Raw genomic sequence first — 72,089 nt, 5'->3', positions numbered from 1 at the left:
GGATATTGTCTGGTCATATGAACAAAATTCCCAGGGGGGGTTAACGTTACCGGGGGATAAGTCTCCAGGGGGTTATCTGGTCATACCAGGATCTTCCCAGGGGGGGGGGTTAAGAGATTTGGTGACTGGTAAAATTCGGACATGAGGTCATGGCAGGAAATTCCCTGGGGGGGTTTAATGTTACCAGGGGGGTTTAACACATCAGGGGGTTGAATGTACAGGAGGTTATCAGGTCATACCAGGAAATCCCCGGGGGGGGGGTTAATATTACCGGGGGTTAATGACACACTTGGGCCTTTTTTAGAGGGTATTGTGTCTGTGAACATAATAAATATTCCTCTGTCCCTATCTACTATTGACGCTTAGCTAACGCTCAGCCAACTCCCGAAGTCACTGAACCTTTTCTGTAGATCAAGTGATTTCCTAAATCCCGTTTAAAATTTGTTTTGAGTTACGACCAACCGTTTAGCCGCTATCAAGCCCGGAATGTAAATTTTTAGGCGAAAATGTCCAATATTTTCACTTAATCGCGTTTTGCGGTCAAACTAAGGGAAATATAGTAAAAAGTCACTGGACCTTTTTTGTAGGTCATCTTATTTCCTAAATAAAACGTTAGTCTTATTTTGACCTCCGACCAATGGTTTCGCCGCTATCGACCCCAAAAACAAAAGTTTCGCGTAAAAGTTACAACAAAATTGTACATAATCACGTTTTTTCGGCCAAACAAATCGAGATAGGGCAAAAGATTACTGGACCTTTTCTGTAGATCGCGCAATTTGCTAATTTGATGGGTCAATCAGATTTGAGCTACGACCAACGGTTCGGCCGCTATCGGGCTTGAAACATTATTTTTATCGAAAAAAATCTCTGGAATTTCAAATGTTTCGAGCGTTTTGTCGCTTAACCATGGAAGATAGAGCAAAAAGTCATTAGACCTTTTTTGTAGTTCACTTCATTCCTGACCATGAATTTTCCGTCAGATCCGAGCTAGCTCCAACGGTTCGCCCGCTATCGGGCTTACAAAAAAATGCCTGCAGGGGTGAAGAATGCGCGATTTTTTGGGAATTTTTTTGAGGGATTGAAAATGAAAAATTCTCACTTTTCGGGATTTTCCTGGTGGTTACACGTGGAAAGCTATCTGTGTACCAAATTTCAAGTCTCTAACTCATCTGGAAGTAGGTTTAGAATTAGTATACGTGAGTGAGTGAGTGAGTCAGTCAGTCAGTCAGTTACACATGCGGTTGTATATATATTAGACTCGCCTTCGGCTCGCTGGGGGCTACGCCCCCAGGCCCCCTTTTGGGTGTTGGCCAAATTCGGAGATGAGCGGTTAAATTTTACGCTTGCAAATTCGGGGATAAGAGAGACTTGGTGATTGTTAAAATTCGGACATGAGGTCAAGCCAGGAAATTCCCTGGGGGGGGGGGTTTAATGTTACCAGGGGTTAAGACATCAGGGGGATATCTGGTCATACCAGAAACTTCCCAAGGGGGGGGGTTAAAGATATTTGGTGATTGTTAAAATTCGGACATGAGGTAAAGCCAGGAAATTCCCTGGGGGGTTTTAATGTTACCAGGGGTTAAGACATCAGGGGGATATCTGGTCATACCAGGAACTTCCCAAGGGGGCGGGGGGTTTAACGTTACCGTGGGTTAAGACATCGGGGGGCTATCTGGTCATACCAGGAACTTCCCAAGGGGGGTTAAGAGATTTGGTGATTAGTAAAATTCAGACATGAGGTCAAGCCAGTATATTCCCTGGGAGGGTTAATGGTACCGGGGGGGTTATCACATCAGGGGGTTTTAATTTACTCAGGAGATTATCTGGTCATACCTAGAAATCCCGGGGGGGATTAATGTTACCGGGGGTTAATGACACACCCCAGGCCACCTTTCATCAAAGTTTTGACTTTAATGATATTTTACGGGTTAACCGTTAGAGATACGAGAAAAAGTGACTGGACCTTTCTTGTCGGAAATTTTAATTTTGTTTTTGGATTCAACTCTCGGATTTGAGCTACGATCTCTGGTTTAGTCGGTACAACGCTTGGGATAAAAGTCTGCACTAGTCAGCTGTTGTGTAAACGGATATAGTGTAAATAAATTTAAAACTACCTTTATCAGAATATTAAGTTGATCAGGGCGGTTTAATTTAATCAGGAGTTCATCAACCAAGGAAATTCCCGGGAGAGGGGGTTTTATCTTCTCGGGGGTTAAAGAACGCGTGGTACTTTTCTAGTAAATTTGTGTCTGGGCTAACGAGGAATTTTTTATCAAAAATAAAACCGTTGATCAGGGGGTTTACATTACTTCGGAAATTATCATTCCACGCCAGAGTTTTGACAACGAACTAATATTTTCATAAAATTAAACAAAAAATAAACACTCTGTCCCTATCTACTATTGAAGCTTCACTAACGCTCAGCCAACTCCCGATGTGGAGGGGTGTTTTAGTCACTCGTTAAAGTAGTAATAACAAGGTCAATATGGAACCAGTATGAACCGCACTAATTATAAGTTGCAAAATTTAAAACACTTAAAAGTGACGACAAAGAATTAGCCATTTAGAGCATTTATCAGGATTACGGAAAGATAAACGACAGAAAGCTGCTGGACCTTTTTTTGTAGATCCTATCTATAGCTACTTATAAAAAGTTTTACAATCAAGCTAGGGCCAAACGGTTCGGCCACTATCGAGCACGAAAAGTAAGTTTTTAAGTGAAATTTTCAATATAATCACGTTTTACGGTTAAATCATGGAATATAGTGTAAAAGGTCACTGGACCTTTTTGTGTAGATCGCATTATGTTGTATTAAAAATCAAATTTTTAATATGGGCTAAAACTAAGATTTTGTCTGAAATAGAGCCCAGAAAACAAAAATCTCACGTAAAACTCAAAAAATTAAAACTTTAAAACGCGTTATGCGGCCAAACCGTTGAGGATAGGGCAAAATGTTACTGAACCTTTTTTGTAGATCACGTCATTTCCTAATACCCGTTGAAGATTTGTTTTGAGCTACGACCAACCGTTTAGCCGTTATCAAGCCCGGAATGTAAATTTGTAGGCGAAAATTTCCAAATATTTTCACTTAATAGCGTTTTGCGGACAAACAAATGGAGATAGAGTAAAAAGTCACTGGACCTTTTTTGTAGCTCACATTATTTCCTAAATCTAACCTTTGATTTATTTTGAACTCCGACCAATGGTTTCGCCGCTATCGACCTCAAAAACAAACTTTTCACGTAAATATTACAAAAAAATTGCACATAATCACGTTTTTTTTCGGCCAAACCAATGGAGATAGGGCAAAAGGTCACTGGACCTTTTCTGTAGATTGGGCAATTTGCTAATTTAATGGGTCAATCAGATTTGAGCTACGACCAACGGTTCGGCCGCTATCGGGCTTGAAACATTATTTTTATCGAAAAAATCTTTGGAATGTCAAATATTCGAGCGTTTTGTCGCTTAACTATGGAAGATAGAGCAAAAAGTCACTGAACCTTTTTTGTAGATCACTTTATTCCTGACTAACGATTTTTCGTCAGATCCGAGCTAGCTTCAACGGTTCGCCCGCTATCGGGCTTACAAAAAATGCCTGCAAGGGTAAAAAATGCGTGTTTTTTTGGGAATTTTTTTGAGGGGTTAAAACTAAAAATTCCCGGTTTTTAGACTTTTCCTGTTGGTTACACGGCAAAAGGTACCTGCGTGCCAAATTTCAAGTTTCTAGCACTTCTAGAAGTAGGTTAGAATTTTGTATCTATACATCATCAGTGAGTGAGTGAGTCAGTTACACATGCGGCTGTATAGTATATTAGACTCGCCTTCGGCTCGCTGGGGGCTACGCCCCCAGGCCCCCAAGGTAGATGCTTAAAATTCGGGGATAAGCGGAATTCGGTGACTGGTTAAGTCCGGACATTAGGTAAATGACAAGGGATTTAAAAATTGACCTTTTTATTGATTTTTTTCCGGATTCGTCCAAACTTTTGACTTTGAGGGCATTTTGCGGCTAAACCGTTAGAGATACGACAAAAAGTGACCGGACCTTTCTTGTCGGAAATTTAATTTTGTGTTTCGATTATGCCATCAGATTTGAGCTACGAGCTCTGGTTTAGGAAGTACAGAGTGTGGTAGTAAAGTCTGCACCTGTCAACTATTGTAAATTGTTGAGTGGAAATATAGTAAAACACCTACCCTAAGTCAACATTTTTAAGTTGCTTAGGGGGTTTTATTTGCTCAGGAGTGTATATAGTCATGCCAGGAAATTCCCAGGGGGGAAGTTAATCTTACCGAGGTTAAGCCATCAGGGGGTTTAATTTACTCAGGAGGTTATCTAGTCATAACAGGAAATTCCCGGGGGTGGTTAAAGGATTTGGTGATTGGTAGATCTGATGTACGCTAGCAAAATCGGGGATGAGAGGGATTTGGTGATTGGTAAAATTCGGACATGAGGTCATGCCGAGAAATTCCCTGGGGGGGTTTAATGTTATCGGGGGTTAAGACATCAGGGGGTTTATTTTACTCAGGAGGTTATCTGGTCTTACCAGTAAATTCCCGGGGGGGGGTTAATGTTACCGGGGGTAAATGACACACTGGGGTCTATTTTTGAGGGTGTTGTGTCTGTGAACAAAACAAAACTTCACTCTGTCCATATCTACTACTGACGCTTAGCTAACGCTCAGCTAATTTCTAATGTGGGGTTGTATTCACTCGTTAACCTAGCAAAGCAAGTGCAGTCTGAATCTGGAATGAATTACACAAATATTTATCGCACATAAATTTAAAACTCCAAAAAATTGCCAATCCCACGACAAATATTTTACCATTTATAGAGTTTTCCAGGCTTATTAAAGGATGTAAAACTAGGGTGTTTTGCCTAATTAAGGGATAAGAGTGGTTTATTGATAGGTAAAATTCGGACATGAGGTCATACAAGGAATTCCCAGGGGGGGAGGGGTTAACGTTACCAAGGGTTAAGACATCAGGGGGTTATCTGGTCATCCTGGGAACTTCCCAAAGGGGGGTTAAGAGATTTGGTGATTGGTAAAATTCTGTCTAGTTATTGAACATTTAGGATTTAAGTTATGACCAATGGTTCGGCTGCTACTGCCTCCAGAAACAAAATGTTCATCTAAAAATAATAAAACATTTCCTTTTAAACAGGTTTTTAGGCCAGACCACTTAGGATAAGGCAAAAAGTTACTGGACTTTTTTTATAGAACACGTCGTTTACTAAAAGTTGTTAAATGACGTGTTTTGAGCTACGACCAACCGTTTAGCCGCTATCAAGGCTGGAATGAAAATTTGTAGGCGAAAATTTCCAAATATTTTCACTTAATCGCGTTTTGCGGTCAAAATAATGGAGATATAGTAAAAAGTAACTGAACCTTTTTTGTAGATCATATTATTTACTAAATCTAACCTTTGTTTTATTTTGACCTCCGACCAATTGTTTCGCCGCTATCGACCCCAAAAACAAAGTTTTCACGTAAAAAATTACATAAATTTTGCACATAATCGCGTATTGCGGTCATACCGATGGAGATAGGGCAAAAAGTCACTAGACCATTTCTGTAGATCACGTAATTTTCTAATTTGATGGGTCAATCAGATTTGAGCTACGACCAACGGTTCGGCCGCTATCGGGCTCGAAACATTATTTTTATCAAAAAAATCTCTGGAATGTCAAATGTTCGAGCGTTTTGTCGCTTAAACCATGGAAGATAGAGCAAAAAGTCACTGGACCTTTTTTGTTGTTCACTTCATTCCTGACTAACGATTTTTCGTCAGATCGAAGCTAGCTCCAACGGTTCGCCCGCTATCGGGCTTACAAGAAAGGCTTGCAAGGGTAAAGAATGCGCGATTTTTCGGGAATTTTTTTGAGGGGTTTAAAAGTAAAAATTCCCGGTTTTCAGACTTTTCCTGTTGGTTATACGGCAAAAGGTACCTGCGTGCAAAATTTCAAGTTTCTAGCACTTCTAGAAGTAGGTTAGAATTTGTATACATATATCAGTCAGTCAGTTTCACATGCGGCTGTATATATAATAGGACTCGCCTTCGGCTCGCTGGGGGCTACGCCCCCAGGCCCCCATGGTGTACGCTTGGCAAATTTCGGGATGAGTGGTTAAATTTACGCTTGTAAATTCGGGGATAAGAGAGATTTGGTTATTAGTAAAATTCGGGTCATGAGGTCATGCCAGGAAATTCCCTGGGGAGGTGTTTAATGCTACCAGGGGTTAAGACATCAGGGGGTTATCTGGTCATACCAGGAACTTCCCAAGGGGGGGGTTAAGAGATTTGGTGATTGGTAAAATTCGGACGTGAGGTCATGCCAGGAAATTCCCTGGGGGGGGGGTTTAATGTTTTCAGGGGTTAAGACATGAGGGGGTTATCTGGTCATACCAGTAACTTCCCAAGGGGGGGGTTAAGAGATTTGGTGATTGGAAAAATTCGGACATGAGGTCATGCCTGGAAATTCCCTGGGGGGGGGGGGGGTTTAATGCTAACCGGGGGTTAATACATCACGGGGTTTAATTTACTCAGTTGGTTATTTAGTCATAACAGGAAATTGCGCGGGGGGGGTTAATGTTACCGGGGGTTAACGACACACCCCAGGCTCCCTTTCGGGTGTTGGCCAAATTCGGGGATAAGCGGAATTCGGCATTATCTTGGACCTATGTTATTTAATTTTTCAGGTTTAATCAAAGTTTTGACTTTAATGGCGTTTTACGGGTTAACCGTTAGAGATACGAGAAAAAGTAACTGGACCTTTCCTCAAGGAAATTTAATTTTATCTTTCGATTGTGCCCTCAGATTTGATCTACGACCTACCGTTCAACCGATATCAGGCAGAATGTTAAAGGGGGTTAAGACATCAGGGGGTTTAATTTAGTCAGGATATTGCCTGGTCATATGAACAAATTCCCGGGGGGGTTAATGTTACAAGGGGTTAATGACACACGTGGGCCTATTTTATAGGGTGTTGTGTCTGTGAACGTAATAAAAAAACTCTGTCCCTATCTACTTTTGAAAGCTTCACTAACGCTCAGCCAACTCCCGATGTGGAGGGGGGTTTTAGTCACTCGTTAACGTATTAATACAAGGTTAATCTGGAACCAGCATGAATCGCACTAATTATAGTTACATTAAAAATTAAAAACTCAAAAATTGCCAATTCACGACAAAGAATTTGCCTTTTAGAGCATTAACCAGGCTTACGGAAAGATAAACGACAAAAAGCTACTGGACCTTTTTTGTTGATTTCATAAATAGCTAGTTATGAAAAGTTTTACATTTAAGCTACGGCCAACGGTTCGGCCACTATCGAGCCCAAAATGTAAGTTTTTAAGTGAAATTTTCGACATAATCACGTTTTACGGCTAAACCATGGAAGATAGAGTAAAAGGTCACTTGAACTTTTGTGTACATCGCATTATTTTGTATTAAAATCAAATTTTTATTCTGGCCTAGAACTAAGATTTTGTCTGAAATAGAGCCCAGAAAACAAAATCTTGCGTAAAACTTAAAAAATCGATACTTTATAACGCGTAATGCGGCCAAACCATTGGGGATAGGGCAATAAGTTACTCGACCTTTTTTGTAGATCACGCGATTTACTAAATCCCATTGAAAATTTGTTTTGAGCTACGACCAACCGTTTAGCCGCTATCGAGCCCGAAAGGTAAATTTTTGGGCGAAAATTTCAAAATATTTTAATGTAATCGCGTTTTGCGGCCAAACCGATGGAGATATAGCAAAAAGTCACTGGACCTTTTTTGTAGTTCACTTCATTCCTGACCATGAATTTTCGTCAAATCGAAGCTAGCTCCAACGGTTCGCCCGCTATCGGGCTTCAAAGAAAAGCCTGCAAGGGCAAAAAGGGGTCCGTTCGGGAATTTTTTTGAGGGGTTCAAAAGTAAAAAAATCCGGTTTTCAGACTTTTCCCGGAGGTTTGAAGATACGTGCGACGTGCGTGCAAAATTTCACGTTTTCCAGCACTTCTAGAACTATGTTAGAATTAGTATTACCTATGTGTCAGTGAGTCAGTGAGTGAGTTACACATGCGGCTGTATATATATAGGACTCGCCTTCGGCTCGCTGGGGGCTACGCCCCAGGCCCCCAAGGTAGATGCTTAAAATTCGGGGATAAGCGGAATTCGGTGACTGGTTAAGTCCGGACATTAGGTAAATGACAAGGGATTTAAAAATTGACCTTTTTATTGATTTTTTTCCGGATTCGTCCAAACTTTTGACTTTGAGGGCATTTTGCGGCTAAACCGTTAGAGATACGACAAAAAGTGACCGGACCTTTCTTGTCGGAAATTTAATTTTGTGTTTCGATTATGCCATCAGATTTGAGCTACGAGCTCTGGTTTAGGAAGTACAGAGTGTGGTAGTAAAGTCTGCACCTGTCAACTATTGTAAATTGTTGAGTGGAAATATAGTAAAACACCTACCCTAAGTCAACATTTTTAAGTTGCTTAGGGGGTTTTATTTGCTCAGGAGTGTATATAGTCATGCCAGGAAATTCCCAGGGGGGAAGTTAATCTTACCGAGGTTAAGCCATCAGGGGGTTTTAATTTACTCAGGAGGTTATCTAGTCATAACAGGAAATTCCCGGGGGTGGTTAAAGGATTTGGTGATTGGTAGATCTGATGTACGCTAGCAAAATCGGGGATGAGAGGGATTTGGTGATTGGTAAAATTCGGACATGAGGTCATGCCGAGAAATTCCCTGGGGGGGTTTAATGTTATCGGGGGTTAAGACATCAGGGGGTTTATTTTACTCAGGAGGTTATCTGGTCTTACCAGTAAATTCCCGGGGGGGGGTTAATGTTACCGGGGGTAAATGACACACTGGGGTCTATTTTTGAGGGTGTTGTGTCTGTGAACAAAACAAAACTTCACTCTGTCCATATCTACTACTGACGCTTAGCTAACGCTCAGCTAATTTCTAATGTGGGGTTGTATTCACTCGTTAACCTAGCAAAGCAAGTGCAGTCTGAATCTGGAATGAATTACACAAATATTTATCGCACATAAATTTAAAAACTCAAAAAATTGCCAATCCACGACAAATATTTTACCATTTATAGAGTTTTCCAGGCTTATTAAAGGATGTAAAACTAGGGTGTTTGCCTAATTAAGGGATAAGAGTGGTTTATTGATAGGTAAAATTCGGACATGAGGTCATACAAGGAATTCCCAGGGGGGGAGGGGTTAACGTTACCAAGGGTTAAGACATCAGGGGGTTATCTGGTCATCCTGGGAACTTCCCAAAGGGGGGTTAAGAGATTTGGTGATTGGTAAAATTCTGTCTAGTTATTGAACATTTAGGATTTAAGTTATGACCAATGGTTCGGCTGCTACTGCCTCCAGAAACAAAATGTTCATCTAAAAATAATAAAACATTTCCTTTTAAACAGGTTTTTAGGCCAGACCACTTAGGATAAGGCAAAAAGTTACTGGACTTTTTTTATAGAACACGTCGTTTACTAAAAGTTGTTAAATGACGTGTTTTGAGCTACGACCAACCGTTTAAGGGCCGCTATCAAGGCTGGAATGAAAATTTGTAGGCGAAAATTTCCAAATATTTTCACTTAATCGCGTTTTTGCGGTCAAAATAATGGAGATATAGTAAAAAGTAACTGAACCTTTTTTGTAGATCATATTATTTACTAAATCTAACCTTTGTTTTATTTTGACCTCCGACCAATTGTTTCGCCGCTATCGACCCCAAAAACAAAGTTTTCACGTAAAAAATTACATAAATTTTGCACATAATCGCGTATTGCGGTCATACCGATGGAGATAGGGCAAAAAGTCACTAGACCATTTCTGTAGATCACGTAATTTGCTAATTTGATGGGTCAATCAGATTTGAGCTACGACCAACGGTTCGGCCGCTATCGGGCTCGAAACATTATTTTTATCAAAAAAATCTCTGGAATGTCAAATGTTCGAGCGTTTTGTCGCTTAACCATGGAAGATAGAGCAAAAAGTCACTGGACCTTTTTTGTTGTTCACTTCATTCCTGACTAACGATTTTTCGTCAGATCGAAGCTAGCTCCAACGGTTCGCCCGCTATCGGGCTTACAAGAAAGGCTTGCAAGGGTAAAGAATGCGCGATTTTTCGGGAATTTTTTTGAGGGGTTTAAAAGTAAAAATTCCCGGTTTTCAGACTTTTCCTGTTGGTTATACGGCAAAAGGTACCTGCGTGCAAAATTTCAAGTTTCTTTCTAGCACTTCTAGAAGTAGGTTAGAATTTGTATACATATATCAGTCAGTCAGTTTCACATGCGGCTGTATATATAATAGGACTCGCCTTCGGCTCGCTGGGGGCTACGCCCCCAGGCCCCCAAAGTAAACGCTTGCAAATTCGGGGATAAGCGGAATTCGGTGACTGGTTAAGTCCGGACATTAAGTAAATGACAAGGGATTTAAAAATTGACCTTTTTCATAGATTTTTTTCCGGATTCGTAAAAACTTTTGACTTTGAGGGCATTTTGCGGTTAAACCGTTAGAGATACGACAAAAAGTGACTGGACCTTTCTTGTCGAAAATTTAATTTTCTCTTTCGATTGTGCCCTCAGATCTGATCTACGACCTATGGTTTAGCCAGAAATGAGCTCGGGAGAAAAGTCTGCACGGGTCAGCTATCTTGAATTGTTTAGTATAAACATAATAAAAACCGACCTCAAGGCAGTATTTTAAGTCGAACAGGGGGTTTAATATCACCAGGAGACTATCTAGTCAAGGCGAGAAATTCCCCTGGGTGGGTGATTAATGTTAAGGAGGTTAAGACAAGAGGGGGTTTAATTTCGTCAGGATATTGTCTGGTCATATGAACAAATTCCCAGGGGGGGTTAACGTTACCGGGGGATAAGTCTCCAGGGGGTTATCTGGTCATACCAGGATCTTCCCAGGGGGGGGGGTTAAGAGATTTGGTGACTGGTAAAATTCGGACATGAGGTCATGGCAGGAAATTCCCTGGGGGGGTTTAATGTTACCAGGGGGGTTAACACATCAGGGGGTTGAATGTACAGGAGGTTATCAGGTCATACCAGGAAATCCCCGGGGGGGGGGGGGTTAATATTACCGGGGGTTAATGACACACTTGGGCCTTTTTTAGAGGGTATTGTGTCTGTGAACATAATAAATATTCCTCTGTCCCTATCTACTATTGACGCTTAGCTAACGCTCAGCCAACTCCCGAAGTCACTGAACCTTTTCTGTAGATCACGTGATTTCCTAAATCCCGTTTAAAATTTGTTTTGAGTTACGACCAACCGTTTTAGGTAGCCGCTATCAAGCCCGGACGGAATGTAAATTTTTAGGCGAAAATGTCCAATATTTTCACTTAATCGCGTTTTGCGGTCAAACTAAGGGAAATATAGTAAAAAGTCACTGGACCTTTTTTGTAGGTTCATCTTATTTCCTAAATAAAACGTTAGTCTTATTTTGACCTCCGACCAATGGTTTCGCCGCTATCGACCCCAAAAACAAAAGTTTCGCGTAAAAGTTACAACAAAATTGTACATAATCACGTTTTTTTTCGGCCAAACCAATCGAGATAGGGCAAAAGATTACTGGACCTTTTCTGTAGATCGCGCAATTTGCTAATTTGATGGGTCAATCAGATTTGAGCTACGACCAACGGTTCGGCCGCTATCGGGCTTGAAACATTATTTTTATCGAAAAAATCTCTGGAATTTCAAATGTTCGAGCGTTTTGTCGCTTAACCATGGAAGATAGAGCAAAAAGTCATTAGACCTTTTTTGTAGTTCACTTCATTCCTGACGATGAATTTTCCGTCAGATCCGAGCTAGCTCCAACGGTTCGCCCGCTATCGGGCTTACAAAAAAATGCCTGCAGGGGTGAAGAATGCGCGATTTTTTGGGAATTTTTTTTGAGGGGTTGAAAATGAAAAATTCTCACTTTTCGGGATTTTCCTGGTGGTTACACGTGGAAAGCTATCTGTGTACCAAATTTCAAGTCTCTAACTCATCTGAAAGTAGGTTAGAATTAGTATACGTGAGTCAGTCAGTCAGTCAGTTACACATGCGGTTGTATATATATTAGATAACCGTTAGATACGACAAGAAGTGACTGGACCTTTCTTGTCGAAAATTTAATTTTCTCTTTCGATTGTGCCCTCAGATCTGATCTACGACCTATGGTTTAGCCAGAAATGAGCTCGGGAGAAAAGTCTGCACGGGTCAGCTATCTTGAATTGTTTAGTATAAACATAATAAAAACCGACCTCAAGGCAGTATTTTAAGTCGAACAGGGGGTTTAATATCACCAGGAGACTATCTAGTCAAGGCGAGAAATTCCCTGGGTGGGTGATTAATGTTAAGGAGGTTAAGACAAGAGGGGTTTAATTTCGTCAGGATATTGTCTGGTCATATGAACAAATTCCCAGGGGGGGTTAACGTTACCGGGGGATAAGTCTCCAGGGGGTTATCTGGTCATACCAGGATCTTCCCAGGGGGGGGGTTAAGAGATTTGGTGACTGGTAAAATTCGGACATGAGGTCATGGCAGGAAATTCCCTGGGGGGGTTTAATGTTACCAGGGGGGTTAACACATCAGGGGGTTGAATGTACAGGAGGTTATCAGGTCATACCAGGAAATCCCCGGGGGGGGGGTTAATATTACCGGGGGTTAATGACACACTTGGGCCTTTTTTAGAGGGTATTGTGTCTGTGAACATAATAAATATTCCTCTGTCCCTATCTACTATTGACGCTTAGCTAACGCTCAGCCAACTCCCGAAGTCACTGAACCTTTTCTGTAGATCACGTGATTTCCTAAATCCCGTTTAAAATTTGTTTTGAGTTACGACCAACCGTTTAGCCGCTATCAAGCCCGGCAATGTAAATTTTTAGGCGAAAATGTCCAATATTTTCACTTAATCGCGTTTTGCGGTCAAACTAAGGGAAATATAATAAAAAGTCACTAGACCTTTTTTGTAGGTCATCTTATTTCCTAAATAAAAAGTTAGTCTTATTTTGACCTCCGACCAATGGTTTTTCGCCCGCTATCGACCCCAAAAACAAAAGTTTCGCGTAAAAGTTACAACAAAATTGTACATAATCACGTTTTTTTCGGCCAAACCAATCGAGATAGGGCAAAAGATTACTGGACCTTTTCTGTAGATCGCGCAATTTGCTAATTTGATGGGTCAATCAGATTTGAGCTACGACCAACGGTTCGGCCGCTATCGGGCTTGAAACATTATTTTTATCGAAAAAAATCTCTGGAATTTCAAATGTTCGAGCGTTTTGTCGCTTAACCATGGAAGATAGAGCAAAAAGTCATTAGACCTTTTTTGTAGTTCACTTCATTCCTGACGATGAATTTTCCGTCAGATCCGAGCTAGCTCCAACGGTTCGCCCGCTATCGGGCTTACAAAAAAATGCCTGCAGGGGTGAAGAATGCGCGATTTTTTGGGAATTTTTTGAGGGGTTGAAAATGAAAAATTCTCACTTTTCGGGATTTTCCTGGTGGTTACACGTGGAAAGCTATCTGTGTACCAAATTTCAAGTCTCTAACTCATCTGGAAGTAGGTTAGAATTAGTATACGTGAGTCCAGTCAGTCAGTCAGTTACACATGCGGTTGTATATATATTAGATAACCGTTAGATACGAAGAAAAAGTGACTGGACCTTTCTTGTCGAAAATTTAATTTTCTCTTTCGATTGTGCCCTCAGATCTGATCTACGACCTATGGTTTAGCCAGAAATGAGCTCGGGAGAAAAGTCTGCACGGGTCAGCTATCTTGAATTGTTTAGTATAAACATAATAAAAACCGACCTCAAGGCAGTATTTTAAGTCGAACAGGGGGTTTAATATCACCAGGAGACTATCTAGTCAAGGCGAGAAATTCCCTGGGTGGGTGATTAATGTTAAGGAGGTTAAGACAAGAGGGGGTTTAATTTCGTCAGGATATTGTCTGGTCATATGAACAAATTCCCAGGGGGGGTTAACGTTACCGGGGGATAAGTCTCCAGGGGGTTATCTGGTCATACCAGGATCTTCCCAGGGGGGGGGGGTTAAGAGATTTGGTGACTGGTAAAATTCGGACATGAGGTCATGGCAGGAAATTCCCTGGGGGGGTTTAATGTTACCAGGGGGGTTAACACATCAGGGGGTTGAATGTACAGGAGGTTATCAGGTCATAACCAGGAAATCCCCGGGGGGGGGGTTAATATTACCGGGGGTTAATGACACACTTGGGCCTTTTTTAGAGGGTATTGTGTCTGTGAACATAATAAATATTCCTCTGTCCTATCTACTATTGACGCTTAGCTAACGCTCAGCCAACTCCCGAAGTCACTGAACCTTTTCTGTAGATCACGTGATTTCCTAAATCCCGTTTAAAATTTGTTTTGAGTTACGACCAACCGTTTAGCCGCTATCCAAGCCCGGAATGTAAATTTTTAGGGCGAAAAATGTCCAATATTTTCACTTAATCGCGTTTGCGTTTTTCGGTCAAACTAAGGGAAATATAATAAAAAGTCACTGGACCTTTTTTGTAGGTCATCTTATTTCCTAAATAAAAAAGTTAGTCTTATTTTGACCTCCGACCAATGGTTTCGCCGCTATCGACCCCAAAAACAAAAGTTTCGCGTAAAGTTACAACAAAATTGTACATAATCACGTTTTTCGGCCAAACCAATCGAGATAGGGCAAAAGATTACTGGACCTTTTCTGTAGATCGCGCAATTTGCTAATTTAATGGGTCAATCAGATTTGAGAGCTACGAACCAACGGTTCGGGACGCTATCGGGCTTGAAACTTTTATTTTTATCGAAAAAACCTCTATGGAATTTCAAATGTTCGAGCGTTTTTTGTCGCTTAACCATGGAAGATAGAGCAAAAAGTCATAAGACCTTTTTTGGTTAGTTCACTTCATTCCTGGACCATGGAATTTTCCGTCAGATCTGAGCTAGCTCCAACGGTTCGCCCGCTATCGGGCTTACAAAAAATGCCTGCAGGGGTGAAGAATGCGCGATTTTTTAGTGGGAATTTTTTTGAGGGGTTGAAAATGAAACATTCTCACTTTTCGGGATTTTCCTGGTGGTTACAACGTGGAAAGCTATCTGTGTACCAAATTTCAAGTCTCTAACTCATCTGAGAAGTAGGTTAGAATTTAGTATATACGTGAGTGAGAGTGAGTCAGTCAGTCAGTTACACATGCGGTTGTATATATATTAGACTCGCCTTCGGCTCGCTGGGGGCTACGCCCCCAGGCCCCCATTTGGGTGTTGGCTAAATTCGGGGATAAGCGTAGTTCGGTGATTTGGTTAAATTCAGACGTGAAGTTTCCAAATTTTTATGTACCCGTTCTCGAGAATCTTACGGGTCGTAATGCTTCGCTAAACGCTCAGCCAAAAGATGTGTGGTGTATAATATTAATCAATTGATGTGGTAGAAAGAGTTAAGTTATGTGTTCGTGAAATTTGGAGACAAGAAAATTTTGGTTTTAAACCAAAGTCAGAGGACGTACGTATACCATAGTTTAATTTTCCGGATTTACCCAAACTTTTGACTTTGAGGGCGTTTTGCGGCTAAACCGTTAGAGATACGAGAAAAAGTGACTGGACCTTTCTTGTCGAAAATTTAATTTTGAAAGTACCGATTCTGCCCTCAGATTTTAAGTAGGAACCTTTGGTTTTGCCGGTACAGAGCTTGGAAGAAATGTCTTCATAGGCCAGCTATTGTGAATTGTTTCAGTGTAAATATAACAAAAAACTGATCCTAAGTCCAGTATTTTAAAAGTTGTTTTAGGGGGTTTAATTTGCTCAGGAAATTTATATACTCATGCCAGGAAATTCCCTGGGGGGATGTTTAATGTTACCGGGGGTTAAATTTTCAGGGGGTTTAAAATACCCAGGAGATTATCTGGTCATACAGACCAGGTTAATTTCTGGGGGGGAGGGTTAATGTTACCGGGGGTTAATGACACACTTGAGCCTATTTTAGAGGGTGGTGTGTCTTTGAACATAATAAAAAACACTCTGTCCCTATCTACTATTGAAACTTCACTAACGCTCAGCCAACTCCCGATGTGGAGGGGGGTTTTAGTCACTCGTTAACGTAGTAATACAAGGTCAAGCTGGAACCAGCATGACGTCACTAATTATAATTGAAATATTTAAAACACCTAAAAGTAACGACGAATAATTTGTCGTTTAGAGCATTTATCAGGCTTACGGAAAGATAAACGATAGAAAGCTGCTGAACCTTTTTTTTAGATCCTATGAATAGCTAGTTATAAAAAATTTTATATTTAAGCTAGGGCTAACGGTTCGGCCAATATCGAGCCCAGAAGGTAAGTTTTTGAGTGGAATTTTCAAACATAATCACGTTTTTACGGCTAAAAACCATAAAAGATAGAGTAAAATGTCACTGGACTTTTTTTGTAGACCACATTGTTTCGTATTAAAATGCGATTTTTATTCTACCCTAACATCAAAGGTTCCGCTAACACAGAGCCCAGAAAACAATATCTCACGCAAAACGTAAAAAATCTATACTTTAAAACGCGTTATGCGGCCAAACCGTTGATGATAGGGCAAAATGTTACTGAACCCTTTTTGTAGATCACGCAATTTTCTAAATCCCATTGAAAATTTGTTTTGAGCTACGACCCAACCGTTTAGCCGCTATCGAGCCCGAAAGGTAAATTTTTAGGCGAAAATTTCAAAATATTTTAATGTAATCGCGTTTTTGCGGCCAAACCGAAGGAAATGGAGCCAAAAAGTCACTGGACCTTTTTTGTAGTTCACTTCATTCCTGATTATGAATTTTTCGTCAGATCGAAGCTAGCTCTAACGGTTCGCCCGCTATCGGGCTTCAAAGCAAAGCCTGCAAGGGCAAAAACAGGGGTCCGTTCGGCAATTTTTTTTGAGGGGACCAAAAGTAAAAAACTCCGGTTTTCAGACTTTTCCCGGAGGTTTGAAGATACGAGCGACGTGTGTGCAAAATTTCACGTTTCCAGCACTTCTAGAACTATGTTAGAATTAGTATTACCTATGTGTTCAGTCAGTGAGTCAGTTACACATGCGGCTGTGTATATATATGGGACTCGCCTTCGGCTCGCTGGGGGGCTACGCCCCCAGGCCCCCTTTTGGGTATTGGCCAAATTCGGAGATGAGCGGTTAAATTTACGCTTGCAAATTCGGGGATAAGAGAGACTTGGTGATTGTTAAAATTCGGACATGAGGTTCAAGCCAGGAAATTCCCTGGGGGGGGTTAATGTTAACCAGGGGTTAAGACATCAGGGGGATATCTGGTCATACCAGAAACTTCCCAAGGGGGGGGGTTAAAGATATTTGGTGATTGTTAAAATTCGGGACATGAGGTCAAGCCAGGAAAATTCCCTGGGGGGTTTAATGTTACCAGGGGTTAAGACGTCAGGGGGATATCTGGTCATACTACCAGGAACTTCCCAAGGGGGCGGGGGGTTTAACGTTACCGTGGGTTAAGACATCGGGGGGCTATCTGTGTCATACCAGGAACTTCCCAAGGGGGGTTAAGAGATTTGGTGGTGATTAGTAAAATTCAGACATGAGGTCAAGCCAGTATATTTCCCTGGGAGGGGTTAATGGTACCGGGGGGGTTAACACATCAGGGGGTTTAATTTACTCAGGAGATTATCTGGTCATACCTAGAACTCCCGGGGGGGATTAATGTTACCGGGGGTTTAATGACACACCCCAGGCCACCTTTCATCAAAGTTTTGACATTTAATGATATTTTTACGGGGTTATAAACCGTTAGAGATACGAGAAAAAGTAACTAGACCTTTCTTGTCGGAAATTTAATTTTGTCCTTTCCGATTCAACTCTCTCGGATTTGAGCTACGATCTCTGGTTTAGTCGGTACAACGCTTGGGAATAAAAGTCTGCACTGGTCAGCTGTTGTGTAAACGGATTATAGTGTAAATAAATTAAAAAACTACCTTTATCAGAATATTAAGTTGATCAGGGGGTTTAATTTAATCAGGAGTTCATCAACCAAGGAATTCCCGGGAGAGGGGGTTTATCCTTCTCGGGGGTTAAAGAACGCGTGGTACTTTTCTAGTAAATTTGTGTCTGGGCACGAGGAATTTTTATCAAAATAAAAACGTTGATCAGGGGGTTTACATTACTTCGGAAATTATCATTCCACGCCAGAGTTTTGACAAACGAACTAATATTTCATAAAATTAAACAAAAAATAAACACTCTGTCCCTATCTACTATTGAAGCTTCACTAACGCTCAGCTAACTCCCGATGTGGAGGGGTGTTTTAGTCACTCGTTAAAGTAGTTAATACAAGGTCAATATGGAACCAGTATGAACCGCACTAATTATAGTTGCAAAATTTAAAACACTTAAAAGTGACGACAAAGGAATTAGCCATTTAGAGCATTTATCAGGCTTACGGAAAGATAAACGACAGAAAGCTGCTGGACCTTTTTTGTAGATCCTATCTATAGCTACTTACAAAAAGTTTTATAATCAAGCTAGGGCCAAAACGGTTTCGGCCACTATCGAGCACGAAAAGTAAGTTTTTAAGTGAAATTTTCAATATAATCACGTTTTACGGTTAAATCAATATGGAATATAGAGTAAAAAAGGTCACTGTACCTTTTGTGTAGATCGCATTATTTTGTATAAAATCAAATTTTTAATATGGGCTAAAACTAAGATTTTTGTCTGAAATGGAGCCCAGAAAACAAAATCTCACGTAAAACTCAAAAAATTAAAACTTTAAAACGCGTTATGCGGCCAAAACCGTTGAGGATAGGGCAAAATGTTACTGAACCTTTTTTGTAGATCACGTCATTTCCTAATTCCCGTTGAAGATTTGTTTTGAGCTACGACCAACCGTTTAGCCGTTATCAAGCCCGGAATGTAAATTTGTAGGCGAAAATTTCCAAATATTTTCACTTAATAGCGTTTTGCGGACAAAAAAAATGGAGATAGAGTAAAATGTCACTAGACCTTTTTTGTAGCTCACATTATTTTCCTAAATCTAACTAACCTTTTGATTTATTTTGACCTCCGACCAATGGTTTCGCCGCTATTAACCTCAAAAACAAACTTTTCACGTAAATATTACAAAAAAAATTGCACATAATCACGTTTTACGGCCAAACCAATGGAGATAGGGCAAAAAGTCACTGGACCTTTTCTGTAGATCGTACAATTTGTTAATTTGATGGGTCAATCAGATTTTGAGCTACGACCAACGGTTCGGCCGCTATCGGGCTCGAAACATTATTTTTATCGAAAAAATCTCTGGAATGTCAAATGTTCGAGCGTTTTGGTCGCTTAACCATGGAAGATAGAGCAAAAAGTCACTGGACCTTTTTTGTAGTTCACTTCATTCCTGACCATGAATTTTTCGTCAGATCCGAGCTAGCTCTAACGGTTCGCCCGCTAGCGGGCTTACAAGAAATGCCTGCAGGGGTAAAGAGATGCGCGATTTTTCGGGAAATTTTTTTGAGGGGTTTAGAATTAAAAAAGTCCGGTTTTCAGACTTTTCCTCCGGGTCATATTGTGAAAGGTACCTGCGTGCCAAAATTTTCAAGTTTCCAGCACTTCTAGAAGTATGTTAGAATTTGTATCTATATGTCAGTCATGTGAGTGAGTGAGTCAGTTACACATGCGGCTGTACATTAATATAGGATTCATTAATTATTCTTGTTTGTTTACATTTTAAAGTTTGTTTGTAAACATATGTTCATCAGTTTTGGACTTAACCAAAGATTAAATGTAAATATATGATTTATATATAGCTGAATCTGTTAGTTTTTAAGATTATAGTAATTCTAAAATATTGTTTGTTTTGATGTAGTGTAATTAAATTAACAGAATAAATTATGGTTTTCAATTGAAGAATGTTTAGAGAAGTAACTTAATGTTTTAAACTGTAACCTTAATTGATAATGTACTAATTTGCATATTCTGAGCTTAAATTGAATTTAACTTGATTTGATTGTAGGTAAATAGGTAAACATATTGTAGGTAATTGTAGGTAAACATATTGTAGTGAGTAATTATTCTTTGATCTGCTTTGTTTAATAGATATTTAAGGTTGAACTTTGTAAGGTGAATATTGTATAAAAAAAAAATTTTGATTTCTGGTAAAAGGTAGGTGAGGTCTAAAGCCCCTTGCTAATTGATGTTAGTAGTTTGCCCTCATGATTACTAGAAGCCCCTTGCTAATTGATGTTAGTAGTTTGCCCTCATGATTACTAGAAGCCCCTTGCTAATTGATGTTAGTAGTTTGCCCTCATGATTACTAGAAGCCCCTTGCTAATTGATGTTAGTAGTTTGTCCTCATTATTACTAAAGCCCTTGATAATTGATGTTAGTAGTTTGTCCTTATTATTACTAGAAGCCTTGCTTCTAGCATTGAAGGTAGGGAGGATATAGGATGCTTCCTATATTATTTAATTATTTATAGGAATTTTTATATTTTTAATTAAGAGAATTGTAAACTTATATAATAATTGAATTGTAAGAATTGTTATCCTTTGAGCAGTGCTGATTTTCTTGTCAATTCGGGTTCGAGGAATGCTAGAAGCTTCCTTTTGTATCTAGGTATTGAGCATAGGTTACAGGTCTGGGTTGGATATGTACCATCCAATTCAGACATTGTGTTTGCTCAAATTTGATTGGCCAATGTTAGGTTGATTAGATGGTGGGAGGGACTTCTAGATCCTTCCGGTGGCTTCAACCACGTTTTCAGGGGATTCTTTGCTGTTTGGTCAGAGAGACAAGTCGTATAAAGTGATAGCCTACTCTTGCCGTATTGATTTTTCGGGAAGAAGGTTGAGTTTGTGGAGTTTAAAATTAAAATTTCTTTTCAAAATTTAAAGTCTCAAGTTTAAATTAATTAATCTATAATAGTCATTTTGGTTACTTGGTGAAGTCTTCAGGAGAAGTGCGAGGTACTGTGAAAGTTAGAATTTAATATTGAAATAGAAAATTACTTGATGATAGTTTCCTGTTCAATTTGGTTTAATCAGGAATAGCCTACAAAAAAAGAAAATTTATTTAATGTTCTGAGATTCTATATACCTTTTAACAAGTTGCTAAATTTAACATTCAAAGCCAAGCGAACAATTCTGGATAATTCAATAATTTGTAAATTGGAAATTTACAGAAAATAAGTAGTTTTGAAATTGATACAATTTTGACTTTAACTAGTTGGACATTGTCTTGGTTCATATATTAAATATTAATATTACCTTAATTTGTTTGATTTTTATTTTGAGAAGAAGTATTATTTTATTATTTATTTCGTTTTATATTTGAAGAAGATTATTTTATTTTGAAGTTTAATGAAGATTTTTATTTTGAGTTTCTGTTGAAGACATTAGCACTGAGAACTAGAAGGATACAATTATTGAATGATTGATTGATTGTTAATTTTAAGACTGGACTTGTGAACTTTTGATGAGTTATAAATAAGATTTAATAGAGAATAAATTAAAAGTAAAGAAAGATAGCTTGGCGTTGCTGTATTATTGATTTCAAATTTTTATTAAAATTACTATTATTTTATACTGAGTTGAATTCCATTGGATTACTAAGTAAGAATTGTTACTGCTCAATTAGTGTTCACCACTATTATGTTTTGTTAATTACTCTTCCTAGGAAACGCACAACTCCATGAACTGAAGAGATACGAGTCATTGCCAACATGTATTCAATTTTGATAAATTAATATGCCCTTCTGTTTATGTAAAATATTGTATTAAATTGAAAATATTATATTAGTACACACACAAAAATGGTGCTGTAGTTGACAGGTGGTATTTACATGAATAGCTAAAGGCAGGCTGTAACACATTAACACCTTCACTGCGATACTAGTCATGTACCGAATTAGGACAGCCGCATACTAATTATGTGCGCCCGCCGCAGTCAACGTGTACAGTATAAGAACGCTGTAAATTCCAAGAGTTAAAGTTTTAGTCGGCTTTGTATTTATACTAATTTATTATTTGCTTCGACCAGCTGAGTTTTGTGTATTTCCAATGCATTGTGTAACAAACACAGTTTCGTCGTTTCTCATTAGTTTTCTTCTAACCACGGTGATTTATTTTTATCTTTGTGATTTCTTTTTATATTTGGTATGTACTCTTGCAAATCTTCTTATTTACTTTCTTAAGACTACAGTTAATAAAATAGAGATTTCTAGAGTAAGACACAATACACAATGTTTTAACAACATTTCCCAAAAACTTTGTATTGTGTTTCAATATATCAAGTAATTTATAAATTCACTGAAGTAATTAATAAAAATTGATAGATATGCAGGTTTTTCAGTTTTTTTTTTTTTTCGAATCCGTTGTTGAATTTAGAATATTTCCAAGCATATGCAAACTAAAATTAAACAAAAGGAATAAATTAGTACGAATCTCAATGGTTAGGGTGCACTTATCATTTGTTAGGTACAAGAACTAACCATTAGAAGTATCATGAGGACTTGAGGAAAGTACTGATTCTGACGCGATACATAAATATCTAGTAGTGATGATTTGATAACACATTTTTTGTGCAGGCATAGTAAATAAACTGTCTTAGGTAGGAATGTGAACTGGAAAGTTGTTGGCTTGTACATTTTCATTACAAATGTTACAATTTTAGTACACATTTTACAGCTGATTGTACCAGGCTTTACTGCAGCATTGCCATATTTCATTCACCTCAGCAATTAATAAAAATAACAACATTAAAGTTAAAATTCTTCATCTTAAGCAATAGGTTATTTTCCGAATATTTTTTTAAGTATCTGTCATTTCAAAACCCAAAAGAAATATGATTTTATCTAAACAGTGAGGTTATTGCTCTCGGACTGCGTACGGACAAGTATGGCCTCACGTAAGCGAGCCGTGCCCGCACCGACACTCGGCCGACTCACTTGTTGGGAACGGTGCGGGTATTGTGTGTCCCGACCTTTAACCAGAGGCCGTGGTATATATTCATTAGAAACGAGTTAGAGAACTACTACGAACTGCGAGACACAGAACGGTGGTTTTTGAACACCTGCCCTCGTAGGCAGGTGTTATATTTATTAAAAGACTACAAAATTCAATAAAAACATTCCGTAACGCCAAGACGTTCAAAATGCACCTTAAGTTCCTTTCACAAGATTTTTTTGCAGGGGATTTTTGCATTTGCCTGGGAGATCACCCAATTAGATGGCTGATCCTGCTGTTTGAAGTGGGTTATATTGGCGGAGAATGAAAGAGGTTTAATTTTAAAATTGTACGAGTGAATGAGAATTTTGTGATATAAATGGAAGAAGTTTTAAATTAAAAATCAATCATGTGTGCTATACAATGTACTATTGTCCCTGCAATAATATTGATCTGTTTTTATCGTTTGAAAAAGAAACCGTGTTTGACGACTCCAGTCATTGAGTCGATGTATTGTGACTTGTAGAATTTTTGCGGTGATACGTTCTTGCGGCGAATATATAACAAAGTCGACAACAAGGAGAGCAAATGCCTCGGAGCACTTTATTTTACAGATTTACACAATCAGAAAGGTTTTTTCCGAGCCTTAAATGGAAAATCTTACCGTAAATAAAGTTTGTTATGAATGAAAACATGTTTCCGCCGAGCCTCCAGAACACCAAGGTGTCGCCAGGCGGTATCACAGGCTTTTCTAAGGTCGAAGAAGACCACTAACACCTGTTTTAGTTCAAGGAATGCATCTAAGATTGTAGTCTCTATCGAGATCGAGATATTTGTAGTTGATCTTCCTTGGCGAAAATCACACTACTGATTGTAGAGAAAAGGTTTATTTTCCATACCATATCAGACCACAGTTCACCATGCACTCCAAAGTTTTGGACAGGTTAGTGACTCTGGCCTATAGTCATATCTTTTTACGTGGTTTTATTAAAGATATGACGTGGGATGTATACCATACCAAAGAGAAAGGTCTTCTACGGTTAAAGGAGTGTTAAGAGGGCTATTAATATGAAAATTATAATTATTGGACTGATATGGCTGGTCTTAGATCTGTATCTTTATTATCGCGTCGGCACTTCAGCCCCAGCAAACTGTCAGAAAGGCACTTCCCGATTAGAATTGTGGCACTCCCAGCATAGGTAACATGGATAGGAATTAGGATAAGGCATGAGGGAGATAGAGGCGTTTTAACGTTATACGCATAACGCCAATTAATAGTTATTAATCTTCCACAGTTAGGCACCATAAAGCTAATAAAATCTCTTCGGAAGCTTTACAAGTGTCGCAGTCAACAGTACACATAACGAATTAACCAGTAAATCTCAGTGGTACACAAAATATGGTTTACTTATAGTATTGAAGTTCAATTATGGAAGAAAAGGTTAACATTAAGTGTTTAATAAATACTATTCATAATTCATTCAATAAATACAACTAAGTTGTTCTGAAATTACGCCATACAAAGAATATATCTAAACTTTTTTTTGACTAAAAATATAAGGGCATTGGAAAAAATATAACAAATTGAGAAAATATGAATTTTGTCCAGCTATATGTTATATTTAAATCTTCAATATGTTTGTGAAAACAAATTGACCGCCACAAAAGTAATTAGTATGGACAATTACGGATCACTCTGTATCCTCCTTCAAACTTGTAATATAATTGAAACCTCAAAAATTAACCTTTATACTCGTATTTGGTTTGCTGTTCAAGAATTTTTTACCAAACCAAATTTAAAAATAAACTTATCTATAAATAAAACAAATTAAAATGGATGTAGTTATTATTTTAAATCGGGAGTGCCGATGGCCGAGTGGTCTAAGACATTGGACTTAGGGTCTGAGTTAGAGATAGCGCAGGTTCAAATCCTGTCTGTAGCCGTTGCACTTTTTATCAATCAGTACCTTGTACTGTATCGACTCTCCCTCTTGTTCTCTTTGATAAGATTCTTGAGAAGATCCTCGTATTGGCCAGTGGCCCATGAGGACTGACAGAATACGGCTTAAAAGGAGATCGGCCTCTCCTTTAATATATATATTGTGTTATTCTGTTTATTATTTTGCATACTTTTACTAGTTTATATGTACTACATATAAGATGATGCATAATTAGTAAATCCCTACTTAGTAGAAATACACGATTTTTAATATAAAAGACATATATTTGTTATGTTAAAACTAAGCTTAAAAACTATTATCTAAGACGGAAGAATAGTTAAAACCAGTATTCCGTTATTTTTGTTTTGAACAGTAAGAAATAAACATCAATCCGATTATATCCACATTTTTGTAAATACCTACTTAAACATGCCTAATACCTAATAAACTAAAATATTTGTTTCAATACTATATTTTTATATTGAATAATAATTACTATTCTTAACAATTCACTATTATTTCATAATTTAAATGGACTTGTCTACTCGTTACATATAACTTTTGAATATTTTATTTAATAATCAACAAAGCGATCCTAATTATTATTGTTTATTATTTACTTATTCGTCTCTTTAAAAAAGTATATTGTCGGGAAATTTCTTTATTTGACTTTGTTAGGAAGATTTAGTTAGGATGATGATACCTGGAACCTTCTGTACTAACGTTAGATTTCTTAAGTCGGTTGATGTTGCAGATTCAACCCGTATGCGGATAACATGTGTTTGTGGTGGTGGTGTGGTGTTAACAGCTGTCAATTGTTCTTAGCAACAAAATTTATTTATTTATTTTGATTAATAAAGTTCACTAGTTTTTTAATATAAACATTGAAACTAGTTATCTCGTAAGTGTATGTATATTTTGTGTAAGTTGCATTTATTAAAATGTAATGAAAAGAATTATTGGTAGTAAATAGTTAACCACTTTTATTTACTTTATCAGTGACCCCGAGTTCAACTGAAAGAAAACAAGGAAAACCTGTTGGATTTGTTCTTAACCAACTTGGCTCTACCAAGCTATAGACAACTTCCGGGGTACGTGAATAAAATGTAAGATTACAACAGCTTGAGGAACTGTGCCTCCTAATTCAACAAATCAGCAACAAAAGTAAGCCTGACATCAATCACATCAATGAGAACGTCAACTGATCCAAGTACAAGTCCCCAACGCAACATTAGAGGATCTACGACAAGGAGTAAATAGAACTGCAGTCACATTTTAATGAAAATACACGAAATTATGGTTAGCTAAAGACGATCCTCTCTTTATTAACATCTTAGATTTAAAATGTGTTCACGAAATAAATTATATAGGCTCTCATTTATATGTACAAATATTAGCAGAAATAAAGGCCATAATAATTAATCAACCCCTAAAAATACCCTTTTACATTTCAAAAACTTACTGATCGTAGGCCTACGTTAGACGAGGGGCGTATGGGTCAATTAATCTGTGAAGAAGAACTAGGGGATCACAAACCATTCCATTTTCTTCGTCATTAAGCTCTTTAGCGAGTCGAACTGTAGTCTAAGATAACCTGACACGTCGGCTCTGGATTTAAAAGTCATTCTTGCTTCTCAACATGTGGAAGTAATTAAACCTATGTTGATCTAAAAAGTATTGTGGCATATAACTGTGACTTTGAAGAGCAGATTCTTGGTGTATCACTATCAGGTAACATGCAATAAGGATGATTTAATTGGAATATATGTATTATTTCTTAACAATTGTATTCTTAAACAAATATTTCTTAATATATTTGTATTTGTATTATTGTTATTATATGGCATAAGAACAGAAAATATTGGTTATACTTCAAATATGTGTGAACATTTCGTTCAGGCTGTGTGTTTCTCGTCCTAACAATATGCACTGGGCAATCTTAAACACCGTTGTCATGAAAACGCTAAACAAATTAATAAAATTACAATAAATTGGTTTATGAGGCCTTATGATGCTCCTCCAGGTTTTATAGTTCGTGGATCCGAGAAAAACAGGCTCTTTGGATTCTGCCGGACTATTCTACAAAATGGTAAGCCAAATAAATACATTTTGCACCAATTTTAGCTCGGGTAATGGGTAGATGTCAACATAGATACCATTTCCGTATTGCTAGTAAATCCTTGTGCCCTGATGTTTGAGTGTGGAAAGTTTACAGAAGCTATGATTAATCTATAAGTACTATTAGGATCATTATATCTCGAGGTTGAATTTAGATTGTAGGAAGAAGGTAAACACTATGACTCAATGTAAACACAGTATCAGGTATGGTTCTTTTCCGTTAATTCACTACCATTAGTTTTATGGTCTGGAATTCCGTTAATTCACTACCAATGATGTTTGTACTTAAATTAGATTAAATTTTGGTTTTCTTTAGCCAATTGTGTTAGTTAATAATATTAAATACCTGGAATGAAGTGTTTTAATGGAAAAGAACCAACTCGTCTTATCAGTGATGAACGCGCACCGCTTATCTTTTGCCTGTAATAAAACCTGCGTTAGTTCTGTCTGAGTTTTGTGAGTTGATCTGGGCTTGGACTTTGCAAGCTCGAGTTAACTTTTTTTAAGAGCAAGCAGCGCAAAGCGCTGCGCAGCGGGCGAGAATCGCGTGATCTGAGTTTTGAATAGGCAAGCTAGGGTCTTTTGTGCTGGCCCTTAAACGAAAAAGAGCCCAGTTTTGTTTTGGATTTAAATTAAGGGTAAGATAAAAAAAATGGGTAAATGTAATAAAAATTCTTAAAGCCGTGCGTCCTTAAACGTCATTAAAACAAGGAAAATGTTAGAACGGAATTCCAGACCAAACTAATGGTAGTGAATTAACGGAAAAGAATCTCAGGTATTTCTATAGATACCTGTGTATTTAAAATAAGAAAGTGATAGTAATGACTGGCCGGTCTAGGATCATGACTGAGACATAATATGTACGAGTAGTATGCTTACTGTTTATACTGTGTGAATGTTCATTCATATCTTTTTATTAAAAAAACTTTACCGACTAATGCACAAAGCTCTTGTTTCCCTGTAGCATGTCGGGCGCTTATAGTACGCTAGCTCTACACTCTTAATCATATATTCCTCTACCTTCTAACTCTAGTTTACTGGCAGTCGTAAACACATATAAGCTGCAATGCAGTGTATTAAAAACTTCGACTGTATGGCTTGCTGACCACCAACTGCAATACTTTCACTGTCAGTTAATCCATTCACTAACTCGATACATTTGACTGACGGAGCTGTTAACCACCAACTGGTATCCTCTGACTGTTTAGCCTGTCTAACCACCAAATAAACACCCAGTCTATTTGTTATGTCTTACTAACTCCACTAACTCAATACCTCTGCGCGACTGACTTGCTAACCATTTAACACTAACCTAATAATTTCCACTAACTCTAGATACTAGGTGACTGATCTGGTAACCACCAAGTGGATCCTTGTTATTACCTGGCCTATCCTCCAATAATTCGAAACATTAGACTGACTGACCTGCTAACCACTAATTATAATCCCCTGGATATTTGATCTGTTTTACTAACCCCACTAATTCGATACATCTGGCTGACTGACCTGCTAACCACAAATTAAAATCCCCTGGCTAATTCCACTGACTCTTATTCTTGGCGAACTGATCTGGTAACCACTAACTAGATTCTCCTTACTCTCTGCCTGTCTTACACTAACTCGATATATCTGACTAACGGACCTGCTGACCACTAATTTGCTTGAACAGTACAATGCTCTAAGGGTTAAGGTTAAGTGTCATATTGTAATAGGAGACAATAGATCTGTAGAACTAGAAATCCCAAGTCCTTTTGAGTTTGATGAAAAGGATTAGGCTAGCTGATAAACATTCGAGAATATACTGTGATAGTGTGGAAGTGGATGGGGAGGTAGTGATGACAAAGGCTTTGGCCACGGTACTTCACCTCTGTTTGCGAGAACTGTAACATAAACTCGTCGTCTGTCGCTGCAGGGACCGGTTTTATAGAACTTTCCCTCGTTAAACTTAAATAGAATAATAGTTGAAGTTTTAAAAGACTTAAAAAATAGAACTAAAAAATTCTTAGATCAAGATTGTATTCCCCCTTATGTATTCGTCGTTATCAGTCAGCCGATACGAAAGATGTGGTCGCTTTGATAAAATTTACCTGGCCTGAACTATACTCAGTTATACTTTATAATTAGTAAGAATATCTTGAACTATTTATTTGATAATTAACTTTATCCTACTATAAGTTTGAGGAGATAATAAAGCAATTTAGAATACACCAAATTCATAATCTCTCGTTTCAGTGGTGACCTTTGCTATGCCCGAAGTCGATGTCATTCGACTCGGTGAGTTCACGGACTACTTTATACCAAAGAACGAAAGGCTATCTATCACGGATCCACTGTTTTGAGGGGTCGGTGCTATCCATAACGCTGATAATAAAATCTTCAGTCAATATCAACTTTACATTTTTTGAGAGTATCAATTTCTCCTAAACACAATTCCAAAACTGCTGATCTAAATTAAATTCAAAATTGAAAATTTAAATTTTTAAGTTATTAAAATTAATTTGAGTTGTTTGTTGTAAATGTAATTCAGTTCTCATTTCAATACGATCAACAAGATTGTAATGTAATAAAAGTTAAAAATTCGAGTGACTAGTCGCACTATTTACAAATACATTTATACCTTGCTGGATTTTCCATAATTCTCCGTCACTTTCTTCATATAATCATTGAAGAAAAATGCTATTCAAGTTTCGGATATAGCTTTCACATTTGTGACCTTGGGGAATATATGGTATAGTTGTTTGAATTATAATTCCCCAATGAAAAAATTTATTCCTAAATATTTCACTCGTAAAACAAGCCGTGTTATCCCAAAACTATTGACGCAAACAGAATGAAAAGTAGTTTTAGCAAAATATGCGGTATGTAACTCCTTCCCTTCCTTTATAGAGATATCCTGCGGCAGGTTAGATTTTTGCAAAGCCAAATCTCATGAAGGAGCATGCTATGCCAATGAATAATATAAACCCAGACATATGTATGTTCGGGTGGACTTGTGAGTAAGCTTGATTATTATGAATTTCGCTGGAAATTTCTCAAAAATCAAGTGATTAAATTAACGAACAACTTGAGATTATATAACGGAGAGAATTCGAAGACATTGTTTGCCCCTGAGACTACTACAGAAGTTATAAAACGTACCAGAAATCTTTTACTAAACAATGAAATTGTTTAAAGGTATTTGAAATTTGTAATTTAAAAATGATTATCTTTAGTTTAATGAATAGGGTTACACTTTTTTATAGTTGCTGTAAGTTTATGGTTCATTGATTGCATGCAGGTTAAATTTCAAATATTAATATGGCATTAAGTTTGAAGTATACATTGCAATACAGGTAAATAATGCACAATAAGTTTAAGATTTACTATTTTAATTATGGAATTATATATTCATCAATAATGTGGTGACTATTTGATTTATAATGTGTAGATTTTGAATTTTATGCTGTATCTTATTTCATGTCATAATAAAATTAGGGAATATTGTGCTTCTGAAATCATTCAGGTATACAGTAGCGCTTCTGCAATGTCTCTCTAGATGGTTTAACATTTGATATTAAATATTGACTCTTTATCTCAGTTTCGAACAAATTCTGCCTCTTAAATATCCCGAAATAAAATCATAAATTAATAAGTTTTAGTAGTTTTTACGAATGAATAAAATAAAATATTGATGTTTTTCCCTCTATTTATTTGCGGTTTTATATTGCCAAACCTGCAATACTGCTACATAATAGAACTTGATAGCGATCCTAAAGAGTATATGTTTTGTAAGATAGTTTTCATAATATATGGAACACTGGCTGTTTCCTGCGGCTTCGCACGCAATTTCCCGTTGAAAACAGTACACTATATTCACTCATTCTTTTTCTATCACATTCTAAACATTGCTGAGATAATTGACAGTCGTTCCTTCGTGAGCCTCTTGGGCGCATTATGAAGGTATGTATCATATTCCTGCCTCTATCTTTCGTGGTTTTTGCTAGGTGTTGATAAGTTATTCAGAACAGTTACTTTATACGGATGAATCTCGGTAAACTAATGAGGTTATAAAGAATCACATTCGGTCTGTTAAAATTAATTTTCTGTCTAAGATATTTCCAGTATTATTTTAGGAGTGTGTCTTCAAGAAAATGTATCAAAGAAACCAAGTTTCGATCATAAAGTGTCTTCTTTCGGCTCTTTTCATTTACCTTCGATGTAACCAAATTCGATTACCTTATGTGCAAACATTCACGGATTTTTATAATGAGGTTGTTTTCATAATAGCGTTTAATAGTATTTTCTTTGAATTAAATAGTTTATAATTGATGCAATCTGAATTTAAAAACACTACTAATCAAGCACTTTACAATAAAAATGTTTTAAATTTTAAATGTAAACAAATGTTTCTGCCTCTTTTATGAACTTCAGCTGAAAGTATTATCAGCTGTTAAGTATCAGTTCGCTTTTTATTACGTATCGTAGCGCAGTCTGTCGGATCCAATATAAAACACACCAACATCAACAACAATTTATAATTAAAAAATTAATGAAATAAACTATTAAAATCTCTAAAAGTATGCCTATGTTACTTCCAGGAACGTGTAGAATCACTGTACAAAATTTCACGATGGTTCGTGCATTGGTTCCAGAGTTATAACGGAACATACAAACAAACATTCGCATTTATATATATATATATTTAATAGAATTTAACGTAAAAAATAAAATATTTTGGGTACATTAATGAGAATTATGTCAAAAAACTTTTTACATTCTTGTCTATTTAAAATTGTGTAATATAAAATCTAGTAATGTGGTTATATAACAAATGTGGTTATTGTGAAATTAATACATAATATTGTGTGAGTGTTTATCGGCTTTAGATTCATAATCAGGTGTTTTTGTTTAAGTACCTATGTATGTTTATGTTTCCTTATGTTAATAAATAAAATTTATAAGGACATTGAATTCGTGTTTGCTTATTAACTCAACTAAAAATATTATTTTATTATTAAAAAGTACAAAAATTACATATTTTTCTGTAATATGTAAAATCAAGTTTCAATAATATATGCATTAAAATATTTGTTTAGTTGTTTTCAGAGTATCACAACATCTTCTTTCAACTCAATAAATATTAAGTGAAAACTGATTTCTTAACATTAAAAATACTAACAAGGGCACTAACAGCTAAGGTGATTTACAATTAGCCTCCATAGTTTATTTGTATTGAAGCACGGATATTGTTGATACTATTTCTATGGTAATGGATTAACATCTATGGAACAAATTATTGTTATGAATCGTGAAAATCAACCAGAATAAGGAGTAACTACAAGAAGAAAGAATCCTTGATCGGGTCATGAGTTTAATTAATTAAATTATCTTTATCATCCCATGTAATTACAAGTATTTTTCGTTTAGTTAGGTGTCAAGATTTCGGATTTTTTCAATTCAACTGGCAATATGTTTAAAACGTATCTGCAAAGAATACAAGAGTTCTAAAAATATGTTTTATTAACCTTCTAACCTTCTAACATTCTCTATTACTAAACTACGTGTATCCTGAAATATGTATGTTCTCATTCATATTCTGGCCACTCTTAATATAAAACATTCGCAAAACTTTAAAAATATAAAAATGTTTAATTGGAAGAATACTTCACTAAATTACTTAACAAATATAAACTTCTTATACTCTTTCTACAAGTGTTATTTAGCTTCACAATATGTTGTTTTCCAGATACTCTTTGGTCTACACTAATTGAAAGGTACTTACTTAAAGAGCTCTTGTTTTTCAATAATAAGACAATTACATGCGGGCATATCTTGACAACTTTCGAAAATATATTGTAATATATAATGAAATTTGAAACCAAACTGTATGTATTTTGTTTATGCTAAATAGTCAATGCTGTTAGTAATGAACCGTTTTCTTAATAAATTTAGATCATCAGCCATTTGCCTCACTATCGTTACTCTGTCTTTGTGAATGTGTATGGAAAGCTAAGTCGTGTTGATAATAAAAAATTACAGGCTACGTGTAATTGTCTTTATAATCACAAGTATATAGTTATTAAATAATTTCCTAAATACGTTTAGGACCCTGAAGTACGCAAGCCTTATGCTACTGTATATTTTATACTTATGAGTAGGACTTTAGGTGTCGTCATTAACTGAAAGTTTCCAATTCCTGAATATGTAAAAGGTCCCAACTCCACAAATAAATTTCCCAATAGTTATTCTCTGTCTGTTAAAACTCCATAATTTCTAATGCTATTCTTGACCCTCAGGTGTCTGGCATTTTTGGTGATGAGTACTACATTCTGTCTGAAAGTTTGCAAGACCTTTCCTACTGCAACAAGTCTTCCTCTGCTGCATGGGACTACAGCAAGAAGAAAGAAGCCTACACGAGTATCAGGGGCGTGAGTTTAATTAATAAGTTATATTAATTATCACAAACATAGTAATATTGTCATTTACTATATTCTTCAGTCAATGAGTCTAATTATAGAGTAATAAGGCTCTTGTAGGTAAATTATAATAGGGCGTACGTCACTGTAAGATAGTACTAATATTTAAAGCTGATAAGAAATATATGTGTTAATAGACGTTTTGGATTAACAGTACTTAAATGCAGGTCATTCTCAATGATAAAGCAAACTATTTCAATAATTTTATTGTAGAACGATATCTTGAAGTGGAGTAATCCGGAAGAAAGGTGTTTGTGCTGATATGACATATTTTTTAAAACGCAATAACTGTATCAAAATAGGCTTCGGAACAGACGTTGAATTGAACTGTTACGGACGGAGAGTTTTAGTAACGAAACAGTTGTGATTACAACAATATGTGGTTTTGATAGGAATACTGGATACACTAGGATTGAGGAGGATATAAGAAGATGTATTCCGTCCGCCAACCCCTACGCAAATCTCAACCAGGATCGTTTCGTTGCTCCAAGACTCTACACCCACTTCAGTACTCCCAGCCCCTCTTACTCCGCTCCTCATTATAATCAATAATATTGATATATTATTGATCATTCTGGGGGACGTGAAAAGCATACATGGATTCCCCTTCACTTCCAGAAAATTCTTTTCAGCTAATATAACGCTCCAGGCACAAGAACCAACCAACCTCTGAGCCCGTCAACGCCAGGATGACCAAACATCACGTGTCGTGCGAAGAGTAAAACGTTTTTAGGTACTCTTAGGTAAGATAGATAATTTAAATGTTTGATTCGCTTATAGCCTAATGTACAAATCTTTACTCAACAAAACTCTCCGTCCAAAAGTAACAGTTTAAATTCCGCTCAGTTATCCTGCACCCTTTACCTAATAAAAGACTCGAACCAGTTGAATTTCATTAAGAGAACCAAAGAATCATCCAAATAAATCAGAATTTTTATTAGTTACCTAATTAATAGCACGTACTAACAGAATAGGTAATATTATATAATTTCAACATGATTAACAATATTAAATAGGTTAAAATTTCAAACACTAACAAGTACAGTTTAACAAAATTCTTTTTTTTTTGTTAGACCTAGGTTTACAATACGGTATTACATTCAAATGTAACATACATTTACATTTAAATCATTTTCACGAGAAATTGTAAAATATATGTACAGCTACAGACCATAATAATGGTATAATTAGGTTTAATACTTCATATAATTTAACTTTTATACATTTTTAAGTTTGAATAAGGGGTTGGAAATTTATAAATTAAAATATAGTTTCGTATCAGTATAAGTGATGACAATAATAATATTACCTCTTGACATTTAATTTAATTTGAACTGTAAAATTCACTGTCTCAGAAACCCTCGGCCTGTATATATTTCTGCCTGTTTGCTTTACTAGTTGGTGAAAACAGCACATTTAGGACTCTTGACTTACGCAAGTCATATGCTACAGTATGTTTTATACATCTGAGTAGGAGTTTAGGTATCGTCATTAACTAAAAGTTCCAATTCCTGAATATGTAAAAGGTACCAGCTCCTCAAATAAATTTCCCAATAGTTATTCTCTGTCAGTTAAAACTCCATAATTTCTAATACTATTATTGACCCTCAGGTGTCTGGCATTTTTGGTGATGAGTACTACATGCTGTCTGAAAGTTTGCAAGACCTTTCCTACTGCAACAAGTCTTCCTCTGCTGCATGGGACTACAGCAAGAAGAAAGAAGCCTACACGAGTATCAGGGGCGTGAGTTTAATTAATAAGTTATATTAATTATCACAAACATAGCAATATAGTCATTTACTATATTCTTCAGTCAATGAGTCTAATTATAGAGTAATAAGGCTCTTGTAGGTATATTAATAATAGGGCGTAGGTCACTGTAAGATAGTACTAATATTTAAAGCTGATAAGAAATATATGTGTTAATAGACGTTTTGGATTAACAGTACTTAAATGCAGGTCATTCTCTATGATAAAGCAAACTATTTCAATAATTTCATTGTAGAACGATATCTTGAAGTGGAGTAATCCGGAAGAAAGGTGTTTGTGCTGATATGACATATTTTTAAACGCAATAACTGTATCAAAATAGGCTTCGGAACAGACGTTGAATTGAACTGTTACGGACGGAGAGTTTTAGTAACGAAACAGTTGTGATTACAACAATATGTGGTTTTGATAGGAATACTGGATACACTAGGATTGAGGAGGATATAAGAAGATGTATTCCGTCCGCCAACCCCTACGCAAATCTCAACCAGGATCGTTTCGTTGCTCCAAGACTCTACACCCACTTCAGTACTCCCAGCCCCTCTTACTCCGCTCCTCATTATAATCAATAATATTGATATATTATTGATCATTCTGGGGGACGTGAAAAGCATACATGGATTCCCCTTCACTTCCAGAAAATTCTTTTCAGCTAATATAACGCTCCAGGCACAAGAACCAACCAACCTCTGAGCCCGTCAACGCCAGGATGACCAAACATCACGTGTCGTGCGAAGAGTAAAACGTTTTTAGGTACTCTTAGGTAAGATAGATAATTTAAATGTTTGATTCGCTTATAGCCTAATGTACAAATCTTTACTCAACAAAACTCTCCGTCCAAAAGTAACAGTTTAAATTCCGCTCAGTTATCCTGCACCCTTTACCTAATAAAAAACTCGAACCAGTTGAATTTCATTAAGAGAACCAAAGAATCATCCAAATAAATCAGAATTTTTATTAGTTACCTAATTAATAGCACGTACTAACAGAATAGGTAATATTATATAATTTCAACATGATTAACAATATTAAATAGGTTAAAATTTCAAACACTAACAAGTACAGTTTAACAAAATTCTTTTTTTTTGTTAGACCTAGGTTTACAATACGGTATTACATTCAAATGTAACATACATTTACATTTAAATCATTTTCACGAGAAATTGTAAAATATATGTACAGCTACAGACCATAATAATGGTATAATTAGGTTTAATACTTCATATAATTTAACTTTTATACATTTTTAAGTTTGAATAAGGGGTTGGAAATTTATAAATTAAAATATAGTTTCGTATCAGTATAAGTGATGACAATAATATTACCTCTTGACATTTAATTTAATTTGAACTGTAAAATTCACTGTCTCAGAAACCCTCGGCCTGTATATATTTCTGCCTGTTTGCTTTACTAGTTTGGTGAAAACAGCACATTTAGGACTCTTGACTTACGCAAGTCATATGCTACAGTATGTTTTATACATCTGAGTAGGAGTTTAGGTATCGTCATTAACTAAAAGATCCAATTCCTGAAAATGTAAAAGTTACCAGCTCCTCAAATAAATTTCCCAATAGTTATTCTCTGTCAGTTAAAACTCCATAATTTCTAATACTATTATTGACCCTCAGGTGTCTGGCATTTTTGGTGATGAGTACTACATGCTGTCTGAAAGTTTGCAAGACCTTTCCTACTGCAACAAGTCTTCCTCTGCTGCATGGGACTACAGCAAGAAGAAAGAGGCCTACACGAGTATCATGGGCTTGAGTTTAATTAATAAGTTATATTAATTATCACAAACATAGTAATATTGTCATTTACTATATTCTTCAGTCAATGAGTCTAATCATAGAGTAATAAGGATCTTGTAGGTAAATTATAATAGGGCGTAGGTCACTGTAAGATAGTACTAATATTTAAAGCTGATAAGAAATATATGTGTTAATAGACGTTTTGGATTAACAGTACTTAAATGCAGGTCATTCTCTATGATAAAGCAAACTATTTCAATAATTTCATTGTAGAACGATATCTTGAAGTGGAGTAATCCGGAAGAAAGGTGTTTGTGCTGATATGACATATTTTTAAACGCAATAACTGTATCAAAATAGGCTTCGGAACAGACGTTGAATTGAACTGTTACGGACGGAGAGTTTTAGTAACGAAACAGTTGTGATTACAACAATATGTGGTTTTGATAGGAATACTGGATACACTAGGATTGAGGAGGATATAAGAAGATGTATTCCGTCCGCCAACCCCTACGCAAATCTCAACCAGGATCGTTTCGTTGCTCCAAGACTCTACACCCACTTCAGTACTCCCAGCCCCTCTTACTCCGCTCCTCATTATAATCAATAATATTGATATATTATTGATCATTCTGGGGGACGTGAAAAGCATACATGGATTCCCCTTCACTTCCAGAAAATTCTTATCAGCTAATATAACGCTCCTGGCACAAGAACCAACCAACCTCTGAGCCCGTCAACGCCAGGATGACCAAACATCACGTGTCGTGCGAAGAGTAAAACGTTTTTAGGTACTCTTAGGTAAGATAGATAATTTAAATGTTTGATTCGCTTATAGCCTAATGTACAAATCTTTACTCAACAAAACTCTCCGTCCAAAAGTAACAGTTTAAATGGGGGGGTGGGGGGGGGGGGGGGTGGGGGGGGGGGGGGGTGGGGGGGGGGGGGGGTGGGGGGGGGGGGGGGTGGGGGGGGGGGGGGGTGGGGGGGGGGGAATCCTATTAATTACTCGTTTAAATCGTTTAAAAATTTGCCGTAATTGGACAATAATTAATTTGATAAAATTAAATTTCCAAAATTAAAATTTGTTGCTCTTAGTAAGTAGTTAATTGAACGTTTTATACACTACAAACTGAAAGCTGTGGTTAACTTATGTTAGAAAATATATTGATAGTTATTGCCACTTCATGTAGTTATATTTAAATGATGAACTGTACAGAAAATAGTACTTAGGATTGATGTTTTCATTTACATTAACTATTATTAGAAAAAAGTTTAACGATTTATGACCTGTTTGCTTTTAATTAAAATAATCACTTTCCACCTCATCCTTCTTAAAAAAATAAAATATTTTAAAATTTAATTTACCATGCCACTTAATGTTTTATAATTTAATTTCATGGATTTATGTAATGAAAATTAATTAGGAAGTAAAAATATTTAAGAGAAAACCATTCAATATCTGACAAGAAAAATGTAACATATTGATAAAAATTCGTAATTTATTATTAGTTACTCCTTTGTAATGTTAAAAAATCTTTTTACCTTAAATATATTTACTTCCTAAATAACTTTCATTACATAAATCTTTTTAAAGATACTTAAATTATTTAAATAGCTAAAATACTAAACAACTTAAGTTGGGGATAGTGCTGTACCTTGGAAACATTTTACTAACAACATTTTATTGTCATGCCATCAACGTTCTGTTGGAATATAATAAGTTAATTTCAATATTGGTCTTCGAATATCAAACTTATGTTATATTCTTTATAGAATCAACTATACATTTTAGTATAAAAAATAATAAAAAACTTTTAAAATCGTCCTAAGGTAACACACATGGCTGTACGTTAAGATTAGGTATGTTGTAATAAATCACTATCCAATATTTCAAAAATTTTCCTTATATAAAATGTTATAGCATAATTTGCAGAGTCAAAGCACAGATTGCAAACTGCTTTGTGTCTTTTACAATTCTCTCGTCATAAAAGGAGACCTATAAACTTTAAGATCACTTTAAGTTGCAGTGCTATTTAATCTTACCAAAAGGTTTATTCTTTAAACACTGCTAATAAACCTAAATATTTAGATTTATCATGTAGCAAGATATCTAGATAAACACCGTCTGCAGTGATACAATTTTGCATTTAACTTTTATATATCTCTGTAGACACGATAAAGTTCAAAGATGGAGCATTTCAAACAAAGGAATTTGGGTGAGCAACATTGATGCCTATCCACTCAGTGCTGAGTTATCTAAGTAATTACTAATTAAATTAAGCAATCACTCAACACTTTTCTTGTGCCTACAATGAGGATATAAACATTTCTTTTCTGTATGATACTTGAGTGTGTATATGACGTGACCAAAGGGCATCTGAAGAATGAAATGAGCTATTTGAAATGTTTTATGCAACCTCAGTGGAGCCTGACTGGCGGTGTGGCGAAACAATTAAGCCATTTGTAGATTATTTAAAAGCTTTTATACATCAATAGGTGACTATTTTTTTACACCAGTGTCATCCATAAGTTGGTTTTGTTTACGTAAATGTTTTATAAAATCAATTGATTTTTGCCCAAATTTAAAATTTTCTATGTTTATTTCATTATTCTTATGATTCAAAATATACATATTTTGATATAGTTACTTTCAGTACCGTAATTGTGTTTTACACTGCTGTGGGAGCCAACTGGCCCGTCTATTATATAAATTCATCAAAAGCTGGCCAGCATAAACATATTCACTCTCTACCTGATCCAGTTATGCTTTCTCTCAATCCCTTTGTACTCTACAAAGTCCTTTGTAATGAGTAAAACGTTGAAAACCATACGAGTTTCAACAGGAGAGCAATATACTACAAACTATCTGAGCAAAGGTGTTCGCCCATTAAAATAATATCAACAGTGATTACCGTTGATCTCACTTTATTAGGTCATTACCCGAACACAAGATCTGGGATATTTTCATCTCGTAAAACCCCCAGAGAGAGAAACCGGCCATAACATGGATAAGACTTTTCATTGCATTTCAACGAATTACAAAATATTCTTCTCCATCTACACATTTAATTTCATATCCTATACACATATATACTATAAAAACGTATATTATTCAATTCTTTCAAAATATTTAACTAACTCACTAAATAGCAGTATTCAATTACATTTGGTAACTGAGATTTTTCAATATTCTTTTAATTTAAAAAATATTCGATAGATATTCCATGTGTAACATAAATTCAGTTTTTCTCTGGATACTAAAGAATGACTGTTAAACTTTCATGGATTCTACAGTAGTAAAAAACTATATTATAAGTAATAAAAAATATCACCTTGCTTTTTTACGATAGTAAACAACGTGGTACGCAATTTTGTTTGCTGCTTATGCAGGTACAGTTACATTTGTTTAAAAATTAAACTACAGGTCCTCTTAAGAAAATCAGCAATTATTTTTTTAAGATTTTACCTAGGAAGAGGTGATTGACAGCTGAAAGGTAGCAAACTGTTTTTTGTCTCCATGTTTGGAGAGTATGTAATTATAACACACTGTATGTTGTATTTTGTGACACTTGGGTATCAAGATAATCCTTCGCTGAAACTCATTGTGACAAGCGTATAACAAGGATTTTACAAGGATCTCTAATTAATCTTGGTTCTTTTATTATTTTTTTTATGGTTTGGATACGGCTAAAATTGAAAAAATCTATTAGTTTACTTTATGCAATACTGAAAATGGGGTGTTAATATAATTATAGTACACTCTAATCATTCCTAATGCTGATTGAATACAGTAAAAATTAAAATAAAATATTAATAATAAAGAGAATTAATAAATAAATGAATATTTATTTATTTATTTCCACACATTACCAGCAAAACCTATTTGGGAAATTCAATACAAAAATATAATATCACTTACTTATAACCATTTAAAGAATAATACTATAAACCATAGCCTACATTCCACACAAGTAATGTGAGCAATCCCACAAATAAAATGCTGAGGTGATTAAAAAATACACGAGTCCTAAAGTTGTAATAAAATGTGAGCAGAGCTTCTAAAAGGCACTACGTTCTGTAAACATATACGAGAGTGTTTTTATTTAACAGTAATGGTTGAACATGAGATCCCCCTCTTAAAATCTCTCTTTGCTTACATTTTAGTTTAGTAGTGTTACCCGTAAGCAATGGAATGTAATTATATCATTATGTTACCCAGCTTTTATCTAACCATCTCCTCGGATCTAGTGACTTTTCTCTCATTTAATCGGAATACTAATGTTTCACGTCTTATTGTTTTCAGCCAGTAGACCATTGATCCACTAATTAGGATCAATAATAGTGCTCATCGCATTTTGGACATGATTTGTGTTTGTCTCTTAAAATTTTTACAAACTTCTTAATATATTAGATTTTTTATACATCCTTCGAACCGAAAATGTGATGAGCTATTCCTCAGTCACTTATTTTGATATCATATCAGGGTTTGGAAATGATACTAAATTATTATACTACATTAAAAAATATTGCAACCCCATCTGGTTCATTTTGTAGTTAAAACCATGAAGTACAACATAGATCAGTTTTACAGTTGATACTAATATATTGAAACTCTGAAGGTACGTATTGCCACGTGTATATTGTCTGATTAACCCATATTATAGCTAACCATGATCCTTAATCTACAAAACATTCTTAAACCATAATATAATCTCAGATGGACATAAGATCTGTGTATATGTATCTCCAAGAATGTGCACAAAATATTTAGGAGATGTGATACGAACAAAGCGAGGCAAACTATATCATCAGCAAAATTTAAGATTTCCTGCTTACACCACGTTGAAATATTGCTTGTATAATTAAACTACTGATACATATCAAGCCTCGTTATATAAAGCGAAGGCAGCAGATGTTTTCTGAGTGATCTGACTATTTAGAAAAAAATTAGATCACCCTACTAGCTAAAAGAGCCAGAAAAATCAAAACGTACAAGAAGAGGTACGAATAAAAAAAAATAATATATGCTCTAAACGCGTTCCTAAGATTAAGGCGAAAGGTTGGATAAGTGTATTACAGGTGTTGCCAAGCATGATTGAGCAAATCGCAGTAAAATTCCTCTGAGGATTAACGACAGTCACGTAATGCCGACAGCGATCTCAAGAGGGACCTGTGTGAATCGATGGGGCTTACTGTTTGAAAAATGCCATTCACGAGTAAGCCATTGAGAGCATTGTAGACGCATTAGGTTTGGTTGCAAGAAACCAGAGCTTTGATCAACAAATAGGAATCTATAAAAAAATCGCCTTCTACTTTTAAGTATGTCTGAATTATCCTGATTATCAAATATCTAAATTTATTGCTTTAACTTTTAAAACGAGCACTCATCGTAATCTATTGTAGATCTTCTATATTTAAGTAAAATTATTTACGGCAAATTAAATACTAACTAAAAGTTAATTTCAATAACCTTCAGAGAAAATTTGCAAGTTTAGATGTTACAAACTAAAATTAAAACTAAAAGAAAAAATTGTGCTGTTACTCATTCCCTCCAATGCGTTGTCTCTAACAGGACTAAACTAACAACGGCAGCAACCGAATAATGTCGAAGTAACATTAAAAATATTAACTAAAACAAATACTTAAATAATTTATACAAGTAAAATAATTCTTTAAAAAATCTAATTGCAATAGCTTAAATCAGGTTTCTATAATAATAAACAAAGTATATATAATGAATATTGACGGTAATTTCGTAATAAATTACTATAAAATCATTTAAAAAATCGTTATTTCAAATTCCAATCTTCAAAAATTTCAAATAACTTCGGAAGGTTCTTATGTATTGAGTGGAGGTATCCAGACCATCACATACAGACTCTTAGTGATTGATTTGATGACGGATGTGTAGAGAATGTCATAGTCTTAAGTGTTAACTTGCCAAGGAGGGTTGTAACAATTTTAGCATCACATTGATTCATATCGTAGCCGGGATGAAAATAGTCCGATAAACTTGAAGTGGTGAAATCGCCGCACTAAGCACTATTTTCACTGAACATTCTTTATAATCTCATAGACAATTGTACGCTTGTTATACATGTTGTCTGAAATACATATAATAAAATCAAACGGTCGTATACTGATAATGACACCTACACATAACGCAGTTATGGTAGATATAGATGTAAACTCACCGTTCTCAATGATGATGATTGTTTATTTCAAATGAGGTTGAGACGGATGATGTAAAATTGCACGTAAACTTGGCAACAGTGTGAAGAGAAGTATGCACCAGCCCCTATCGGACAACTTTCGTGCGGGCTGCTCTAGATGCCCATAAGCCGTTGATAAATTTTATGGTACGTGATGAGTCTGTGTAAGTGTAATTTAGGCATGTTTAAAATAATTATTTATTATATGAATAGAAAATCGTTCTCTAATTCGAATAAATCTGATCCAATCAACCATCTAATACTTAAAAAAATAGTGCAAATACCCTAATGAATTAAATTAATACTATATTCTATTCAAAAGTGTTTCAAAATACTGCCTGAGAAGGATTTGAACTTCAGTGAACGTTCGTTAGTAATATCTGAAATATGACCATCGTGTATTCATTTATAAGAATACTAGATTTATTTATACCTTGACAAGAGACATTATTTGTCGAATTGTTGTTAGTTTTGTCACTAGAAATCTTTAAAAAACATATTTTTCACAATGGTGTTAAAGTGTTTATTGGTTTTTTTTTTATTAAACTAAATGACATGTAATAGATCATATTATTTTAATGCTTTTACTGTAAAAAACAATGTAAGACGTTTTTAAAAAAATATATAAACTATAAATCAACATATTTAACAATTTTTCTTGTTTTTTGTGTGTATAATATAGGGGACCGGGTGGGTCCTATGCTGTGCATGTTAAATTTGCATAATTGGTGCACACTTTTCTCAGAAAGTACTAAAGCTAGATACATGAGATTTATACCACATGTTATATGCATATTGAACAACACTTTAAAGCAGGAATTTATCTTTTTCATTTTTATTTTTCAAGTTATGATTTTTTTTTCGAAAGTGCCTTTTTTGTGATGTTTTTTTCAAAGAAAAAAATTTTTAACTTGAAAATTAACAATGAAAAAAATTAAATCCCTGCTTTAAAGTGTAGTTCAATATGCATATAACATGTGGTAAAAATTTCATCTATGTAGCTGTAGTACTTTCTGAGAAAAATGTGCACCAAGTTTCAAAAATGGTGTTTTCGAGAATCGCAAATCAAAGTAGGCCTACTTTTAAAAACACATGTAATCATACCTTTATTGATTTAAAACAGACCAGCTCCATAACTTGGGTCATCTGGGTCTTCTTCTTTGTCTTCCAGCTTTCTTTTACTCGATCTTTTCTTCTGTCTTGCTTGTTTACTAATTTCAGATGCTGCTCGAAGCGAATCAAATAGCCTACACTTATCGGCTAGTTTCATTGCTGCTACTGTATTTTTCCCCACACTGATTCCACACTTTGCAAGCACTTGACACTTGGTTATCTGTCCAGAGTTGAAGGTATCAACAGCATCATAAACCCCAAATTGAAGAGTTTTCAAACCCATAAACCCGGTTTTAGGGAGTCTTGACCAAATGACGTGGTTGACGCTTTCATCAGGATTTTGAGTATGCCCATGAAGGCACCTTTCCAGTAGTGTAGGATCTGATAAGCTCTTGAAAACAGGCTTTATAAACTCCATAACAGGCTTAGGGATACTGGATCTATGAGTGTAATGTTCTCCAGTTGCAATGGACTTATTATATTTACTGCTGTGTTTTGAGTTGACGCAAACAAATCACTTGAAATTTACGGGTATGGATAGACTAAACAAATTTTTTTGTTACTTTCTAGTAGCCAAATAATCATGTGTTATATATCAAAATGTGCGTAAAGAACCAAGCTACAAGAAAAAAATATAAAGAGAAAATTGATAAATCTTTTTATTTCACCTACCCGGTCCCCTTAAATCAAAATATAATTAATGCTTACTATAATTTACTATTTACTTTATTTAGTAGTCATACCCGCGATGGATGCTTGCTATACATAACGAGAGCACTTGTTATTAAATATTCCTTCACAATGCCTGGAAATAATCCAATAAATAATTGTGTAAAGTTGTGAATGAAAACGTCCGAACGTATCATAGTCAATATATGATTCACCTACCAATGGTATTTGTAGTATACCGAACACCCTAAACAATTGGAATGAATACTTATTCGATTAACTCCTAAGGTATTCAAATTGAACCATTGATTATCGACTTTATTTTGAATGATTTTGAATTGTGTTTAGGGAACTAAAACTGGGAGTTAGCGACATAACTATGATTTCAAAGCATAGAAAATCACAACGCAGAGAATAGTTAAATTCCTATCGCTGCATAAATAAAGCTACACAATTTACGATATATTGTATTTATTCTTAATTATTTTTACAATCAATTTTATAATAGCACTCGCTCTTACAGTTCATTACTCACCAACACAGTCTCACACTAAAACATCAATTAGAAATCCTTCGTTATTGTCTCGATATAGATAGTTAAATTGGGCCCGCCACTTACTCTATACATAATTTTAAAAAAACGTTAAGAATTGGTGGTGGGCGTAGATATCTACTTATTTTACCTGGGTTGAAACTCTTATCTCTGATTTCGTCTGAGCTTAAGCAAAACATCACACGCAGACTATTTGGTAAATTAGGTTTTTTTTACTGTCCCTAATTGATATCGAAGCATAAATCGGTGGCAACGGGACTGAGGCATCAGTATAGAAAATCATGTTATGCGCCGTTATTGAAAGTCTTTCCAGCTCAATAAAATCTAGTAAGAATCAGATGTTGACTTTTGGCCATAAAGCGAATTCAAGGCAATATGCATAAAGTCAAACTTGCGTTGAATAAGTCTGTAACAATCACATAGGAACCTCGATTAATGTCCTTACCCTGCTCAACTACTGTATACATGTAAATACTAATGCATCGCTTTAAATTTTAAATTTATTGGTTTTATTTTAACTCTCAGAAAGAAACAATGAGAGTTTTGACCGTTATATTACACAATTTATATGGTTATTTCATTTCAGGGAAGCAAAAGTTCATATACTCGTATTTTATTGCATAGGTGTCGTGGTGTAATACAAGAACAACCAACGTTTTGGAAATCACATAATATTTCAACCAGATTTCCGAGGTTTGTAGAGATTCCAGGAAACACCACTTCTGTGTTTTATAGTAAGTGAAAGCTTAAGTATCCACGTCAGTCTTTGAAGAAATTGTATTCAAATAGATCTTTAAATTCAATTCTTCACCAACAATTGTTTACTAAAAATAAACTCAAAAGCACTAAAAAGGCTTTTGTAAATAAATTCATGGAAATAAGCCCCTTCAATGCAAATACAAAAAAAGAGATAAATAGAAAGTTTAAATACCTTTGGCAGCTCTTCGAAGAAAGATGAATAATGCAGCATTGAAAAGATTGCCACTTCACGAAGGCTTTGCTGCATTCAGGAGATTCTTTCTCTCAATTAACTTGCTTTCTTACCTTCAGATCTTTATAGTATTTTAGTGTTATACAACTGTCTACACAAAATAATTCAAACAAATTCAGCATTCTTGTAGTGATGATTCAACGTCTGTCATTCAATGTAATTTTTATAAACCTATAGTTAATAAATTTATAAATCTCAATTTTGGACTTACATGATATATATGTTGACTTATTCATCAACGCCCAGCAAAACAAGGAATGATAGATACATGAAATTTAGTATAAGTTTAAATATCTAATGAATAATCTTCCTCTCATAACCCAGGACTACGCCCAAAGGTTGCCAATAACATGTTGTTCATTAATTGAAAGAACACGATAAATGTAATGTTCTATGTAAACATTGCATTATGACAAAACTGTAATGTGTTTAATTAAAGTAATTAAATCGACTTATAAATTTGTATTGATTTATAGTCTCCGAACCATGCAGTAAGCTTGAAAGTAACAACACTTCTTATAATTTCAACCTTTTTTTAAGATATTGCAATAAGAAGTTTCCTTAAAACTATACTTTTAACAGCATTTTTCATTAAACATTGATTAAACAGTAGTGCAGATATCAAAGACAAATTTACTGTCTAAATTTTACTACAGATTTAAAGACCTTGATAAAATCAATCTTAGTTGTTTTTGACAGAATTGGGCGCTGCAGAACTGCGTATGTATACAGGGTGACAATTAAGTCTGGAACCCCCTTTTTAATTTTTGAACCACAATAGAAAGAAATACCAAAGTTCAAACGTGCTTACTGGTGATAGTAACGCACACATCTGCCCAATTACCGACCAGATATTCCCTTTGGGGGACGGTCCACAAGGAGTCAGACAAAATTCTTAAATAGCAGCATAGGTCAAGTTTGGTATTAAATTAAAGGTCTTACTTAGCAGAGTACAATGCCGCAAAACCGGACTTCAAAAGGTGGATTCATTCAGTAGTTATAGCTATTTGAATTTTATAACAATTTAACAATGTAAATTATTAAGTATTACAAGTAAACACCAATTTTTAAGTACCTGTGATCAAAGTAAGTGTTCAAAATGTTCCCCTCCCATCATTTAACAATGTAGTAATCAAAGCCAGGAATCAATAATTATTACCAATAACACAATTACTGTTAGAATGTGAAAGTGGCAGATTGAGTCATACACAGCATCCACAGAAACTTAGCGTTTGGGCAGGTATTATAGGAAATCAAATTATGGGCCCATTATTTATCAATGGTAATTTAAATGGTGACTCGTATCTAGCAATGCTCCAAAATGAGATAATTCCTGCACTACAAGCTGCTCTTGGTCGACAATTTCAAAGAATTTATTTCCAACAAGATGGCGCGCCACCACACTTTGCTCTCCTTGTTAGAGAATACTTGGATACAATATTCCATCACAGATGGATTGGAAGACGTGGTGCAGTAGAGTGGCCTGCTCGTTCCCCTGCTTTATCTCCGCTGGATTTTTTTCTTTGGGGATACCTCAAAGATAAGGTTTATCGTACTAAGCCTCGAGATTTGGCGCACGTAAGAAATCTCATAGTCCAAGAAGCTCAAGATATTCCTCGTGACTACCTTCAAAATGCAGTGGATGGTTTTAAAACCACCTAGGACATTGCCAGACGATGGGAGGGGAACATTTTGAACACTTACTTTGATCACAGGTACTTAAAAATTGGTGTTTACTTGTAATACTTAATAATTTACATTGTTAAATTGTTATAAAAATTCAAATAGCTATAACTACTGAATGAATCCACCTTTTGACGTCCGGTTTGCGGCATTGTACTCTGCTAAGTGAGACCTTTAATTTGATACCAAACTTGACCTATGCTGCTATTTAAGAATTTTGTCTGACTCCTTGTGGACCGTCCCCCAAAGGGAATATCAGGTCGGTAATTGGGCAGATGTGTGCGTTACTATCACCAGTAAGCACGTTTGAAGTTTGGTATTTCTTTCTATTGTGGTTCAAAAATTAAAAAGGGGGTTCCAGACTTAATTGTCACCCTGTATATTTTCTTGTTCGGTGTATATATATGAGTAATGAAATTATGGTTCTTTAGTTTAGTTTTCCGTTACACCGAACAAGAAAATATATACATACGCAGTATATATATATATATATATATATATATATATATATATATATATATATATATATATACACACTAATCACCTTTTTCTTCAATATTTCGAGGGATTTAATACCCCTGTCTTCAGGAAGTTTAAAAGAAAGAATTCATACACAACAACAAGATTATTAAAATTAAACAAGAATCAAGAAAACATAAATATAAACAGAGTGCATGACATTAGATATAGTCCAGCTGACTTTAGATTTTTTTTTTTTAATTTTATCTTGGAAGAAACAGATTATTCTCTTGAACAAATTAAGAAAACAACCACGGCATAATAGTTCAAAACATTTAAGGATTTTCTTGTATCAAAGTACACTTATTCAGATAAATAGAAACTGTTTAAAAACAAACATAAAAAAAATTATGGTTGCCTGTAAAGTCGGTTTTACGGGCGAAGATTTTACGTGACAACGTCTTTTTCTCGGTAGAATATTTATTGATATGAATATTATTAAATTGCACAATAGGAACAAGGAATTGAATGAAAATAAGAATTGCACAAATTTTAACTATAGAAAATATATTTTGTTTACTAAAACATTGTACATAATTTGAAAATAATTAAAATTTGTTATTGTAAATGGTAAAGTTGAATAAAACATTTACTAAAATTGGAATTTGAAATTCTTGCTAAACACAGTTAAATTCTAACTCCGCGCGTGGTGATTGGTCGGTTTAGTTCGTTTGTTTGGTCGCACTGTTATGACAGGTTAGAGGTTATAATTTGTTATTTTAAATGTTTGACTAGCAATACGCGCTGTTTCTTCTCAATCGACTGAATTACGATTGATTGCAGAGTGATTTAAACTAATAATTTACTTAACACTATCAACATTTGTCAATAGTATGACATAACCTATAAACTCAGTTTCTCAACTTTTGTGTCAATCTAACAATTAATCAATCAATCATAGTTTACGATAATGAAATATCAGTGTACAATTATTTACCTTTATTGTTGTAGTTTTTGTAAATGACGAATCTAAGCACTCCACATTTTTACGAATAAACATAGTTATCTGCTTTATCCCGTGCGGCGGACCCACAGTTATCTACTTTATCCCGTGCGGATCCCGTGCGGCGGACCCACTGGACGGGCATCGTAACGTTACCGGGCGTTACACTTTTTCATGAGTGACTCCGAGCCGCAACCTAATTTAAGACGTTGTCACGTCAAAAAGTAAGGAATCAAACATAACAAACATTATAAATAAATATAAAATTATAAATAAATATAATAGATCAGCAGCTGATGGACATTGACGTCTGTCAATAAATAGAAAAAATCTAATTGATCTTAAATGAAGACCCCTCGGGTACCTTATTTGAAATACCAGTTGTTGTGCAGTTTCAATTATTTTTCAATTTCTATCTATTAATATTTTCATTTGCACTTTTTCAGTGATCCTATTTACTCTTTTTATGGTGTAAATAAAAGGTATAAAACAATTTTCTAAATGATTTTTATTTTTACATCTACAGTGTGACTGGTTAAATGTTTTTTTTTACACCGCTATGGACAATTTCAAATCGATGGCCAGTTACTCGTATTCGTAAAGGATTTGATGATTGGCTGACATACTGTTTTTCACAGTAGTTACAATCATAATAATAAATAAAGTTGTAGTGTCACAGTTTACTTTTCCTTCTATGGGATATACTGGGTTGGTTATATTACTGTTGAAATGTTTACTTGTTGACATGATCTTGTAAATTCCACAACAAAGCTTTTTTCAAGGTTTACAACCAAAGTGCTGGTATTCCTTATTTACCTTTTCTATAAGATCATTACAGATCAACATCTGTAATAATATCGGTTGGCTTTTTAAATACAACTCTTCCAGATTTGGAAAATAAGTTTTTAGTTTCTTGATCATTTTGAAGTAGAATAAATGTGGCCCTCATGATTGAGTTAATTTTGTAAAGGCCAGGATAAAATTTGGTAATGAATTTTGGATCGAAATTGGGAAAAGAATTATTGTTTTTTTTTGTTGGTTTTTTTTTTCAAATTGTTCTTGATAACTGTATTAATATAGCCTAATTTTCTGAAACCACAAGTTCATTTATTTATGTAATTAATAAAATCGTTCGGATTGAATAGAACACTCTTAGGAATACTCCTTTTACATAAATGGGGTAACAACTGTTATAATTCAAATACTATATTCACAAATTAGTATTCGTGTTTTACTTGTATTTTAGATTTTAACGGACCAGACTATAAAAACATCCTCTTTCAAGAAACTAAGAATTTTATGAGAAAATTTACAAGTTAATTTGAGTGTTGTGTTCAATTTGAGGAGTTTTTCGCCATGATCCCATATAAGAAATACATTATCTATAAAACTAAACCAAGATCTGTGAGTTTTTTTTCTTCCAATAAACCCATTAACAAATTGACAAAGAAGGAGCCATACCCCCATGCCTGTGTCTTTACATGTAGATAAAATTTATTCTAAAATCCAAAACACTTCATTGTTAAAACAATATATATATATATATATATATATATATATATATATATATATATATATATAAGTCTTGGTAAAGATTTTTTAGAAGGTTTATAGTGAGTGAGTCTGCTATTTAAGAAACTTTTACCAGCATCTATACCATCATCATGTGGTATAATTGTGTGCAGTGATGATATATCAACAGTAACTAGAATGGTGTTTTTCGAAACCGGTTGATATGATTTTTGATAGTTTTAAAATAAAGTCATCATGTTTTTACGTAGGGTGGTAGTTGTTTGGCGAATCGATAATAGTTGTAGCTGGTTATCGATAATGTAAATAATCTCTCAGTAGGGCAGCCATAGCAGATCGAAATTAAACGCCTGGAGGTGGTCTAAAATCTTATGAATTTTTTGGAAGAGAGTAGAAATTGGTAGAAAGAGTTATGGGACTTTTGGGAGATAATACATTTACTATTTTAAGAGATATGTCTCCTTTTTTCTATGTTTTTTAGACATTGTTTAATAATGTTATTAAATGTTTTGGAAGCATCTTCATGAAATAATTAGTATGTATTCGAGTCACATTCTGCTTCGGTAACTTAATTTTGCATGTTTTTAATAACTACCGGATCTCCTTTATCAGACTGGGTTATTATAATGTCCTTGTTATTTTGGAGGGACTTTATGGATTTTGTTCCATTGGGCGTTGTTTCTTACTCTTATGAAATATTGAACTGAAGGATTGGATTGGTTTGAAAATATGACGCAGAGTGCAATGAAAGTCCCTCACGAGCTTGATAATTCCCGAAAAATTACAGGTAAAGGAATAAAACTTGATACATCGTTACTGCACCTAAACAATCTACTATTTTAAAAAACTACAATTTTTTCCACTTCAGGGGGATGGTCCACAAGGAGTCACAAGGAAATATCGAATGAGAGCATAGGTTAAGTAGTACATCAAATTAAAGGTTCTTATTATTAGAATACAATGCCACAAATCCGACCTGAAGTGGTTCACTCCATTTGTTTCAAATTTGCCATTGCGAACAGAATAAGGTTCGAGAAGAAATCGGGGTATCTTGTTCCTTGCAAATGCCAGACAGTGCAAAATCAGCCTACTAATAATAAAATCCCATCTAGGATTAGAGTTAAATGATTTAAATTATGATACTTTCCCTTGTTAAAACACTTATAAAGAATACGTTAGGTAAACCATAATTTTCATAGTTACACAATATAATAAGATGTGCTTATTTCCTGTTTTATTCCATAAAATTAGGTTGCACACACTCATAACTATGTTTATTCATAATTGGTTATATTTATTATGAACCTTTATAGCATCTTAATAATTATGTGATATGATTTCTTTAATACACAAACTTAGGAATCAGAGTGGACCCGCAAGCCTACTCCGGAGCGTGTGGTATTCAGAGGCCTTTCATAGAGGTATTTCACATAGTCTTTCTTACCTTCCATCTATAATCACATCGCTCTAGTTGCTAGGATACCAATAACCCTCTGATCGTTTATCTTACTTAAATTATCGTTTATCTTACGTTTAAATTACTTCTGAGTATCATAATATTTAATAAAAAGTTAATAAAAAATGTTATATATATATATATATATATATATTTATTTATATATTTCGTATTCATCACAAAGTTACAACTATCTTCCTAAAAGAGCTCAACTTGTAAAGTTGAAGCTATTGAATGCTGCAAGGAGCAAGAATGTGGAGTGCCAATCTTTCCAAAGAATATATTATTCATCCTTCCTTCAAGGAGTGATTAAAGGTCCTCTGAATGCTTAAAACGGTTTCTTCACTGCTGCCTTTACAAAAAAGGACACTAATTCAAAGTCATTGATTGTATTAGAGTTAGTTTGAAGTTCATTTTGACTATCTATTTCACTAAATCTGTGTAAATTAAATTTTATTTATCATAGCATGTTGTTTGATAAGTCTTATAATTCGATCACCTACTCGTCAAAAGATTGTTGGTTTGTTGTTTGTAGATACAGTAAGTACATTCTGAATGAAAGTAAGAAATAAGTTTGAATAATTTCGGAGCATATGATGTGAGAGTGTGTATTTCCACAACGGTTGATATGATCGGATGTAGTAGTTATTGTAAAAGGTTGTTAACATATAGCCTATAACACAAATGAAGTTGAAATCTTGTTGGCTGAAAGTTACATATGTGTGTGTGTGTGTGTGTGTGTGTGTGTGTGTGTGTGTGTGTGTGTGTGTGTGTGTGTGTGTGTGTGTGTGTGTGTGTGTGTGTGTGTGTGTGTGTGATTGAATAAATAAAAGATAGGATTACAGACATATGGCGTACCAAGCTTAGCTGATTTTGAACGCAAAACATTGTCTTAAGCTTATTTTATTACTGAAATTTTCAGCGGATAGACAGGTAGACAGACACACAAAAATACATAAAGGAAAATTTAAACCCCCTCTGAGATGAAAGATTTGTTTCAGCATTCTGAGTGGCTCCAAGGTTCAAATTCCTTGTTGTAATTGCACCAACACAGAACTCATTCTTGTGTGTCTATGCAAAATTCGAAGACTACACATGGAATCTTTCTAGAAATATCTTATCACATGATACATTCAAATTTGTGTTTATTAAGTTAGGTTTCATACAATTTTCGGTGAACTAGGAAGATTACTACCATATAATAGTGCACTGAAGACAAATCTTGTCATCCTCGTTTAGAAATTGACCATAAACTCTATTTTTCTTATTACTCTATAAATAAAACCCTACACAAAATCACTTTTATTATTATTTGACATATAATACCTTAATTTAATATATTAAGCTTTTTACAAATCAGTTTAACCTATTTTGTCGTTGTCATGGTTACGCATATTCACTAACGCTCAGCTCATAAAAGACACATATCATTTTTAGATATAATACTCCGTGTTGATAAAGAAATCAAGAGACTTCTCGTGTATAAAGATCTAAAGAGAAGGTATTTTATATTTCATATCTATCTAATATCTTGTACATAAATTAGTCATAATTGCCTTAAACCAAAATGTTTCTTGTCTTGATACTCAAGCCAAAGTTCATATGATATTAATAAATGACAAAATTATTTTGCTTCAATCATATTGACAATTAATATTTATAAAAGTATTAAAATTTAAAAACAAATCACTCTAAGAGCCTGAGGTAACAAACCAAGTCATTTAACCTGCAACTTTCCTGAGGTGAAACTCCGAAGTGACTGACAAAGTTTCTTTCCATCCTCCAAGAGCACTTCTTTGTTTATGTATTAACTCCTGCGATTACTATAATACACAAAACTTAAAAAAAGCTCTAATAGCAACGTTAGTTTAGTTTTATTTGCCCTTACAGAACCATTGATGATGTTTTGTATTTCCTCTTTAAGCAAATATATATATTGTGCGACACATATTGCGTTAACAGTTCTAGGATGTGTTTCTATTATAGCGGAATTATATGGCTCAATACACCTGCTGTCTTGTGCACTATTTGTGTTTTCCCATATAGCATTACCATCATAGGACTGTAGATCATAAATGAGGACATATGTAAGCCTATTATTACCTGTAAATGTGTCCATCTGCCAATATAGTGTCTTTTAAATCTTTTTGAGTTTCCTCAAATTCGCACCCAAATATTTTTTATTTTGGACCTGCACATTCTAGTTTTTTTATTGCAACATTATCTTAAGGTTGGATGTGAGCAATATTTATTAAAATTTTAGTATCACCGTCTCCGATCACGCTAGATATGTCACATTGTACTTATCAACTGAACCACTAAATATCGCCAGAGATCCACTAGCTTCCATCCCTCTGCTTGTCCCTTGATAATTTGCAGGACAATTTACTTTGTTGTTTACTTTGTCTAAACAATTTAGTACAAACTTAAATTTCAATAACTTTGTGTATATCAATACTTGTACTGATCACCACTATTCCATTTAGGGAATAAAAGCCTCACCGTTGCAAAGTGCTTATTATGCCAGCGTTCAAGTCCATCTTGATTCCAAATTAGTTATCGCTTATTAAGGTTTTATTCTCCTTAACAGCCTCTTAAATTGTATTTTATTTTCATTCATTCAGTGCATACTCAGCCTTAGTTTTTGACAACCTAATATACGGCGACACTTGGTAGGAGGTTCAATATGCCACACAACCATCAGTCATGTATTTACATGTAGACCTCAATCCATATACTAGCCTAATTTTTACATCAGCCTAATAATTTTTTTCTAATTTCAGATGAACATACTTCTCTGATGTTGAAGATAAAGCTTATATTGGCTACTGTTAACTTAATTACATTTAAACACGTAAACCAATATTTAATAATTTTATTTTTGTGAGGCCTTTCGATAGCAAGGCTATCTTCGTCAGACATATCACAAAATTAAATACAAAAAGTAAATTTTATTTTTAATAATAGTTAAACGAATGTGATTTTAATATTAATTTGTCCTGTGTGGCGTCCACAGTGATCGTTTTATAACAAATGAATCAAATCATCTGCCAACACAAAAACGAGCAGTACTCCATGCATTGATTTATAGATTATTAAACACTTCTCTATTACAAGAAAGATTTAAAAACCAGCTTAAGTATATAAAAACCTTTGCAGTTTTTAATGGATATAAAACCAATTTAGTCGATTATATGTTTAGAAAAGCTAAAACGAAACATGACAAAAGGTTAAAGACAATACTTTTATCTATTAAAGACACAAACACAGATTGGATTACCACTAAATGGACAAACATATCAATGATGTACAAAAATCATTCAAAAAACATACAAACAAAAATGTAACTTACAACACAACAAGTAACTTAAAGAGTAAATTGAAAAATCCAAAAGATGATGAAGAAATTATTAATAAATCAGGCATATACCAAATCAAATGAGATGAATGCAACAAAAAATACACTGGACAGACAAAAAGAAAAATTCACACAAGATATAAAAAACATTGCTCCCACATTAAATTCAACAGAAAAGAAAAATAAGCCGTCGCACACCACTGTATCAATACTGGACACACTATATCAAAGGAAAACGTAAAACTATTAAAACACGTTAACACACCTAGATATTTAAATGCATGGGAGTCATATTACATAAATCAAACAAACAAATATCATACACCAATAATGTTTGTCAATCACTAAACAAACACGTCTCTGAACAACGTAACTTTGCATGAGTTAGAACATCAACATAGACAGGAAGCAGAAATAAAATATGAAAGCAGATGACATCTGAAGTTAGCACAGTGTTTCACACCAAATAAATCTAAATAAACCTTCTTAATATCAGTAGTTTTATGTAAAAGTATGTATTAAAGAAGTTATGTATGCGCTCTAAAACTCATCTCAAAACTCGATGTAAAACTACTTTAAAGATATTTTCTTTGCTTTAATCCTTTTTAAGACATAAGTATCATAAATCACTGTTTTTACAAAAATGTACATCACAAGAACTAAATTTAAATTTTAAAAGATTTTTCAGGTACGGAAAATATTTTACAAAATAAAATTCAATATTCACCGCCAAACTGATTTGATCAGTAATCATTAAGAGAAGCAAACTTTAAAAAATCTAAGGCAGTGAGTGTTATTGTACTTATATAAAACACACTTGCTCCATAACAATATTTTATTAAAATAAACAACGTGCTCTGTGTTTACTTTTGGCCCTTTAACAAAACATACTTCGTGCTGCCGATGTTTAATAGCTTCCACAAATTTTACTCAGCTTGTAACGATTCGCAATCATAGGCCTTATCTGCACTCGGAAACGGGACTGATCACCCCGTTTAGAATTAATCAGTTGCGGTGCGCGCCCGTAATTGTCCGACACCGTAAGGTAATGATTAGCGAAAATGGTCGGATATTGCCGCTCTCCACTTACCGGCGAATCTAAAATTCCGTAGATTGACCCGGTAGCCAAGCTTGACCTAGATGGCGCTATTATCAGCCGTGATGTACGCAACAGTCGTTAACGAGCAAGGACCACGTTGTGAAGAAAAGTTGAATTTCGAGGATCATCGTTTGCCACCCTCAGGTCTTCTCGTCGTCTTGTAATTATTTCGAGGGTATTCTTTGGACTCTGAGGTAAGAACAGTGCAATATATAAATTCAGCTACATCTAAGGAATCAATTATCCCGAGAGTTATCTTGCAATCAACCGATTAACCTGATGTCAAACTTCATTACATTCAGGACTAAGGCCGGCTGGTATAGGAAAATCAATTTATGTTCAATCTTATGTATTACAAATTTAGAGATTTCAAATCATTGTTACCATGTAAAATATATTTATTAATCGTAATGTTTATCCTATAAGAATGATCCTGTTCAATTAATTAACGCTGAACCAATTTGTTTGATGTGTAACCTATCAATACTTGTTACTTGTTAAAAGTTATTTTACTATTTATTCAAGCTATTTCTAGTTTCTACTATTTATATAAAGTACAATCATATTATTTACAAATGAATGTCTCCCTGCATGTATATTGAATCTTGGATACTTGTTATAAAATATGTTTATCTCAAAACCCTGCCATTACTTGGTGTACGTTGATATGTACGATAACTGAGTAGCTTAATATGATTTATTCTTGTTTGAAATTAAAATCACCATTCAATTCACTCACTTTTCAAGGTGATTGTGGCCTACTCAATTGGCTGAAACTAGTAATTGGCTTGAGAATGGCATTCAACTTATTACTAGTAATAGTCAATTTTATTATTAACTTGACTTATATTATGTATATAAACCTGTTTCACAATGTTCAATATATTACTGTTTCACGATTAAGTGTCCTTGGCACTGTGCTTTAAAGCCTCACCAATGTAGTACCTGCATTATTTCTGGCAAACAAATTATGTTATTACTGAATTCAGGATTAATTGTTGTCCTTCAATGGTATAGTTAATTAGGAATGAGGAATTAATGTTTAAGGGTTCTGGTCGACGACACAAGTTTGGCTGTGACGTGTTCCCTTGCATCCCGGTCGGCCGGCATCGTCTCCACACCTGGATGACCTTGACACGCCATTATCGCCCAGGACGGACCTTATCAGACTTCAACCGATAAGTCTAACTCTTAATTACAACTTTCGACCGTATAGCTATGTTTACACTTGTGCGATTTTCGATTCAACTTTCTTTTCAATTTTTGCTCCGTCTTGCGTCAAGCGCATGCGTTTCCAAGCATTCTTTTGACGCATGCTTCATTGCTGTTTACATTTTAGCGTTAGTTGTATGCTTGACGCAGTGTCTTTAATAATTATTTAGTGTTAAAATGGACAGTGACACTGTGTTAGCTGGTATTAGTGTAGCGTGTTTATTATTGTCAAAAGTGCGTAAACGTAAAAGGAAAGTTAGGTCTATGTGGATGTGTGATTATTTGAAAAGGAGAAATAATGGTATTTTGAACGATTTGGAACTGAATGAAAGTTTTCTATTCAAAAATTTTACCAGAATGAGTAGAGAAAACTTTTATAACCTTTTAGAATTAGTCAGAGCAAAAATAGAGAAGAAAAATACTACCTTCAGAGAAGCTGTTCCTCCTGAGATCAGACTAGCGATATGTCTGAGATATTTAGCAACAGGTGACTCATTTGCATCTTTGATGTACCTGTTCAAAGTATCTAAGCCATTGATTTCGTCGATGATGCCAGGGGTCTTAAAGGCAATAATTGAAGCACTTCAAGATTTTGTCAAGGTAAATGTTTTATTTACATTATTACCCTACTATAACACTTATTTCTCAGTATTTATCAAGGTTAAAATACAAAAACTGTTGTACTTCCCCAAGCACATTATTTGGATGCTGGGATTTCTCTGTGGAAATTTGTAGTTGAGAACTAATGGTAGGTTCGTAGTGGGTACCATAAGAAGAATCTGAAGAGGGGCCAGAGGGGCTGTAATATTGAGGAGCTACTGTGTTATTTTGTAAAGAATTATTTCATTTCCTGCATTTCAAAATCGAAAATCAAATTTTGTATTCTATTTTTGGCAATTGCCTGGTTACGCGGAGTCAACTTCCTTAGCTGGGCTGCTATCATCTCCCCAAATATAGAACAGTCATCCTTTTCAGATAATGATTTAGCTGCTACTTTCAAGAAATCCGAAGGCAGCCTCTTCTTTTTTCCTATCATCATCTATTTTTTCTTTTCAATTCCTCTGCAGGTCTGTGGTGTTGGGAGAAATTTTTGCTGTCGACAAGAAGACGATGCTGTATCTTGAGTTTCAGGTGCTTCTTTTTCTGGTGGTTGGTCTTCATCCTGAAAGAAAAAAACATACATAGTTTTTGTTTACACCTTTTGAAGCGTTCGAAAAATTTTACTTAGATCTTCTTTTACAGATCCACTGCGAACGAGGACGAATGGAAATTAGTTTCCCATGATTTTAATGAAGTTTGGAATTATCCAAATTGCATTGGGGCCTTGGATGGCAAACATGTCCAAATACAACGTCCGGAAAATACTGTTGCTGAGTATTACAACTACAAAGGTACACACAGTATAGTTTTGATGGCAATAGTTGATGCCCACTATAAATTTATATACGTTGATGTTGGTTGTCAAGGACGTATTTCTGACGGTTTGTGTTTTTAAAAATACTACATTTCACAAGAAAATGCTAACCAAGGAACTGGGATTGCCCCAAGATGAACCTTTGGAAAGGTCGTAATCTTCCTGTGCCTTATGTATTATTAGCAGATGATGCTTTTTCACTAACGGAAAACATAATGAAACCCTATGTGACAGACTTACATCGTGGTTCACCACAACGAATGTATAATTGGAGGCATTCCAGAGGAAGGGTTTGTTGTAGAGAACGCATTTGGAGTGATGGCTTCTGTCTTCAGGGTTTTTCGAAAACCCATCGAAGTTAAAGTTGAGAATACCGTTATAGATATTGTCCTTGCATGTGTTTATCTTCATAATTTCCTGCGTTCACAAACCAGACTGTTCACAAAACTACACTCCACCAGGGACGTTTGACCGTGAAGATGTTAATACAAGAGAGGTCATTCCAGGCACATGGAGGAGGCATACTGCAGGGGGATACTGGATTAACAGCGCTTAGAAGACCCCCCAGAAACATGACGAATAAAGCAAAACAGGTTCGATCAGAATTCAAGGAATATTTCTTAACTGGTATTGGATCTATTTCAAATTAGAAGACACGATACACATTTTAAATAATGTAATAAAACGTTGTTTTATCTAATTTTTAAAGAATTGTATAAATTAATGTTATCAAGGCTGTAATGACTGATCTTTTATCATTAAACATTATTATTCATCCAAAAAATGAATAAAATATATGTTAATAAAATATGAATTTTTCAAAACTACCAAATCTTTTATGTACACCCACTGTATTATGTGCAATTCAATAAAGTACTCTCTATTTTATTTTATTACTAACAAAGATTGTTGTCACATTGTTTCAATTTGAAATTTTAAATAAAAAGGAAATAAACTTACTGCTATGTTGTCGTGTATATCGTCTTCCCCAATTTCAACTTCTTCGATGATCGTATCCTCTAAGGGAGTCCTTCGTCGTTCTTGGAATGATTGAGTCTCCGAGAAATAACAAATGCTTGTAGGCAAAACCAGGAACTTTGATACACGTCATCAGCAGCACTGGCACCACTTTTTCTTTGCGACATTTTCTGTTGTTCTTTTGAAAAATATGAACGAAGGTTTTTAATTTTGGGATTTAACATCTTTTTCACTCATTTTGTACTTCTCACCTAGTGCACGGTAAGCGTCATTACGTTTGTTTTATTGGTATAACACTTGTCCTTTATGTCCCACAATACACTATAGTGTCTGTAGTCTTCTATAAAATCAACAGTTTGTTTATCTGAAGACATCACTGTAATATGTAAACAAAACTAACAAATAACAACTGTAATAATAAATATATGCAGCACGGTTTGACGCACGAATATCCAAAATTATGGAACTGCTTGCTTTGCAGCATGCGATTCAGAAAGAAGACTGTTTTCCCGGAAAACAAGCATTCTTCTCCGCATGCGTCACGTGCGCTAGCGCATGCGCTGTGCAGCATGCCTCAAACGCACGCAAAATCGCACAAGTGTAAACATAGCTTATCGGTGACCACTATTCCTTTGTGTGGGACACAGAAACAGACTCAGTATTTGCCACTTTAAGAGTGAAGTTATATGAACTAAGCTGAATAGTATATTGGCTGTTTTCATAGTCTATAATATTGTCATTTTAAACATGTATTAATAATTGTTATATTTATTCTCTGTTAAGATATATGTGTCCTATTTATTATTTTTCGGTGGCCACCGCTAATTATCTATGTATTGGCTAGATTTATTTTGCTCGAACAAACTAGTACATCCTATCATTTAACATAGTTAGAGCCTATTTGTTTGAAAAGTATATTTATTTATAGCTTCATTATTAGAGTATAGCTCTGTTTTGCTTGAGCGAACTGTTCTCATTAATTTAGCAAGGTTTACTTTTATTTTGCATGAACAATAGATATATATATATATATATATATATATATATATATTGTGTTTATGTTTATTAGGGCATGAACCCCTGGTGCATGTGATTTCTTTTGTGTGTATTTATTGAGTGGCTATTACTTTCTATTGCCTTGGCATTAAATTAAGCTCAAATTATCGAAACAGGTGCCTCATTGATTAATCCTCTCTGCTCGTTCAGTTACCAGAATTGTTTTGACTTGCACTACAGATTGTAGATATTAACATTCGATCATTTTAATCCAAGCAATCGATATTATTAATAATCTGTCAATGTTAATGAAGAGCTGAGACTAGTTGTGTCTGGGTAGTTTAGCTTTAGTATTGAGTATAAGTTATACAGTAGGTAGGGTCCATGGGGTCGACCTAGACCTGATCTTAGTAATACTGTGTAAAAGCCGGCCTTACCCTCCCGACCCAACAGCGGACCGAGAATAATATTCCTTCACTTCTCTAACTCTAAGGACATTTCATCTTCTTCCGGCGTCAGGGATAGTTTCCTCATTCTCCCACTGTGTGTGTATCTTGCAAATGAGGTGGCGCCCTAAAGACCATTCCAGTATAAGTGCTAGACCCTCTAGGACCACCGACCCCGACCCATCTCTGAGCTAGCCACCATATTGTTTCCTGGGTGAGGTAACAAGCTTTATTTTCAGATTCTGGGTTTTTGTTTCTTACTATTACATGTAGCCTCGTACTTGTTGTGAAGAGCATTGTACTGAGCATTCTTACTTGAAGCTGGTGAAATAATTTTGCATACACTAGAAAAATGTTAATTTTAAATCACTTGTATTTCCAGGATTAGTATTTCTTTTAGCATTTTTATTACGGTACCAATATTTATCTAATTACAATAATTCGCTAATTTTTTCGTATATTGTTTTGGAACTTGTCCAGCAACATTTCGAATGTTATACCGTTTCGCTTGAAAGAACTGCAAAGTACAAACCCTATTCTCTAAATATGGAACATGTTCATATTTGAATAGTTGGGTATTATTTTCAGAATCCGCTTTCGAGTCCTCTGATTTGATTAAACTTTCTAAGCTGGAGATTCAGTTCAGTGATGAAAAGGGATTTGATAATTTCCATAACGGGTCCGAATTCAAACCTCATTTTCTGAAATAGTAAACACAAAACCAATTAAATATACAGTCACATCAAAACAAGTCACAGCTGAATGAAGACAATATATTACAAGTAACCAAATTAAAAAAACAGGTAAGTTTAAATTTAAAACCAGTTTAGAGTTTTCTCTTGACAATAAAAAGGATGAGTATTAAACATTATTTTTAGAGTATTTTTCATTATTCGGTGATTATGCTTTATTGATTTCTTGTATCACTGATCGATAGAAAGTTTTTGGAAAGAATTCTGCTCCCTCATATAGTTAGTGTTTTGTTTTGCAGTAATCAACATTGTAAATTATATAAGTTTTAAATGGGATCTGAAAATATCAGTCACCAGCAAAACACAAACATTATTAGTCAGAATGTTGATATGCTTTATTTTAAAATTAAAATACATAAAATTTAAATTAGTAATAACTAAGAATATGGAAAATATATAAAATGAACCCGAAACAAGTTCCCAGCATTAATAAAAATTAAATAAAGTATTGTACACTTACAATCCGATTTCTTTACTGCCGTTATATTGAAACTAATGATTGACGTCACAAACATTGCCGTTTAAAACTGCTAATAGTTTTAAGAGTAGGAAAAGTAAGAGCAAAAGTTAGATACAAGTAACAAATTTTTACTTAATTTCCACTTTAATGTACAAATATGTTTGATGTTACAGAATTAAAAATAAAGTTTTACTAAAGGCAAATGGTAACATTTGTTCTACTTTTCACTTAAGGGGAGTTGAAGGCCCCATTCCCGCCCATGTTAAAAGTAAGAATTTTAGGAACACATATCTGGGTAACCATAGCAACTAACAGCATGAAATTTTTTATGCTTGATTGTTGCATCATAATAAGTAAAATAAACTACAATTAGCTTGATAGGTAATATAACTTGAAAATTATAAATTTGTTTTTAATCGCAAATTTTTTTTTCAAAAATTTTTAATATTATATATTTGTTTTTTTCTAGTTGAAGAATTTTATTCATTTTAGTTTATCTTGTACATTACATATATACAAACAGCCAGTAAAGATTTCAAAGCAATAACTCTACTAGTACCTGAAATAATGGTTCATAAAACTAAAAAATGCAACTTTCGGAAAACGACATAAATGTAAAAAGTCAGCTTATTATTGTGAATATTTTACCTTAAAATCCACCTGGGCAGTATTGACAGGATGCTCCTTCTTCTTCTTCAAGTTTCTTACTTCTTTTAGCAATTCTGGATTCTTTGGTTGCATCCTGTGCTGCCCGTTGAGCCTTTTGAAGTCGAACCTCATCAGCTTTTTTCAGCGCCACAACAGTGTTTATACCGTAGTTAACAATCCCAAGTTCTTTCAAAACATTTAATCTACCTAATTTTCCATCATTGAATGTCAAGATTGCATCAAATACCCCTATTTCTAAAGTTTTTCTTCCAACAAATACATTCTTAGGTATTCTACTCCAGACTATATTGTTGAAGAACTCGTTAACGTTTTGGGTTTTTCCATGTAGGCATTTTTTTAGGAGACTAGGATCAGCCAATGATTGAAAAATAGGTGTTATAACTTCCATTACTGCAACAGGAAATGTATTTTTATGCTTGAAGTCTTTTTTTTCATAAACAGCTTTATTGTACTTGCACCAAGTTTCCGGTGCAGGTGAACATAGCCGATGGCTCGGGTGTTCATCCGTAGAGATGTAATGGAAATATATGGACCATACAGAACGTTTCATTTTATCCAAACTATTTACATTAGCTCTAATTGCATTGCTATAATATGACTGAAATTTATCAATAACTTTATCTGTAAGTCTACCTACTCCTTTTATAGATTTACCATCTGACAGAGGTTTACCGCCAAGCCTTGCTTTTAATTTTCGAAGCCTTGTGCCCATTCTCTTGGAAATATGCCCTATACATTCAAGCTTCTCAACAGGGGTGTCATCACCATAAGGATTATCTTCCACTACAGCCAGATGAGCCTTAGAGTCGCCGTCACCTAAAAATTTTACATACCGTACGCCACGCGTTGGTATCGATCGTCGAAAAACTGCAACAGCAGCCACGTACTCCATGCCGCCACTTGTCCCCTCATAATTTTTTAAACAATTAGGTTCATGACTTTTTATTTTACCTTCGTTGCCTTTTGTTTTTTCACATCCACTGCAGTACTTTGTCAACACTTCCACATCCAACACTTTTCCGGTATCAACACTCGTAACAGTACAACACGCATTTTTGGATACGAATCCTCTCTTTTGCCACGTTCCATCAAAAGCAATTGGAATGTCTGTACTAATTTTTTTTTCATCTTTATCATCTATATTCTCATTTATTGCTTCTAATGTGGCATTTTTCATACAACTATCAGTAACAGTAGCTAGAGAGTTTCTGAGAGTATTCGTATATTTACTTACATAGGTGCAAGGCGAAGGCAAATTCAACATTCCACACAAAAGTTTTCCAGCTTCTGGCCCCTTTCCAATGCACCGCAAACCATAAAACATTCTTAGATTGATATCAAAAGTATTATTTTTATCAATAAAATTAGAAGAGTAAAATTCATGACTAAATGTGCAGTCATCATTTGTACACTTTAGAACTAAATTACTTGCCAGCCCATTACGCTTTTCTATATCGTCTTTTATCAAAACGTCAGATCCACACTCCTCACAAGCTACAAAGTTAGAAAACACTGAACACAAAATGTTGTATGAAATTAATAAGTTTCTATCTGAAGCATCAAAGCTATCATAAGTATCTAATTTGCCTACAATTTTCTTTTCAGCAGAACTGATGACTGAAGGCCTAGGCCTAACCTCAGTCTCTGCTTCCTGCCTTGGATTAGCATTTGTAAACCTGTTACCGTGAAACTTACGTTTTTTTATTTGCACTCTCGGCATATTTACAACTAAACTCTAAAATATTTCACTATTATAAATAATAAACACAAACAACAACACTTTGTTTACCTTTCTCACTGACAAACCAGAAAACAACAGTAAACAATACTAGGTTAATCTAAGCAGACAAGAAAAACAGCAATAGACAACAAATAATATGCAGTAAGTGTTGCCAACATTGATTTTTCTTCAACCTTTACTCTTCACTTTGAGTACTATGCAAAGTGCAAACAAATACAGAAATAATTATCGTCAATAGAAGTTGGTGAAAGCTGAACTGGTCGCAAATTGGCTATGCAGACTATTTTATAAAATTAAATAAAAAATACTTAGAACAACTTTTATAGGCCATGTTTGGTATAAAAATGTACAGAAAGATACAGAGAACAAATTTAGCTAAAAAATTTTTTTTTTTTTGTTATTTTTTGACCCTTCGACCTTCGACCCTTAAATAAATACTTATATTGTGCAGACTTACATAGACGTACAATATAAGTGTTATTCCCATTTCAAAAAATATAGAGTACCCCTCTTACAGTAAAGAGTAACCCAACGTCTGAGTCCATTCAGGGCTTTGTTCATAAACCCTACAGCGTCAATTGAGCAAAAATGTAACCCACTAGGAAAAGTACAATCAATGCTCTTACTATTATTCAACCGAGAAAAAAATACCATGTTAGTTTTTAGACCTGGTAAAGTGCTTCATTTCAGTATCACAAAATATAAATACTTATTGTGACAGAGATCTCATTCAAAACCTCACATCTTTTATATTTACCTTTGGATAAATAAATTATGTTGTTCCCTAGGCCAATCTTATAGTTGTTTAAAATACAAAAATCTACTTATATTTGCATGAATAAACAACAATAAGTAGCTAGTTAAATTCTTACTTTTAAGTTACTTATATCAGTGGATGCAAGATGACCAAAAATTCAATATGGTAAGACGTTTTGAAATCGAAAAATCTGAGATTATACTACTGATGATAGAATCGCTTTAAGCAGTGGTGAGCCACTGGAGACTGGAGAGATCAAAGTTTGCTTAGCTTTGTTTACCAGGCCTAACAACAACGCTATGGTTCTAGGCTGTCGTCCCTTTGGTGCATTCTGTGGCAATATTCATGCAATGTTATGCGTAATGGAAAATCTATATCCGGTTACATCTATAGACAGTTATTCATCCAGCAGTTAATAGATTCAGTTTAACATTATAGGTAATCTTGTTTAATAAATTAAAAAATGCATATAAAGTGTTTATAATACCTTTTTCTAAGTTTTAAACTCTTTAGCTGATCGTATGTCAATAATATGTTGTCTAAATATTAGATTGCTTTTAAAACATCAATACGTCTAAGTATTTAAATTAATTATTACTCCACAACTTGGCCGTTTACTCACAAATATTACGTAATAGTTCTTTAGCTAACTATACTGCATTATTTTAACCAGAATACAGAGTATTTTTAAAAGAGAGCACAAATAGCTTATAACTTATAAAACGATCATGCATAAAATGTACACTATAACATATATTAAACCAACCAACATAGAATACCATGAGTATATATATATATATATATATATATATATATATATATATATATATATATATATATATATATATACACTCATGTGTGTTTGTGTGTGTAAGCGGTTAAACACGGCTTCGAACGCAATTTTGTATTTTGTGCACATGTATGAGCACTTCTGGTTCTATCGACTTATATTCACAATCAAGAATTTGTATATTTATGGGCATTGCAATTTACTACGGTCATAGTAGTTCCATCGTTTATTTTGCTTTTTGCACGATCAAGAATATATACAATGCACACACACACACACACACACACACACACACACACACACACACACACACACACACACACACACACACACACACACACACACACACACACACACACACACACACACACACACACACACACACACACATATATATATATATATATATATATATATACACTCATGTGTGTTTGTGTGTGTAAGCGGTTAAACACGGCTTCGAACGCAATTTTGTATATATATATATATATATATATATATATATATATATATATATATATATATATATATATATATATATACAACCCTGAGAAGCCTACTTCTGTCTAAAAGTGAAATTTTCCTGCACAATAGCTTCTCGCCAAATTTGACTGGGTTACAATTATAAACTAGCGTCAAAATCTCTGTAGTGTGAATAAATTTTCCCTGCATAGTTACATAATCAAATCTCAGTGCTAAAACTTAAAAAAGTCAATAATGTATACAATAAACTAAAGCTAAAACAACAATTAACACAAAAAATGAACGAGATTTCAACGTAAAAAATTTGCAGGCTAGTGTGAAGTTTGCCTGCAAGAATGACGCCATCAATATTTCAAAGCTTAAATCTACACGAAATTTAATATTATCTAAACTAAAGCTAACCTAACAATTTACATCAAAATTAAAAATCCATTTCAGTATTTACTGACCATCCCAGAGATAATTAATTTCATATTTCAAAATATGATTTAACATTAATTATTCTTAAGGAAATACAAGACCTATTATAGAAATAACAGAATGAGAATTTTGCTTGCAATTTATAAAAGTCATATTTTGGCTTTTGCTTCTAAAAACTGCTAAATTATTTCTTGCTAAATGCACTGATATTGAGGACTGATCATCAACAGTTTTCATTTTCACCCACCAGTATAAAGTCCCATTCAAGCGGATGAGAACATGATAATCATTATTAAGTATTTTATCACATTTATTTACTTTTACCTATATAATATAAATAATAATATATTCATATTCATACAATTATTTACATATAATCTTTTATCATAGCATGGGCCTAAGAAATAAATACAGGAATATAGAATGAAATATAAAAATGTCATCTAAGTTGAAAATGTTACACGTTGTAAGTGGGACGGATGAATGCAAACATTCGAGATACTAAATGACGCAGTTACATTTGATAAACGACACCAGCTGTTACAGTGCTGCCAACAAGAGTGTTGTTACTCGATATTGGAACCTCGTAAATTATTTATCTTGTTCGTTATGATCAGTTCTAAAATAAATATCGTATCCCAGGACCACATAATTTCTGTATAACTGCTCTTTTTATTAGACGTTTTGATTTCTTTAACAAGTGTAATTATAAAAATGTAACTCTTTTGTAACAAAAAAATTCCAAACCACATTGATATTTTACTATTCAATGTTCCACTTAACATTAAAACCATATTAAACTGTATGCGAGTTGTTGTTCACTTCAAATTGATATAATAAACTGAGGAACTATAAGAATTTCTGTTTACCACTTAGAATTAATTTAATTCCATAATATATTATGGTATGCAGTATACTGTATGCTAGGTGTTGCTCACTTCAAATTCATATAAAAAAGTTAGGAACTGTACGGGTTTCTGCAAGGTTTCTGGACTGCAGAATATTCAGGGTGGATGCAGTTGGGGGATTAGTACATCTCTTGCTGAAATTCCAATGCCATTCACTATGAGAAGGGATCACTATCTTTCACTAAATTGTACGTTGGAAGAAGAGGTGACTTTTTATTTTCATCCTATACCTTTAAAAACAGGCTGAAAAAGGTAGTCGCTTATGTTTAGGCTTACCCAATTTCAAAAGGCGCAAAACTAACTACTTCAGCAATCATTATCCGTAATATGATAAAAATTGATTACTCACCAAGCTGTCAGCTGTCCGTTTGATGCCAATGCGTAAGGTCGATTCCATTAAGTTCATCATCAGAATGCGGTAGAAAATTACACAATGATGGATAAACTGAAAACCTAGTGTTCTTACTTAAACCGATCGCGAGCGCCTTTTTTTGTGTGGTAAAAATTACCGAGTTTACAAACTCATTATTTGTTATTTTTATCCTTTTTTTAGTCATAGCATCGTGTACACGGGTACCGCCACAGCTTATTCTATTAATCCGGTTTTAAAATTTAAAAAGCATTTCCAAAAATGTTTGTCTCAGAAGATCGGAAGAGCTTCCGGACAGTTTTTCCTGTGTAGGAGTTGTTGATTCTGCATTCCATTTTCACATATTGTGTTTGTTTGCACACTTTCAATATTTTACCCTCTTTCGGTTTGAGAGTTTCAACCATATTGTACGCAAACTCTATTGATTGAAACTATATAAATCTCAGATGGACGATAGACCTAAATCAAAATTTATCTTGAAAGAGATGCAAAGAACAGGGATGCATACAAGAGTGCAAGATATACTCGAAACACATTCCATTGATTAAAGAAGAAGTTGGATAAGTGTTTTAAGGTGTTGCCAAGCGTGATTGAACAAATCGCAGTAAACGTCCTCTGAGGATTAACGACAGTCTCGTAATGCCGACAGCAATCCCAAGAGGGCGTGATTCCTGTGTGGGACTTATGTGTGAGAATGCCTTTCACTAGTGAACCACTATGAGCATTGTCGACACATCAGACTTATTAAACAAGAAACAAGAGCTCTGAACAACAGATAAGAACTTTTAAAAAGTTTATATGTACTGTCAAAATATAATGTACGTAAATGTTCAAAATTTTACTAATAACATCGATGGTTTGAAGTATTACTGACAACAGTTTCAAATAACTAAACTTAATGTATTATATTTTTCAACGAGAAACTATCGTAATCTATACTGAATATTGGATATTTTGTTATTTTTCCCATAAAGAAGTAGAATTACCTATTACAAGTTACTTTCACTAACATTTAGAGTAAAATTCCAAGTTTATAGATGTCACGTATTAAAAGAATTGTTCTTTAATTTATAAATGCAATGTGCTGTTCATAGCAGGATTGAAATACTACAAAACAGGTTACTAAATCATACCTGAATAAAATTTATACAACTGAAAGAATAATAAATCACATTGCAATAATTTTTAGATCAAATTAGGTTTTTGCAATAATAATCCAAATAGACGGCGTCTACTGATTGTATGACTTATGAATTATTGTACAACTCATTAACAAGTCTTTACGCCATTCGGAATGTTTGCACGCTTTATCGAAAAATTCACAACTTCTTGAGGTTCTCCGTGATCTATTCGATGATGAATGTGTAGAAAATGTTATAGGCTTGAGTGCTTGAGTGTTATCTTGCCATGAAGGGTAGAACTTGTTTTAGCATAATGTTGATTCATATCGTAGCCTGTATGAATGTAGAGTGATAATATTTGAAGCGGTGTTGCCAAATCGCCGCCGTTGATCACTAACTGTTGTCACTGTGAGGTGGATATATGATCACAAAGACAACCTTATGCTTAATGTGTATGTTGTCTGCAACACAGGTAATGCAATCAAATTTACACATATTGACATGTTTCCTACACAAAACTCAGCTGTGGTGGAAAGGGAGATAGTCTCACTATTCTAACAATTAACATTGGCAACAGTGTTGGCGAGGATTTTAGTGGGGATTCAGATGCACCAGCCACTAGACTACTTTCGTGCGGCTCGCTCTAGACGTCGCTTAAGCTTTGAGAAATTTTAAGGTACGTAAAGAATCTGTATAAGTGGAGTGAAATCGTGTTTGAAATAAGGATGGGGTAATAGAATAGAAAATGTTTCACCGATTCAAATCTTTTCGCAACATTTAGAATTTTTTCGAACCTTTTCTAATCAAGCATTCAGTTTTTAATGTATAATAACAGGTATAAATTATTACTATTTACTTTATTTAGATGATATAAATACCCACGATGGGCGCTTGCTGTAAATAATGAGAGCGATTGCTATTAAATAGTGTCATTCACAGTGTCTCTGGCTAGTTCAATAAATAATTGTAAATAATAGTACATTTAATTGTTAGAAATTTTCATAGTAAACAGTTCACCCGATTGTATTTGTAGTGTACCGAATGACCCAAACAATTGGAAGAATATTTGTTCTATTAACTAGTAAAATAATCAAATAGGATCTATTATAAACTTTGTTTTATACGATTTTTGATAGTGTTTTGTGAGCCCCAGCCAGAAACTTGGCCTTTGAGATTCAAACCCAGAGGGCCAATAATTTGGCTCTCTCTCACAATATTATTTTGTTCGATAAATATGAAAAGGGTCTGCTATGAACACAGAATACGATTGAAAGTAAAATAGATGGCTATAAAGACCATTATCTTTAATATAAGACAAGCAGTTATTTATTCCTTAACTGTGCCGGTCACTGTAAAAAAACACTTGTAGGTCTCAAGTTCACCTTGGGAGCATACATTTATGCTTTATATGTCTGCTTATGTAAGATGACGTCACATCGGTGTGGACTTCCACGTGACTCCACACCAAACACCGCAGGGGTGTATT

Source organism: Homalodisca vitripennis, chromosome 7 (assembly GCF_021130785.1).
Source record: "Homalodisca vitripennis isolate AUS2020 chromosome 7, UT_GWSS_2.1, whole genome shotgun sequence".
NCBI lineage: Eukaryota > Metazoa > Arthropoda > Insecta > Hemiptera > Cicadellidae > Homalodisca > Homalodisca vitripennis.
Note: the sequence above shows the minus strand (reverse complement) of the source record.